At 37.4% G+C, this 72089-nt stretch overlaps 3 protein-coding genes across 3 annotated transcripts; 1 reads left to right on the top strand and 2 right to left on the bottom strand.

Moving 5' to 3' along the window:
• Window positions 1–29314: 29314 nt before the first annotated feature.
• On the top strand, window positions 29315–49524 carry LOC145776679 (uncharacterized). The gene is made up of 6 exons (XM_082587914.1): window positions 29315–29435; window positions 30315–30502; window positions 40318–40398; window positions 40981–41145; window positions 42835–42900; window positions 48422–49524. The coding sequence occupies exons 1-6, from the start codon at window positions 29402–29404 to the stop codon at window positions 48935–48937; spliced, it is 1050 nt and encodes a 349-aa protein (XP_082444040.1). The 5' UTR covers window positions 29315–29401; the 3' UTR covers window positions 48938–49524.
• A 5580-nt stretch (window positions 49525–55104) lies between these two features.
• LOC145776144 (uncharacterized) lies at window positions 55105–55428 on the bottom strand. The gene has a single exon (XM_082587579.1). The coding sequence runs from the start codon at window positions 55426–55428 to the stop codon at window positions 55105–55107; it is 324 nt and encodes a 107-aa protein (XP_082443705.1).
• A 2822-nt stretch (window positions 55429–58250) lies between these two features.
• LOC145776059 (atlastin-2-like) lies at window positions 58251–71246 on the bottom strand. The gene is made up of 11 exons (XM_082587494.1): window positions 71154–71246; window positions 69477–69679; window positions 68322–68462; window positions 67856–68011; window positions 66200–66265; window positions 65761–65995; window positions 65081–65271; window positions 63482–63562; window positions 61816–61980; window positions 61358–61423; window positions 58251–60752 (listed from the first exon to the last, which is right to left on the bottom strand). Exons 1-11 carry the CDS (start codon window positions 71197–71199, stop codon window positions 60246–60248), a joined length of 1857 nt encoding a protein of 618 aa, XP_082443620.1. The 5' UTR covers window positions 71200–71246; the 3' UTR covers window positions 58251–60245.
• Between the last annotated feature and the right edge of the window lie 843 nt (window positions 71247–72089).

Below are 72089 nucleotides of genomic sequence, written 5' to 3'. Positions count from 1 at the left end.
GCGCTGTTTATGGCAGTGTCGATGTTATAGCAGTGAGCATTGCGGCACCAAACAGGTGCATAGTACTCTGCTGAAGAGTAGACAAGGGCTAAGGCTGCTATAAGCAAAGTATCAGCCCTCGCCCCCCAGGAGCCTGCCAGGCGCTTGAGTAGCGCAGCGCGAGATGTGAGTTTCTTGAGCAGTGACACCAAATGGTGGCGATATGTGAGCGATCTGTCCAGTGTCACCCCAAGATATCTTGGTTCGGGCGGAAGGACAGAGATTTTCCGTTGTTCTGGACGTGTAGCTCACGATTAGCTTCCCGATTGATGACGAGTGCCCGGTTGGTATGGGAAAGCTGCTCCACAACTTTGATCTTGCTTGTTGTGTAGCCTTCTATGTTGAGCTGCAGACTGGTGGGGAGTCTAAACTTGTCCATTGCCCCTTGCAGCTGTGCCGTCCGGGTGGAGGCTCGTAGTTGACAAGTTGCGTTTGGCATCTGCTTGGGTGCAGATGTTACTCACAGGATGGGGCACGAGGAGCCACTTGTCGTCCATCCCTTCAGCTCTTCAGGTGATAGATGATACTGATTCTGCAGAAAATGTAAGTCACAATGAAGAGGAAATAGATCAGAATATTGGCACCTGACACTTCACACAGTGAACTTCCTTCTCCAGATGTTGATAATGCTGCTGAGAATAGAGGCATAGTAGGCTACTGACAAGATGGAACGGAATGGAATCAACTAACTCCCAGTGATTATTCAGAAAGAAAGCGTTCATAACAGAACGTATTGAGAGAAGCTTCTGGGCCTATACCTTATGCAAAGAGAATTGTGTTAGCTGGCAGCCTTGCAAGTGCATGGCGTCTTCTTGTTGATAATTTTACTCAACAAGTGCATCGTTGCAGAATAGCAATTACTTCTGTGAAATTAGCCAAAAAAAAAAAAAAAGCAGACGAGTCTTTTGAGAACAGTAAATAAAATCAGGAGAGAAATGCCATTATCTTTGTAAAAAGTGAAAAAACTTCATTCTTGCAAGCTTTATAAATCTGGAGATATTACTCTAACTGTGTAGCCTACCAGGGAAGGTGAAAAACATTTCCTGATACTTAATAGCCTACAATGTCCAAGGACATTACAATAGCTCATAATGCAAAAACACATCAGAAACAGTTGCTTCCTACCTACAATGAAACAAAGTACGGAGTCGATATACTTGACCAAATGGCTAAGAAATACGCTTGCAGAACCGGCACACGAAGGTAGCCAATACACAGTTTCCAAAACACAGTTGATTTTACTGCTATCAATGCCTGTGTTCCCTACAAAGAGATTACGAATGAGAACATTTCTCGCAGAGACTTTATACGCGGATTGGCGAAGGAGTTGGCTGAGCCACAAGTGCAGAAGCAAAATGGTGTTCCAGGACAAGCATCATTCGCCACCTGCAATGAAGACGAAAGACGGCAGAAAAAAAAATTCTGTCAAGTGAAGATTTTGTACAACAGAAACCGTTCTGTTGGCGTCGGCACTCACTTTAAAGGATCTTTATGTGGAACTTGCACTGCACTAGTACAGCGTGTCTGCAAAACGATAGTCAAGTTCAGGTTTATCAACATTTTTAGTTGAACTGTATTGTGCTGGCATGGCCACCTAAAGATATTGCCTGATTTGTCACATTTTGCAGAAATTTCCAGGTTTTTCTAACTTTGGGCGAACATTTAAATAAATTTTTCAAAAAATTAGATTTTTACGCTTTCTTTATTCTTTTCCCCAGATGACACAATAGGTTTTAACATCCTCACATGTTGAAGAACAATGAAAATTTGATTTTGTAGATTTTAGTCAGACTGTTTATTTTGAATAACAGTCTGATTTTGCGTTTTTCAACTTACTTTTTCTCATTTGCTACTGCTTCCACAAGGCAACAAAAAGTTTTTTGTCATTAGGAAACCGCAAAAAGTAAAAACATCTCAAAAAATGTCAGTTAAGCACTAGCAGTAGCTGTAATCTAAATCTGCAAAATGTGACAAATCAGGCCGCATCTCCAGGTGGCCATGGTGCTAGCTAACAAATATTTGTATGTGTCATTAAGAGCGTGGACAATTTACGTAAAATAAAACTGCAAGTGAGAAATTTGAAGTCAGCATAAAAAATTTCATTCCTCAGTGCTACAACCTCACCAACATGCAAGTGAAACTCTCATATAAACATGTTGACAGTTGATTTAACTTTTATTTGAAAGTTACATACCAGCAAATAACACAATAAATGCGTGTTAAATTTCACAGTATCGAAAGTAGTCAAACCGCTGTGGTATTAGGTAGTAAAAAAAATTGGACATTCTAGTGTTAAAATAGTATCATAATTGGAAAAGTAAAAAATTGACACTGCAAGCCCATGATGCAAGTGAAGGATTTTCAAAGGACACAAGCTGACTTAGATAAGTCAAGAACAAAAAAAATCGCTAAACTTATAGATACCAAGCAAAATTAACATTGACTTTGCAGTACTTAGTTTTTATATAGGTCAAAGTAAAATTTGGTTAGGAAAACGCACATAAAAGCTAAACCAAAACAATTAATGCAAAGCAAACTATGCCACAATCAAATAATTGTTTATTTATGAAAAAACAAAACACGAAAATGACATAAAACAAAAATACACACAATGTTTAAAGTATCGTTCTTGATAGGAGACAACGAAACGACCATCCGGTCTACCAGTCAGTTACCATCATGTTGAGAAGAATAACTATTAAGCTTTTCACCAAATCGGTTACAGCACAATGAAAAAAGCATAAAAAAGTCTAATACTTCGATTGTTAACTTACAATTAATTGTCAGCTCCATGAAATGTTATGCAAAATTCATCACCGAACATGAATGATAGAAACTACAGATAAACAACATAAACAGAAATGAACAATAGACATCGTTGAATATCCGGACATGCTTAGGCCAAATAAAAACCCAATAATGAAGTATCATACCGTAGCTTTGCACACCTAATGCTTTGCAATGTTTTCTAAAATTATAAACAAATAACTTTTTAACTCTATCTGTAGCGACACGGGGTTTTGTGAGGACGTAGTGAAATGTGGTGAAAATCTAGTAGTGAAATATTTCACAGAAGGAAATATGCTAGAAATGTGAAAGTTCTTGACTTTTGGTTTTTATTCTTTGTGAATTTTTTAAACCTACACTGGTCATTTTTCTACCTTCCTGCCCTTCATAAAAATCATATCGTCTCAGGTGGCTAGACATTTTGGTGCAATGCTAGTTATATATATGTTAATGTTAGTGCAATATAAATGGTAGTGCAATTGCTTTGAAATGTAAAAACGCCCAAAAATGCCTTATATTTATGAGCAAAAGTAATTTTTTGTTTAGTTTAGCATTACTATTTACTCTATGACGTTATACTTCAAAAAATTTAATTTTGAAGTATTTTCGGGAAGAATCAAAATCGACTTCTGACGTTTTTTCATCTCAAACTATTTATTTCTATAAATTTGTTGACTAAAAATTTTGTATATGCCCAATACACATTAGGCTGTGCCAAAAAATGGCAAGGTTCATGGATTTTTCTTTAATTTTCTGAAACTTTGTAGTGGACTTTTACAAACACAAACGCGAAAAAAATTGAAATAATGACGTCATACGGTCGCGCTGGGCGCTTCTATGGCCAATTTTCATAAAAATTGCAATATTTCGAAAATCACTGGGGATAAAAAAATGAACGTTAGGCTACATCAAAAGCTGCAGAAGTGGCATGTTTATATCTGCTCTAAGAACACTTTTTATTCTAGGACTACTTGAAAAATAGTTATAACCAAAAACTCAATTTTACTATTTTTTTGTAGTAGGGGAGATGCAGGACCTATTAGATATTTTTTTTCTTTTTTGCTGTCATTTCTTCAGTTTATATCAAAATAAGACAAAAATTTTAGAGAATACGGCCAAGGTCAATATTTATTGACTGTGTAAACATCTTGACAATCGAATTTATTTTTGTGAGGTTAAAGCTTATACAAACTTTTTTGAAGAGTGTGTATAATATACGCTCTTCAAAAAAGTTTGTGTGTGACGTCATTATTTTCAATTTTTTTCACGTTTGTGTTTGTAAAAGTCCACTACAAATTTTCAGAAAGTTAAGGAAAAATCCATGACATTCGCCATTTTTTGGCACAGCCCAACACACATGGCTATTATCTTGTACAATATTTTGGATCTACGATTTTCATAGCTCCCGTTATTAGCGATTAATTAGTACGGGGCTAAGATAGCCCTTGACGTACTTTCCGTGTACGAAAAAGCTCGTACTAATATAAGGTTAAGATTCTCGGAACCTTTGACCACACCATGTGTCCATTATTTCAATAGATTTTTTGCCAAATTCTGTATCAGTATGGCTGCATAGCCGACTGGTGAGAGCAATGGTTCGACGTTCGAAAGGTTGCCAGTTCAATACTGCTCAAGAGTAGGCTATGTGGCTTTGGCAAGACACTTAAAGACATATCGTCGATTGCGGAGTGGCTCCCCATCGACTATAGCTTTTTCTTTCTCCCATATTTATGGACAGTTAGCTGTTCTAGAGAGAAATGCCCACAGCCCTTCTTAGGTCTATGGCCTGCTGAACTACATCAGTACGATTAATAAAATAATTATTGTCTGACTGACATCTTGTGGTATAGTGGTAGATGATTGAAGAACTTGTAAACAATGTTCAATAGGCAGAAAGGTTCATGCAGACTCTGAACATGCATGTTTGTATTTCGAGTGTACATATGACTTCTGGCTTTGAGATATTGATTTTAAGAAATAATGAATTGATATGGATTTCATAATATCTTTTTAATTATTGTGATTTCTTTTTTTGCAATTTTTTGAGAGGATTGTTGCAAACTTTACTCCAGCTGAGGATGCAATAACTTATTGTAGGTAGGAGTAAATTAGTTTATAATAAACGGTTGTCAATCTGTCTGAATTCACATTACTTCTCAGTTTTATTAATGCCTAACAACCATTTGTAATCTTCCCTTACATTTGTTTTTTGATGTACTTTACAATGAATTGATCGATGGATTATATGGGTCTATCAGATAAGCGTTTGTAGGCAAAACATCTTGTGCTAGTTTACTTCATTTTATTTTTTTATTTTTTTCTGTTGGCTAATAAAAAAATATATATATGCACAGCACAATTAGCCTAAACAAAAATAATTTGCACAGCAAGGATGGCAGCGAAATACCTATAGGGTCACCAAAGTCAGCTACTGCCCGCTGCTAATAAAACCTAGAACTTTATGATAAAGCAAAAATGCGTTTGTTTAGAAAGTAAAGCTGTATGCATAACGCAACCAGTAACTGTTGATGGTGAAAACCAACTTCATCTTGATGTCAATGCTTTGAGAGAGGTTTTAATGCAAAAAGATATTGTTGATCTTCCTGTTGCAATTTATTCGGTGGTTGGACCTTCAAGAACAGGGAAGTCGTTTCTTTTGAATCTGATGATTCGACATGAAAAGCACTTTCAGGTAGGTGGCATTTGGAAAATCGAAATTTGAAAATTAACAATTCATAAAAAAAATATATGTAAAAAGAAAAAAAAAAAAAAAGACAGTTGCTATGTTGATCGACCTTGGTGGGTTATCAAAAGTGTTGATGGTCAAAAGTGATGAAAGTTGTAAGACGTATGAAAAACCATAGTTTCAACATATCTCTTCTTAATAAAAGTTAGTGGATAGTAAAGTTAAAATCACTACTAAATCAATTAAGATTTGGTGCTTGTGATCAAATGTCTAGACAGCATATTCCCACCAATCTACTATACTGTATTTTCATCGATGACGTGGTGGGCTGAATAAATAGTTGTTTACGCAGTTCACCAAAACATCTTCATAGTTGCAATGTACAGTATTGTTATATGTTGCATTACTTGCAGCACTTTTACTTTATGGACATATGTTCTAAGCTTTTGAAAATACACATCTTTCTTGAGTGAAGCTTTTACTAGCTTAACGCAACTAATTGATACCAATGCTCTTTCAGTCTGGTAAATCGGTTGTAGCAAATACTGAAAACGAAGAACTCAAAAACGTATTTTCGTGGAGGGGAGGTGTTGATGCGAACACGCAAGGAATATATATTTTAGACAAACCGTTTTTGTTTACAAAGAAAAACAATGAAAAGGTGAGCTAAACAATATGTCTTACCCGTTGCCATAACAGTTTGATTGTACATTAACTCTAAAATAGCCGATTTGGCAATTTTGACAGTTTTACAATTTCAAAGTGCAAAATTTGTTCGCGAAATTTCATTAGTTTCAAATTTGTGGAAGACAGTATAACTCTTGAACAAAATACAAACTTTTCCTTGAAAAGTAATATTATTTTTTTAAAACGCTTTTTGTATAAATAAACATAAATCAAAAAAACTTCAATTCAAACTCTTCTTTAAAGAAATCGGATGTTGAATTTTTTTGAGGGCAATTTCCTTAAGAGCAAGTGATCGTAGACTTCAATGCAGGCTTGTAGGCACTGTATTTCATTACATGGATGCAAGATTAATCTCGTATAAAACAAATACTTTTATGGATATAGATGACGATAAATTAGAGTTGTAAAAGTTAGCTTTTCGAGCACCCAGGCAGCTACCCAGGTGGGTAGCTACTAAGTGCCCACTACCTACTACCCTGATAAGTATTAGAAAACACATTTTTATTAATGTAGGAAAATTTCAGAATATTTTCCAAAAGTAATTACGCTGCTTATGCATAAAATTGTATTCTTTAAATAAAGCTTCCTCAATGTTGTAACAAAACTACGAAGCAATTGTCCAATGTCCATGCACAATTGCATACTCTCTTTATCGATATAACACCACGTCAAAATAATATCGTCAGACTAATAAAATAATGGCTTAACTCATTTTTTCTTGTTTTGAGATAATTGAAAAAAAATGTCTACAAGTTTTTTTTTATCATATTTATTGTACAGTTAAACGAAAATAGTATGTCGACACAAGTACAACAAGCATGACCAGTGACGATCGGTGAGGGAAAGCAAGGAAGCAGTGCTTACCTGAGCGAAATCTATGCAAAATATAATGACTGAATTCTAGGTTTAACTTATTATTTTTATCAAGTCTATTTTAACTTGAAAATTACTATATTTGTGACTACAATTACTCGTAACGCTTGTGAGTACTCTAAGTCCTCACCAAACCGCATGTCTTGCCTATAAATGCAAATTAACGCAAACTCTTCTGTCTGAAACAACCACTGAAGCTCCAGGGAAGAAACTATAAAAGTTGCTTTCCCTGGTTCAAAAATGTCAAAAAACGCCTTCGTTTTATCCAATCATCACTCGTTTTGCAAAACGTCACCAGCTGCTTAGCCAATCAGATGTGTTATGGTTATGGTATGGTGAGACTTGCTTTCCCAGTGACGTCAATGCGTACATTCGCTAGAGCGGCTAGACTAACTCGTCAGAATGGTCTCTCGTCACGGTACACAGCACAGCACCACAATGCCAAAAAGCTTGTTAGCTGTTTTTTTGATGTCTCCTCGCCATGTACTTTAGCCTACTAGCTTTCATAGTCATGCCTTTGCCCTTTTTACAGCGTTGATATAACGTTACTTCGCCAATGAACGTTCAGGTGCAGATGCATTATTTAGTTCGTTAAGCTTCTATACGCAGGAGGCAAACTTATCCAGCTTTTTATACAAATTGCTTGCGGTTGTAATGTTTAGACCTAAGTGTTAGTTTTTGTAGTGTAGGTTTAAATGAATATCTGAGAATGAACATTCATGACGAATTAAACATTTAGACAACTAGGCTATTATTCCATGTCTAACACAGGATTTTGGTCCTGCAACGTTAAAATTAAGATTGTTCATGACTTCTAAACATTCAATGGATGTATGATCACGACATAGGCGAAGCACAATTTGACAGATTTTTATTTTTGATTTGTTTTGGAAATGCTCTCAGAGCGCACCAAATTGGAAGTGTTTTTCAAACATTTATGGGGGAGGCCCCCCAGACCCCCCGCTGGAAGTGTTGCTCTCAGCAACACGCCTTCGGGCTTCTCCCGACGGTTACGCCCTTCGTGCCTACTACCTTGCTGCAGCATATTTCCAAGTTGCTTTCCCAACGGTTTAAGCCACCGAACGTCACTGAGCATGACTATACTTTGATTTGCTTCATTTTGCATCCCATAATGTGCTGAGATGACTTAGGCCATTTTCTGAATGCAAAGACATGACTTAGGCCATTTGATATTTTAAGTTTATCAATATGAGTTTTTTAACGGTGACATAATAACAGTAATAATACGAGTAGAAATAACAAGATAATCTCTAATTGCAACTCCAATCTATCGATAAGAGTCATATTTCATGCTAGACTGCATATTTCGCCTAAAAACAGTTCAGAGTTGGCAAGACAAGCTGAATAAATTATCAGTGATGAGGTAAATTATCAAAAGAGGAGTGGCACCCTGTTGGCATAACATGTTTCATAGATTGGAGATCATTGTATTTTCTCAATTTGATTGGAAAATGGCTTAAAAAAATAGGAATCAATGTACTGTAGTGCGGCCTAAGTTTGTTTGTGACTGCTGTGGCAGATCCTCTCACTGTGCAGCCTCACAAAATGGGACCTTGTGCAATACCTTTCCACTGCTTTCATGATTCAGGCCTCTAAGATCACGAACCGTTGGATATCTAGCTTTCTTTCCAGGCCTGATACTGAACAAGCATCATCCATCGATTTTCATAAAATGGCTGTGTAGCATCTTCTGTACATTGTTGGGATGTGGTCCGATCCTGGCATTCTGGATGATTGTTTCGTATTCTCTCGTCTTAAAAATGTTGTTTACCAATTTTCGCTCGATAGTAGCCTACTGCGCATTAGGGTGGGCCGTCAATGCACTTTTTTTGTCAAATCACTTAGCAACTCGGCTCAGATAGGAGGCTTAGGTCACAAACAATTAATCTAAATTTTTTTTTTAGATCGGGCAGCGGGAAGACGCCGCACAAAAAAATCAATATTACCTAAATACAATAAAAAACGTTTTTTTTTTCCAAAAAAAAATAAAAAGTGCGGTAATTAAAAAAGTAAAAAATACACAAAACGACGTAAACACAGTCAAAAACAATCACAGAACGTAATCTTTCTTTGACTCAAAACGTGAACGCTGTGAGCGAGCAGCAGTTCGCGTCAGAATGAGTTCATGTCTGCGGTCATGGCCGATGACTTCATCGCTCACTTCGGTGACGAGTTTGATTGCGCGCTCAACTGCTTGTGTGCAGCACGGAAAACTGTCAATCGATGTAGGAAAATCGGTCTCGACGAAAAGCTCTGTGAGCTGTTGGATGCTGAAATCGCGTAAAATTGGTGGCTCAGTGAGCTTCTGCTCGCTCCACCGGAGCAACGAGTTTGTTGTCAAGTCTGTGTACTCAAAGTTTATTTTGGGAATTTCGAAACGACGTATCCCACCCGTGTAATCGTCCCTTGCTTTCTGGATCCGATGAACTGCGAGCTTACGCATTGGCTTAGACTCGTCATGCAGAAGAGCCAACACTACATTCTCCGGATGCGCAGCGAAGGCGTTTGTCTGTAGGCAACTGTCGACGACTTTTTTTAATTGGCCTGTCAGATAGCGAGTCAGCTTAACCAACCGAAGGAAAGACCGAGCAGCGAAGTGAATCTTATTGTTTCGCTTGATAGTAAACCACATGGGAGCGTAAACTTTAACGATGTACTTCGTCATTTCTATCAGCGCCTCTGTTGGTTCTGGCTCCGAGATATAAAGTCGGCATATCCTTGAAGCGAGAGTAAGCCATCGTGCATGACCCTGTTTTCCTGGATCACGGAATCGAATGCTTTCTGGAGGCAGACTTCCCTCGATGACCAACACGATATCGAGCAGATACTTTTGATCGCCGCTAATATCCATCACCTCATCGACTTCTGTCAGGTTGGATTTTATCTTCTCGAACTCGACGACTGCAAATTCTCCCATTTTGTACTTATCATTAGCGACGACACGGCCGATAAATCCTTTGAAGGTTTGCGGTCCTGATGATTTCCCGTCCAACTCGCCGAAGAGATGCCGAAGCGGGAGTTCGTTGAGGTGAAACTGGCAAATCGACCATTATACCGCACTCCCGATATGTTGCTCAATGCTGGTGATGGCTCCTGTGTGCTTACCTGTATTGACGGCAGTTCTGTCGCAGCCAACGACCTGAATGCCTTTCACGTCAATTCCCTTGACTTCAAGAGCAGCCAACATCGTTTTGGCAATGTTGTTTCCAGTTGAACGCCCTTGAATGGAAACGTGGTCGATATATTCACCTCCTGGGTATTTCAGCATCACGTAGTGGTCTTCGATTGATTTTTGACGATAGCCAGTTATGCCATTCAATGCAAGGGCTTTATCCTTTCTGCCGTCAAAGTAAAGGCCTTCAACTATTGTGCTGAGCGAAATTGAAGCAAAGTGATTCATCTCTAAACGAAGCCGTTTTCGTGCACGAACGAGCTTGTTTTTATCCACTAACATCATCCGATTGAAATCATCTTTTGTGTCCAGTAATGTTGCGGTGGCGAGGGCAGCTGCTGCTCTACTCGAAATTCCATACCTTTCCGCCTCACGCGCAACTGTACGAAGATCGAAAGTACATCGCTCCTGCTCTTCTTCGATTTCTTCTCTGCCGATCGAGCACTCTGAAGGGAAGCGCCTTCTAGGAGTTTCTTCTGTATTGTCGTCATCCGAGTCTTGAGTACATTCTTCGCGTTCTTCCCGCTCTTTTCCTCGCTTCTCTCTCAAAAGCAATTGCTCCTTCCGCTCGTCCCTCTTCTTCTCAGATTTTTCCGACTTCCAATCGACGTTTCCAATGAAACCAATGCGTGCTCCGCGTTGGTCTTTAACAAAATCAACCTCGCGTGAATGCAGCGATTTGTCGTCAACGACGTCGAAAAGAGTGTCGAGGCAAAGACTGGCCTTCATTGAAGCTTTCCATTCAGCCGTCTTTCTCGCCGTGGGGATTTTATTCTTCATCTTAACCATGGCCCATTGCTTCAGAATCTTCTTGATCACTCCCTCACGCGTAATGATCGCCACTGTGGCGAAATTGTAGATGCTTGTTATCTTAGTCGCCACTGCTTCCGCCATTTCGCGCAGCCCCATTTCCTTCTTGCAATCTCCGGTGTCCTTCTTCTTCATGATTTTGTATTGTTCTTTCACTTGGGCGCAATATCGGAGAACGTCACCACTGGTGGGAAGAACCAGTTCATTCATTTCTTTGGCAAAGCCGAACACCGGATCAGCAGATCGAGTATATGCGGCCATGTTATAACTATTGCAGACCAATTAACTGCAATTAATTGGTAAACTGCCACCGGTAGCCTACTGATTACTTGTATTCAATCAATCAATGTAAAATTCGACGTAGGCTACCGCCACCACTACGAATTACGGTAGGCTACTGAATACCTGTAATAAATTGCGAATTTTGTTTTAAATTTCCCTCCACTATTGTGAATAAACTTTTCACTGAAACAGAACCCAATTATACTTGCTTCAGTCAGTAGGCCAATACCCTACCTGCTTGCCTTCTCTGAGCACTAATATATACCTGATACCTGAGTACTGTGAGTAGTCCATATTACCTTGCCTTCACTTTTATATCTACCTTACCTGCAATGCTCATACCATGCCTTCACCTTTTATATAGGCTACCAAGTAGCCTACTTACTTGCATACCCTGCCATCACCTTTTATGTAGGCTACCAAGTACTTAGGCTACCGTACTTGTATACGCCTTCATCATCTTAGGCTATCGTACTTGTATACGCCTTCATCATCACCAAGTAGCCTACTTACTTGCATACCAAACCTTCACCTTTTATATAGGCTACCAAGAAGCCTACTTACTTGTATACCCTGCCATCACCTTTTATATAGGCTACCAAGTACTTAGGCTACTTGTATACCCTGCCTTCACCATTTATATAGGCTACCAAGTAGCCTACTTGCATGTTTAACTGTATGATGATTGATGAATCAACCATGTTTGATGGGTGTGCGGCACACAAACTCTGAATATACGCCACTGCAATATTTAGGGTTGCCATCGACATGAACCCCAAAATAAGGACAACAGAAAAATTAAATTTTCATACAAAGTAAAACAAACGTTTTTGAACAAACCTCAGCATTTATACGAGCCATTATATATCACATGCCATATTGTTTGCCAGAAACAATGTGTTCCAGCAACTCATTGTTCGTAAAAAAATACTTTGTGCATCTCAAGACAACTCAGGTCTAGGTTTACTTTTACTGTAGTAGGGATTTGGCTGTCATTCCACTAAGTTTATTCACTAATTGTTGAAAATAAGACAAAATAAGGACTCAAGTCAAAAAGAAGGACATTTCCTAGCAATAAGGACAGTAATATTTTCTAAGATAGAGTTCTTCAAAATAAGGACAAATCTTAGAAATAAGGACGTTATGGCAACCCTGTCAATATCCCTGGAATGGGGTGATTTACCGATTAGGTCCTAGTTGTGCGCCGTCTTCCTGGCGTTCAATTAAAAAATGGTTTTCGATTTCGCCATTTACTCGACAAACCTCCTAAGAAACTCGAGTTGCTAAGCGATCTGTTTCCGACGGCCCACCCTACTGCGCATGCTATCGCACTCTATTGAGTGTGAACGGCCACGAGGTACTTCTGAGTAATAGTGATGACATGCATAGTAGGCACTAGAGACAATAGAGTTTCTATTTTGATATCCACACCCATCACTCCAAATAACTATCTCCTCCAGACAGGGGCTTCCAGAAATTACACGTTAGAAATGATTAAACTGCCAGAAAGCGAATACTTCACTGAGTAAATCACCTTCTGTTTCATTCCAAATAGAGTAATAAGCATCGTTTGATTCAAGATTGAATAATGTAAAATTGTGTACTTGCAGCTTGGTTTTATAGTACATACTACTTGCCTTAGTTTTGAGACACAGAAGTACAGCCTGTGAATTCATCGTCCATACGGATTTTCAGAGATGTACGTATACGCCGCAAATTCTACGCCGCATGGTTGCGGCGTAGACTTGTTGTTTACGCTGACGCTTGCGGCCACATTTTTTTGGATAGTTTGCACTTGAGGCTACGCCGTCAAGTTTTTGCGGTTTTTTAGCGTATAGCGTTAACCCTTACGAGGTTGGGCTCCATGGAGTCTTGCTCAGTTTGGGGGGGGGGCTGTCGATTCTTCTTATGCTTTAGGAGTGATATCTCTGTTATTTTTTAAGGTACGATTTCAAACTTTGGGATTCACTTTGTAAAATTATTTACGCTGAGCATATCCGAAAATTAAATCTATGTGAATTGTAGAACTGCTCATAGACGTTGAAATGTTGAGGTGACTTATGACTTTTGGATTATTTTGCGATTAAAGCGATTGTAGCGTGAGTTTACACATTATTTTTTGGTAGAGTAATGAAGAACATGCATTGCAATGTTGTGATTAAATTTTTTTTGCATAATTTCAATTTGAATCTATATTTTTCATGCAAAATAAAAACTTTTCCCACACTCAAAATAAAGCTCGCTCCTTGACTAAAAGAACAATGCTTCATCAATTACATGCAGTAATGAGATTTCTGAACGCGTGTCACACCAATTTGGATTATGATCTTGTGACCTCGGTTCCAAGAACAGCAACTCCTACGCTTTATTAACAAATGTAGACCAGCTGAAGAAGCAGGGTGGCGTTTATCAAATACTATTATGTAATCCACGAAACGAATGGAACATCATACGACAAAAAACGCGGTTTAAATGCAATGTATTGTAGTTGCAACAGCGTCTCTCAATGTAAGTTCAATGTGAACTCGGCTACATACAAGGCTAGTACTAGGAGTAAGATTACCCGATAAAGTCGATGATGCTCTACGTAAACAGAAGTCAGAAAGAAATTCAAAATAAAACAGTTACGGTTCATTAATAAACAGAACGTCACAACGCTTTTCATCAAAAGGAAAATCTGTAATGCCTCGGGTGATTTTCTTGTGGATTCAATAAGCTCTCTAAGATTCATATGCCACACACTAAAATCCAAACAATATTTAGATTTATTCAAAGTAGTATTTATTATGCGTCAAATCATTGTGAACCTGGAGAAATACTTTACAAAGAATTAGCTGCCTAATGGGCGTTTATGCGATAAAAATGTCAGTTTGGCAGCAAAATATTGATAAGTATTTTGATTTGGTTACAGCAATACCGGACTGCAGCAATTGGCACAAGGCTCTTGCAGCAACGTTTTTCAACTTGATTCAATGGTAAAGCAACCTGTGTTCTGTGAGGTTATGTACACACAAGTTCAAAAATATTTAGGAATATGCAATGAGGCACATTGAAATTATAAGTGGCTGCACATTTACAGTTCGATAATACGAGGAATTGAATACAACGCTAATACAATCATTTCGACGTGGATTCAACATTGCAAGACGATGTAAACATGCGCGGGTTTGCAATTAGATTACTTCTCTTCTGTCCTTGTTTGTATAAAAGTCATAAAATCAGTCGTTGTATCCGTGCTAAAATTCAGCTATGCTCAAACCGGATTAAATTGATATTTTCTAAATAGAAAATTGATTTATAAAATATGATTACAATACTGTTTCAGCATATAAAAATGCTGAATTTTACATCGAGTATTACGATTAGTTTTATGACCCACTTTTTATACAAAAAAGGATAGATGATTTTGATAAGCAATCTAATTGCAAAACCGCGCATGTTTACAAGTATTCAACGTCTTAATATGTTGAATCAACGTAAAAATAGCTATCTGTGTAATGAAAGGAAAAAAGGAAAATCTTTCATTGAGCTCCGCGTTTTATTTAGGCTGTGGTTGAAGCCAAGGTTTATAAAACCGCAATCATTCAAATAGTTTATTCTGCGCAAAAGCAAGCTTGACATACTCGTATGGAATGTGCAGGGCATAAAGGCTTTTCACAGCACTGACATTGGCCACGGTTTTTTGGTAGTTTATTTTTTCTGGCTTTGGCACCTTCTCAATAAGCAAACGCAGTAGTTGTCTACCGTGGGGACTTCGCTTTGCACGTGAATGAACCAACCCACCCTTTGGTCGATGATGTCGGTGCCACCCTTTGTGAAGTCGTAAAGCTTATACAAGCCTGGCTTCTTTTTGCCGTCATCCTTGGTAATCTCCAATAGAGGTTGCATGGTCGTCAACATCAACACATTCCGCATGCCAGAATTCTTCGTTTTTAGTACATAAGAATGTAGGCTGAGATCAGCCTCACTCGGTCTGCCAATAAATTTCGTACGAAAATTTCTCCCTACCACTCACTTGCTTCACTTCCAGGGGTATTCTTCTACGTATAGCGTTGAGGGTTCCAGCTGACGTTATACCCCTGTCAAGCAACTGCGCGAGTGGTATGGAGGTGTACAAGCGATCATACAAAATATTCCGACCTTGAAGGTCACCGTGTTGTTCCAGGCTCATCACCATTTCTTTTCCAGTTCTTTTGTTCCACGAACGTAAAAATTAAATGGCTCTTCCTTCGGTTTACCTGAATAGACCGATGCCGCAAATGTGTATGGGAATCTGCTGGCATTTACCGACTTGAACAGAAGGCCATATTTCGCAGGCTTGTTTGGATTATATTGCTTGAAGGCAATTTGTGTCCTCATGGGGTATAGCGTTTTGTCCAACGACAAGTAGTCACCTGGAATGACATGTTTGCCGCAGTTTTCGTTAAACATTTCGAAAACGACTCGAAATGCGGCCAACCGGTCATTCTTCCAACATTGCGGCCTAGTATTTTGGTCGTCGAACGAAATGTTCGAAAATAAAAATTTAAAGCGGTTCTTGCTCATTGTTGCACTAAACACGGGATGTCCTTGCAGTTGATTGAACAATACATCCGTGGAATGACCAGCCTGTCCTAAAATCCCCCGAAAATCCCCCAATCCAACAAAGGCCAGCATCTCCTCGTTGTTGGTTGGGCCAAAATAGTAGTACCTGCTGTCATCTAAAATTCTCTCTGGCAATTGAGAAATGAGTGTGGCAATTTTTCTATTTGTTTCTTGAACAATAATGTTCAAAATGTTTAAAGAAAAAAATAGTTTCCATGCTTGCCGAGGAGTCTTGGCTTCTTTGGCTTCTCCTCTAACACCAATCGGGCCAGATATAATGTTAGCCCGGCCCCTTCTTCCATTGTGCACCGGTCTCGCATTAGACCAAGTAATGCTGACGCCGCCTTCTTGTCTGTTCTTTGGCTTTTTTACAAAAGTTGTATAAGACTTCAGTGTGTCGGGAAACTCAGCATCATCGTAGTTGTTCATGTCGAGAGAGGAATCTATGCTGTTCACCAGACTTTTCGATGTTATAATCCGTCGTGGTGGCGTAAACTCCGGTTAAACATCGCCCATGGAAAGTAACTGGTCGTCAATCTCGATCGGAATCGCTGTTGCGGAAGTTAACGGAGAAGAATCCGCTTCTTCATCTGAATTGTTGAACCTAAACCAAAAAACATAGATGCGCTGTTCATCCATAATTTTTGATATTTGTTTATATGTTTAGTGAAAATAAGCTGTCATTCTTGTTATTATATTGAAAATGAAAAGAGCAGTTTGCAAAACGTCTATATTACCATGAATGCGGTTTCATCTATTTTGTTTGTTCCTTGCTGTAGGCCTACTCAGGCAAGTTGTAATTATCACAATCTAACTTTTCCCAACTATGAGCACTATATCTCGATGCGCATTTGTGTATTGTGTGAAAATTTTGATGGTGTCCAAAATCAAATATTATTTACAAAATAACTCGGTCTCTTAGAATATCCTCATATGTCACACATCAACAAATACTTTCCTGACTTACCAATAGGCCTAACTAAGGTAATAAAGAAACATTCTACTAAAGGACAGTTCAGTGATAAAAAAATCCAAAAGTTTGATATTTCTTGCAAATGCAAACAATATAAGTTTTTCATAACAAGATGAAGTTCAATAGCATTACAAGAATTCCATCACCATAATTGAAAAAGAACCTTTCCATTACTTGGGTTGACCCTTGCGATTATTCCGCATATGGGTTATGTTATGTACCACTATAGTTCACCGTACTGCCGATTGCCTAAAGCATGAAAAAAGTTGCATCTGTCTGTGGTTATAAGTTATATTTTTTTCTAAATTCAACTAAAACAGCTATTCGCATTATGAAACAGTTGGATAAGTGCCATAAATCAAACTATGGAATAAGTTTATTTCCCTATAAAAACGCCTGCCTGCAAAATGATACCATGTTCATAAAAATTACTAGATGTACATGACGCAATATACTTTATGATATTATATTTTCTGATTATACATTTCCAGTCCTTGTCACAGACTGCATAATGCTTACTCATTCACTTTCAATGTAGGCTAACTGAAAGTAGTTGTTAGATAAAACCTATATATCACACGCGCTATCAAGTAAAAGCGTTCTATTTTACATTGATTCGATTGGCTCAATATGAGATGGCTACTTCTAAACTACACTTATGAAGGCAGAGTCTGCAATTACTTGAATTTTTGCAGGTGTTACCTACAATAAATAATGCGATTAATCGAATACAATTCTCACACAACTCGTGAATATGTCTAGTCAATCAGCGCTGACATAATGCTGGATGATGCATTATTGTTTATTGAATAATTTAGTAAATATGCGTAACTTCATCGTTTGTTATTGTGAGACGAAACTAGGAAGAATGGAAATAGAAATGGATAAAATAAAGGTATTTTTATTCAATGTAAACGCACTGCCGCGTGTCATTATCTAACAAAATATCTCTCGCCGCTAGCCTATGTCGAATCATCGTTTTCTGACGTCACGTCCATTCGACAATAACTTGACTAGCAATTACACAAGTTTTCACAATTTATGACGAGTTATAGCACATGGAAATGTTGCGCTACAATTGCTTTGCGAGGTACTACATTGCGGTTTAGTTTATCAGTGACAGTGAACCTGGTACAAGAAGCCTCGAATATATTGATTCAACTAAGCCGCATTACGTATAAACGTGGTGGAACGATCGTCCTTTTCACAAAAGCGTGATGTTCTGGTTTATCCTATACAAATGAGAAGCGTATTGCATTTCAAATCTTTACATGTCGACGGAAATAAATGTTTACAATTATATGTGAAAAGCTTTGGGAACATCGACGCCTTTTCTGCTTTTGATAGTGTGTCGCACAAAAGGAAAGATTTGAAATTAAAATCATGATATGTTACAGCGCAGCTTCTATAGTAGGTAAATTTCTAATTATTCAAAAAAGCGTTGTGGCCCAAACAGAACAATCCAAAAAACAGTCCACAACGTTGAATATGTCACAAGAAATGAGAGTGAAACAAAACAAGTCGATCACTTTCAATACTTATCTCACATTTTACATCAAATCTACTCCAAATGACGCTGAGTCATTGCAATAACGTTGTATAGCCTATGCTTTGTTTGATTGAAAGGACATCATTGTCTGCGAAAAACAATTCTCGCTCTAGATGCATTGCCACCAAGTCTTATGTTTAATTTTACACAATTTCAACCGCAAGCGACGGTAACTCATCGTATCAAAGTTGAAGCTTTTCTTGTATCGTCGTCGCTTATAAGCCGTGGTGAGAACAAAAGGTCCACGCATATTGCCAATTTCCTTCACGCTGTCAAGCAGTTAGGATTAACGAGACATGGGCCAAATTAATTACTTTCATCCAGCTGGTGGGAAAATTTTGAACAATAGAACATGAAATATTTCAGAGGATGTGCTGGGAAATGCCTTATATCTCTCAATTTATAACCTTTATTCGCTCAAAATTTCAGCTCAATAGAGGTGAATGAAAGTTAGGAAAAGTCAAAAAATCTCGTAGTCGCAGCCTCAGTGGTTTTAAAGATACAACTGTTGATGCAAAAAAGTTGAATTGACAGCCCCCCCCCCAACCTTCAAAGAGTTAACGCATACTTTTTAATGTCTTTTTTTTGCTACAACACGCCAATACCTTCCAGCGCTGCAGTTGAAAGAATTTCAATGGGCAAAGACATATTGAAACCAAAACACAGCAAAATGTCAGATGAACACTTTCAGATGTTTGTGTTTCTTCGTGGAAATTCAAAATAAAACTTGTTTATTTCGACTGGTTTATACCGTGTGAATGTTTGGCACCTAGCAAACAAAATTAGTTTACGCTAGTGTATGCGCTGACGCTGACGCCGCCAATTTTTTTACAAGTTGCGTTGACGCATACGGCGTAGGCTATGGTTTTTCGAACGTTTGCGTTAACGTTTATGTTTGGCACCTAGCAACGTTAATGTTTGGCACCTAGCAAACGAAATTAGTTTACGCTCGTGTATGCGCTGACGCTGACGCCGCCAACTTTTTTTACAAGTTGCGTTGACGCATACGGCGTATGGTTTTTCGAACGTTTGCGTTAACGCTGACGGCGTCAATATTTTTGTATGCGCGTACATCACTGCACGGATTTTACTGTGCTAGCAAACTCTTTGTCTTTAGTCTTCTCACATTCTTCAACTTGATATGATCATCGTATTGTTCCTTGGTAATATTACTGTGTTTGAATGAAACACACACGTTGCACTGAACCTTCTTGGTATGAACTGAGCATCCGGAAGCCCGTTGTAACCAGTTCCCCTAAAGCCGCACGTTTCGATCTTAGTGGACAGCAGGGGACATGGAGCTGGCCAAGAATGTGTGCGTAGCCCTCTCGTAGTCACGACCACCTTAAACAACCATACAAGCGAATTGCCTTTGTCTCAATTTGGGCCTGGACCAAACAAAGCCCAATGGCGATGATATCGCTGGTAACGGGGGCAAGCTTGGTATAGTTGGAAGCCTCCAGCCCGGTTTCACACATTGGCGGCGGATCTATTATGATCGTCTCCCAATGCCTTTTGCCCACGTCTTTTCAATCATAGACTGGGCCTCCAAAGCCACGTATACGACATTGCCATCCAAAGCCAAATTCAATTTGAAGACAGACCAATGCTCGGACACGAGCTGGAGCCGACGATGAAGACGGGGAAGTTCTCATTATGAAATACTTCACTAAAATAGGCTGTGCTCAATGATCGTATTCCTGATGATTCAGCAAGCTCTTTGTATTGCCGATGAAGTTGGATTATGGTAGTTCCAAGGTACAAGAACTTTTTTTTCTGTATATTGTGACGTTTCTACAGCAATGGGAATCTACAGTAGGCAAGTCATTGAGAAATTTCGCCAAAAAGTGGTTTTCTTCTTTTCCCACTTTAGCACATTTACCTACACACAGTGACGTAGCCAAGGGGGGTTTTGGGGGATACAACCCCCTTTTGGCACGCGTGTGACGTCACGATATTGAGAATGATGCTTTCAGTTTCTATGTCTCTAAAACACATTTTGCCTAGTTTTAAACGAAATTGCATTAAAAGAACGAGTTTTGCCAATGCCAAACTTTCAAATATCTCAGCTAGGAATTAGCAACAAGAAAACATAGAGACTTAGCTTTAGTACCAAAAATCTCCCAAGAAAACATGATCTTATCATTTTGCTATGCCACCGGACAGCACCATCTTACAGGAATAATCATACCCACATTTTTGTTGAAAATGCTCTCAGAATGCACCAAATTCAAAGTAATTTTTAAAAAAAATTTAAGGGAGGCCCCCAGACTCCCCGCCGCTGGGTGTCGCCTTTGGCGAAGACGACGTCGGGCTTCGCTCGCAGGCCGTCAACCCCCCCCTCCCCTTTAAAAATTCTGGCTACGCCACTGCCTACACTTAAAAGTCAATTCAAACGTGTTGAAATCTATGTTTTCCTATGTTCTCTTTCCCCCATCAGTGAAACTCAAGAATGATGGCGAAGAACAAGCAATGAGCTTATAAAGTTGCTAAGTGTGATATTAAGCTCAAAATTAATTAAGTATCCAACAATGGCTTTCTACAAAAGCTGCCATGGGTGCAAGAAGACTCCGAGAAACGGTGCATTGAGGAGATCTGACCTGTATCACAGTGTGAGGTGATAGGTTGCACTATCATAGTGCTAGGAAAATGAAGCTTCTCAAAGGAACAGAAAGAAAACAGATTCATTTAAGTAGGGTAGTTACTAGGAAATGGCCAAGATTACGAAACATAGAATAGGAAAAAATTCCTTTTTTTTACGATTCTTTTTTTTGTACCATATGAAAATACTATTGCATCCGTCATAAAATATGACAGTAGCCTAATTAGTACTTACAGTAAAAAAAATTAATAAACATAGCAACGCATTTTTGAAGGACGATTTTTAACCCAAGTTTTCATGTGCGATGTTTCTGTTTTGACAATTTGTCTGTCTCGCATTAACTAGCATTGGAAAACCAAATAAAAAACACTTTATGTTTACCTTCTCGACTACGCCTGCTTAGACATGTGCAATTGTGCAATGTATGATTTGAGGGGAAGCCTACTTAAAGATAACATTATTGACGATGTACGAAAGTGCATAAAAGTAACATACTCAAAGCAAAGTTTTCAAAAGCTATATTTTCAACCAGTGATCAAAACTTGTATCAAATTCGTGCTTTATTTAAACTGCAATAAACAATCAACAGCATAATTTATATATTACATAAATGTTTAATCATGTAGATGTATAACAATTATAAACAATGTTATATCATGTTGTAGAAAAAAATTTGAGGCTACATAAAGAAATATGTTATAAGATTGTACAAACCTTAACTTTGAACAGGTCGTTCTCTTTTTCATGGACACGCAAGGTATCTTTGATAATGAAGCTCCAGAACAGGAGCAAAGGATGTTGGGTGCTTTAAGTTTTCTGATGAGTTCAAAGCAAATATTTAACATAAAGAACGGCATCAATAGCATTCACACGGATCATATTGTAGTGAGTCGTTTCCTTTAGTTTTTTACATAAGCTAAACTTAAATCTGCTATTCAAGCTGAAAACGTGTGCTGTAATTTTAACCTAAAATTCTTTAAGCTTAATTTGTTTTATAATTTGATCATGTGAATTGTTGCTACTGATCTGAAAGTCTTCCAGAATCTCCATATCACCACATCTGCACCTCTCAAAATTTGGTTTATCAAAATAACTATAATTGAAAAAATAACCATCCAGTGTTTGGATCATGTTTAGTGCAACTACTAGATGCCGTTAAAATATCCAAAGAAGATAGTGTTCTAACCTCTGATAGTGTTTTTCCGAGTGCGCTGAGACGGATGAACCCACTATGCTAATAACCCTCTCGCGAGGAACTCGACCATCAGGATTTCACTTTGCAAGTCATAGCATTTCACTTATTAATATTCCTTATAGGCGATTGTACATAAGAATTAAAGGGATGCGGGGATTTGCGAAGTCAGTAAGGGCCCGATCGAACCAAAATGCTTGACTCCATACTACAGTCGAGTTTTATCCTTGTTTGGGACAAAATACAGGTACCCTCTTCATCGCAATGAACAGAATAAGACTGCAGTTCAAAACAACATTTTTGTTTTGAGACCTTGCCGAGTATTTAAGAGCGGCAATTGGACACCGTAGTGCAATCTCGACGGAGGTTCGATTCCCACTTAAGTCAGAGACATTCTCAATTCCTAACCAAGTTCGAAGTTCGGTTCCCGCTCAAGACGTATGGATAATTGTATTTACACCGCTGATGATGCTAAACAAGGGTAAACTTGAGTATGGCGTCTTCCATTTGCATTCGATCAGGGCCTTTATGGCAAATACATCGACAACCCTAAATGCATTTTTTCGTATTTTCCTCTTTCAAGTAATAGCTTCTTTATTTTACTGTATTTTCACAATTTTTTAACCTACAAAGACTGGTAATTGAATGATTACATTTTATGTTAGAAATACGCAAACTTGGCAGAAGAAATTCGTACAAAGAAAAAAAACTGTTCTTCATTTCAACAACAGGTATGAGCGATGTCATTAATTTAATACACATAATTTAATAATTCTTATAGGACTATCACTTAATGCAGACACCAGCTGATCAATCAACCGACAAACAAACCAACCAATCCAAATTATTTTTACTGAAAAAGCAACCAACTAGGCTATAATGTTCCATCATAATGTTCACGAGAGGTTAGTTTCGGAATTGGTAATCCAAGAATTTCCAGGCTATGGAAGTGATCTGTGATTACTCAATACTCAAGCTTGCCAGCTCCAATGATTCTATAAGTTTAGAATTAATTGGCTACTGTGACTTTTTCTCTTTTGCAAGTGAAATGTCAAAACGTTTTCATGGATTTTACTTTGTAGGAATAGTATAAATTTTCATATGAATTCCGCCAGTATAGCAATGAGATATCCCATTACCCGAAAAAGTGCATCAAGTTTGCTTACGGTAACACCTAGTGTCCATTCTGTCCAAATAACAGGGATAATTTTTTACTTTCGTTAAAAGTTATTTCTTAATAATGTAGTAGTTTTTGGAAAAGCACTTGAGCTTCGAGCAATAACAGACCTTCTCTTCGCTATATTTAACTGAAGTATTTAAATTCAGGATCTTAAAATACATAAAAATCGACTTCTTTTTTTATTTGCCAAACAAATAACTTTGGAAAAATTGTTTACAGGGTAATTCGTGATAATATTAAAGATTGTTGTTTTTTGTTTTATTATCATTTTGTTGAATTGTGAAAATGATTACATTATGATGACGGAAACTGCTTTGATAATCATGAAAATATTTAGCAATGTATCACTTAGTTTAGTTCGGTAGGCCCTAGTCCTAAGGAAAACCGCAGGTATTTCTCTCCAAAGCAACTTTTCTCGCCCGATGGAGTTTACCTCTTCAATCGACAACATTGTCCAATGTCCATCCACTTTGTTCTTCTTTTTCTTCCAGATTTACCTTTTCCACAAACCTCTCCTTCGATAGTAGCCAAAACCAAACTATCTTCCCCATTTTTCAGGTGACCATATTTGCGGAGTTTGATCTTTTTGATATTTTCCAGCATCCATCACTTTCTGGATAATCTTGTTTCCAATCTTGTTTCCAACCCATTCTTGTTTCTTTTTGTTTCCAATCTTGTTTGTCGCCCGTTCATTCCTGCGTCTGTCAGTCCAACTCACCCTCAGTACTCATCTTCATAATCACATTTCAAATACATTGATGGTATTCTCCTCTGATTTTCTTAATGTTTTTTTAATGTTAGCCATGGCCACCTAAAGATACTGCCTGATTTGTCACATTTTTCAGAAATTTCCAGGTTTTTCTAACTTTGGCCGAACGTTTAAATAAATTTTTCTAAAAATTAGATTTTTACGCTTTCTTTATTCTTTTTCCCAGATGACACAATAGGTTTTAACATCCTCACATGTTGCAAAATAAAGAAAAATTGATTTTGTAGATTTTAGTCAGACTGTTAATTTTCAATAACAATCTGATTTTGCGTTTTTCAACTTACTTTTTCTCATTTGCTACTGCTTCCCCAAGGCAACAAAAAGTTTTTTGTCATTAGGAAACCGTAAAAAGTAAAAACATCTCAAAAAATGTCAGTTAAGCACTAGCAGTAGCTGTAATCAAAATCTGCAAAATGTGACAAATCAGGCCGCATCTCCAGGTGGCCATGTGTTAGCTTTTTCTGGCTATACATTGAGGCTGATGGTAATGTCTTTTGATTTCCAAATATCGTTAAAGCTATGTGTGATGCTCCGTGCTTGTCCTAGTCTTGTTATGATGTTCGTTGTACTGTATCCATATTCCGTGATACTTAAAATTTTCCACTTTTTTGATCTTCTGACTATCAATTTAACAAAATTATATTTGTTGGACACTCCCTCAACAAATGCCATGAACTAGCAGAAACTGCTTGTTAGAGACAAGTTTAAAGTGCCTCTGACAGGTAAATAAATTCTCTAAATTTACCTAAGATACCAAAAAGATGACACTAACAAACTTCCTAGTAGGGGTCGTGCGTCTAAAACGGAACTGTATCCTTTAAATCTGGTACACAATCGCATCATTCGCTGTTTAAACTTCACCAAGATTAAGGACAGAATTCCCACCAAATCTCTTTTCAATAAAAGCAACTTGCTACAAATCGAAGACATGTTTTTAATAGAAGTATGCAAGTTTGTTTATAAAAGCAATAAAGGACATCTACCAGCAATTTTTTTTGAGTACTTTCGTCCTAGTAAGGAAACTCATAACTATAATACCAGAGGTGCTAAGAAGATATGCTTTTCAAACCAAGAATGCGTACAAAGCTTGGTCAACGCTCAATTAAATTTCTTGGAACAAACACTTGGAACAAATTACCGGAACAGCTAAGAAAACTTCAAACAATTAGTATGTTTTCTAAGAAATTAAAACTGCACTTAATGTCTGAGTATAAGTAACTGATAGCCTATAGTACCATCAAACTGCTTCTACTTATTCTCACCGTATCTCGCTAATTACTGTATAGCCTATTCGCTTTTGTCTTACCAGTATGCTGTGTTGTATGTATATTGTATATGCCATTTTGTATTTTTGCATCATTTCTAGTAGTTCTGTTTTTTTGTTTTTTTTTATATTGCACTGTTAAATTTCGTATGTGTATTGTTTTTTAAGTTGTATATAATATATATCTATCAATCAAATCAATCAATATATCAATCAATCAATATTTGCGTTCAACATCGACACCGTTCCATTTTAAATAAGCCATGACACCAGACTCGTGTGGCAGACTCGATGACCAGTTCGGTCCTTCTGTCACTCCCATCGTCATCAGCAAACAACCTAGCTCACATTGTAATCTTGTATTGTTTTTGTTTTTTTCGCATGTGCTGATGATGAAAAATAAAAGAACTTTTTCTTCTTCTTCCCTGACCAGCAAATCGTAAAAAATATCAACAGGCTACTAAGTTACACGCTTGCAAACTTTCGTTGACATCGGCTAATCTGGCAATCATTCAATTGCGAAAATAAAAACGGCAACACCGCAGTGACGTCACAGTAAGCGGAAAGGATACGGTAGGCACTTTAACATGCAGATATCCAATCCAGCGCGAACCAATCAGAAGCTACGCTGTTCATGACGTCATCAAGGTTGCGTTTAGAAAGAACAAAGAAAAAACGCAAATTCTAGCTGAATTAAGTCATTGCTTTGCCATCGGTTGGCTTGGCGCAGAGGGTTAGGGCGGTAGTAGGCTAGTCGTTTCATTGACGTGGGTTTGATTCTCACCACTGCTATAGCTCTTTTTTCTTCTGCAATTACCGAACAAAGTTCAAAGTAATAATCAAGTCTTTGGCTGAATGCTGGAATGGTCACAATTGGACAGACAACGTAACATTGGATTGGTTCGTGGTGGATTGGATATCTGCATGTTAAAGTGACTACCAAAGGATACATTCTTTCTCTGTGATGACTTGGTAAAGTATGGTACGGCTACTGCAAAACGTGAATGTGTGGGGCTCTGTTGGTCTAAAGTATGTGCAAATTAAGAATTACCGAAATGAAAAAGTGAACTTATTATTACTATCAGGTTTCGATCAAATAGGTTGAGTTTACTTTTATCAAACAGCATCTCAATTCAATTGAAATTGCAGTTTCATAGGGCTTCAATTTTCATACTTTTTTATTTGTCCTAATCTGGGTATAGCCATTTGCAGTGTAACAACAGTATCTCACAAACAGTACCTTTAATTTATGGTTGAGGCAATGCCTACAAATTGCTGTTTATGTGACATTGTCAGTGACAAAGACCGTGTGTATTCTTTTCCCACTTTCCCACAAAACAAGGTACTGAGAAGAAAATGGTCAAAGTTTTCTTCAAGTGTTCGAAAGTGGGATGGGCCATACAAAACTAGTCGTATATGTTCACTTCACTGAAGATGATTTTTTTAATACCACTCAAGTAAAAATGCCTACAGGCATGTGTTGGAGTGTATACTACAAGGTGATGCTCTCGGAAGCAACAATCGGATTGTGATGCCGTCATGCATTGTTTGGCGAATCCGAAACAATTTTCCAGATCCAGATGGCCGTTACACAGGATTTCAATGGCCAACTGAAGGCACATTATGAGAGAGAGAAAGAACTTTTATTTATTTTTGAATAGTGATGATGAATTAAATATGAATGATGATTCGTACGATTTCTTCATGTTTCACTTCAAGTATATTTTAGGTTTTGTAGGAACGTATCCAGTAGCCTACAGTTTTATTAAACTGCAAAAAACAATAAATCTTCGAAAAAAGCAACCGATGGTACCAACTCCGACCAAACTGTGATTCACCAATTACATCTAGGAAGCGTTTGTTTCATCCGTTGCTAACGACGTCCACTTAGGATGACGTAATACCACCAAAGTCGTCCCAGAGCAGTGAAATATGGAGTTTCACCTGTGGTGGCGCTGCGGAGCAGTCTTTTGATTAAATTACGCCCTAACCAGTCGAGCTACAAGGTTAAGATTAAAAAGTTCGCTAAGTGTAATTCTGCGCTAGGAAATGCTTTAAAAAGTTACTATACTTGGATCCAACCTGTCAGGGGCACTTTAAAAACTAACTCGTTGTGAAACAACGCCCGACAACAAGGTGCTTAAGAATTTGCTTCTAAAAAGTCCAAACGATTGCACTGATTGATCACTGAAAAAGCCTGAGTTGCTTCACGAATAATAGCAATGAGCCAAGAGATTACCTAATTGTAGGCTATAGTATACAGTATACATACATGCATTGTTAAATACCGTAAATGGGTTTACTTTTCTGGCAACAAATAAGCTACATTTATGATGTTTTGTTTTTGTTACGCTTGTAGATGCTGCAGAATAATAATAATAATGTTATGGTTTTATTTATTGTCGCTCTACAACAGCTAAGGTCTTTCAGCGACAGGGCTCATTTTTAATTTATATCAGGTTTACGATGTTACATTACCCGACTCATTCTCACTGCGCTATGCAGGATAAAACACAATCGGTACCGTTTTTAAAGTCTTCGGTTTGACCAGACCTGGAATCGATCCCAGATCTACCAGCACCAGAGCCGAAAGCGAAACCACTCGGCCACTGAGCTGGTGAATAACTACAGAAACCCACAAACGTAAAGGAATTGAAAAGAGGTCAACACGAGTAGGCTTAGAGCTATGTGTACAAGTGACAAATCACTGTGTAGGAGTTACCAAGTCCTGCTGTAATAATTACAAACTACTCACAGCCACAGGGTGGCACGACCCAAACAGCAAATCAGGCATGTTTTACATTGATTCAACGCCTGTGGACGTTTAATCAATGTAAAACAGGCCTGATTGGCTGCTTGGGACATAATCAAGCACAGCATGACTGGTTGCAATAACCAACGCTAAACTAACGTTACTGATCTGTATCATTATCATAGCTGTTGCGTTTTGCCACAAAATTGCATTTCAATACAGTTTTCCAAGAGCTGGTGAGATTTTTATATGATAATAAAGCAGTAAATTTTGCATTTATAAAAATTGAATGCTTTTTAATGCAGCACATGCAATGAATGTTTTTGTTTGTAACAACCATTCGTTTTAGCACAATGGGTCTTCTTAGAAAGTTACTTTATGAATACATGTAGCCTGATTTGGGATGCAAAAAAGATTTCCATCTACTGGTATACGGGCTAATATGTAATATTTGTAACATTGCTACAAAGATATATTTGACCAATAAAAATACATATTAATCACTCATTTCAGTGCTGGAGGTTAGATATTACCAAAATTTAGGCTAGCATGAGAAAAGCATTATGTTACAGTAAAACAGCTTACCTACACTTTTATATTAGTAAGTATAAAGTTTCAAGGAAATTGTGAAGAAAATAATACACTTTCATCACTTATTAAAACAACAAAATATTTTGTGAAGAAAGGGGCGTTCTTCCCGGCTATCAGCACAAGGCTGAGCACACACTACTACAGCGACCAGTTGCGATTCGCTATCCATAACGGTGTAGCTTCCATGGTAGCCATTAAACCATCCAATCAACTACATGTTTCTCGGCAACCGATTGTAGCAAGAATTAACAGCGGTAGATGCCGTGTTTCTATCGCTGTCAATTCTTGCTACAATCGGCTGCCGAGAAACATTAGACTTTCAAGGAAATGTTACAGAATAGAAAATAATAAGCAATTCCTTCAATTATCAACACAATTTAACTGCAGTCTCTGGTGTTTGTTGTTCGTGATTGGGAAATGGAAGGCGACTACCCTCTTGGATATGACGGTGGAGAAGCATATCTGGATAAGCAAATAAACAGGAAAAAGCAAACACCTCAGCATGAGCTCAAAAACGCATTTTTGACGAAAACGTTCAAAGAAATTTTATGTTTCCTTTTACCACCTCCAGAAGCTTTTGTTAAAAAAATGGGCCAAAAGGATCAGTGCTGTTTGATTAATAGTAAGTTGCTTGTAATAATCGGTGTTTCTAATAAAAGCAATTAACAACATAGGTTGTAATTATCATTTTTTGATGTGCCATATTCTTGAGATTGAGTTCGATTCGTTTTTCTTTTCATTTTTTCCCATAACAGCTACACTAGACTGTAGATTTCTAAACCTTGTATAAGATTTTTAAACTGAGATTCCTGTACATATATTATGTACTTGAAATAATATTAAATGAATTATTCTATACATATAGGCCTGTTTTACATGAATGCACTTAATCACATATACTTACACTTCTCACATGAATCAAAAGATATTTAAATGTCATTTTCTTTTAATATTATGGCAAAATTGTCTCTTAAAATCTTGTTTCCATCCGAGAGCATCAGAAATTAGTTGGTTGTACAATGTACATAGGCTATTAGAGGTGGACAAAGTCAGGTTTCTGGACTCCTGCTCTATTATCTCCGATTCCGACGTATGTGACTCCAAACTCCACTCCTGCTCCAAATATGTTGGATATATTTTCCAAACTCCATTCCGATTTTGAATGCAAAGCATAAATCACCATCCAGGTTTTTTATATTATAAAACTTATACATTCACCATCCCTTGTCAGTAAAAAAATGAAGAAGTGACTGCTTGGAAACGAAAAGCACAAAAGTGTAGAAAACTAACAACTGCGCCAAGTGAGGTGTAAATATTTATACGCTCCTGTTTTTGCCAAGAATTCCAGACTCCGGCTCCGATCCAACTCTGAACGAAACCCTATACCCCGGCTCTTACATACTTAAAAAATTCGGCTCCTGTATATCTCTAGTATATAGGCTACTTTAAAAGCCTAAACATTTGAATTATAAAATGTGTCTTCATAGCAGCTATTTTTTAGAAATTGGAAACGATTTTCTTGAAGAGGCAGGAAAACTGTTTCACAAGTTGTTGGATCAAGACAATATTTCTTTGAAAGAGATAAATGGTAAAACCGTGTCATGTCGACAATTGTACAACTATATTGAAGCGTATGCATCAATAATGAACAAAACTTTTTGGGAAGGAAATCTAAAGCATTTTCTTGAGGTAAAATACTTATACAGTATGTAGCCTATAGAAGGAGTTAGCCTACACTAGCCGACAAAAAAATTTTTTTTTGGTGCCGAAGATATTTCATCTGTTTTTAGCTAATTCGGGGTCGCTGATTTCGAAAATGCAGTCAATTTTTGTCTATCAGGTCTAGTTTTTCAGTTAAGTGATTCCACTGCATACGTGCACTTATGCATAATTGCTCGTGTAAAATCTATTCACGAGTCAAATATATTGTCAAAATACAAATCAATTTCAGCAAGCCAACAAAGAACTTAAAAACGTACACACAAACATAGAATTAATAGGTATGGTAGCTTTTTATTCTTCACCTTGCTTAAGTGTCTGCCATAAACTTGCGCTTAAGAGATCTACGAGAGTGAACTTCAAAAGCATCATCGCGTTTAATAGACCAGCAATAGTCAGTTAGCATCAGTGCCGTGTCAAGGGGCGGGCCAAAGGGGGCCGGCCCCCGGGCACACCATCTCAGGGGGCCCACAGATAATATACTTTTTGCGTTTCAGAAACAACATGTTAATCATATTGTTTTCAACTCTTATTCTGATGAGAGTGTGGTTCAGTCACTGTTTTTAAATGAATTCGGTGGTGTTAGGGGTGTGGTTGTCAGTCAATGTTGCTTCGGTCAATGGTCTTTCGACTCTCCAGTCAATTTTTGTGGTTCCATACAATAAGTAGTAGATAGTTTTAACATGTATTTGTGTTTTACTCTCAATTTTCTATAGTACGCTATTATCTAGTATTCTTTTCGATTGGTGGTGTTAGGGGTGTGGTTGTCACTCAATGTTTTTTGGGTCCAAAAGGTGTGTTGGCTGTTCAGTCAATGTTTGTAGTTACGGTATAATGTTAGCAGTTATACTTTTAGCATGCATGTTCTTTGCTCTCCGTTTTCTTTAGTAGGCTTATTCTCAAATATTCATTTTGATCGGTGGTGTTAGGGGTGTGTTTGCTAGTCAATGTTTTTTTGGTCAATTGCCTTTTGGCTCTTTAGTCAATGATTAAGGTTCGGTATATTGTTAGTAGTTAGCTTTAACGTGTATATGCTTTGCTCTCAGTTTTATGTAGGTTATAATAGGCTATTCTCTAGTGTTTATTTTAAGCAGAGGTGTTAGGGGTGTGGTTGTTAGTCAATGTGTTTTCAGTCTATGGTCATTCGGCTCTTCAGTCAATGTTTGTGATTCTGTACAATGTTTATAATTAGTTTTAGCATGCATGTTCTCTGCTCTTAGTTTTCTCTAGTAGACTTATTCTATAGCATTCATTTCAATCGGTGGTGTTATGGGTGTGGTTGCTAAGTTAGTCAATGTTTTTTCAGCAAATGTTCTTTCGATTCTTTAGTCAATGCTTGTGGTTCGGTACAATGTTAGTATTTAGTTTTAGCATGCATGTTCTTTGCTCTCAATTTTCTTTAGCAGGCTTATTCCCTAGTATTTATTTTGATCGGTGGTGTTAGGGGTGTTGTTGCCAGTCAATGGTCGTTCTGTTCTTCAGTCAATGTTTGTGGTTTGGTACAATGTTAGTAGTTAGTTTTAGCATGTATCTGCTTTGCCCTCAGTTTTCTCTAGTAGCCTAGGCTACAGGCTATGTCTAGTATTCATTTCGATCGGTGGTGTTAGGGGTGTGATTGCTAGTCAATGTTTTTTTCAGTCAATGGTGTTTTGGCTCTTCAGTCAATGCTTGTGGTTATGTACAATGTTAGTAGTTAGTTTTAACATGCATGTTCTTTGTGCAGAGTATTCTCTAGTATGGTTTTCGATCAACAGTGTTAGAAGTGTGGTTCAGTCAATGTTTTTTTTTCATAAATAGTTTGGTGCAGCATCACTTGTAGTAAACTACTTATTTAAATGGAACGGTTGTATCATGTATGTGTTAGTAAATGTTAGCAAGCACAGAGAGTACAATGTTCGTAAGTGAAGTTGGTAAAACTAATTGCTAAGCCCCTGTAGTAGGTGGGGATCAGGTATGTTTATTTGTGCATTTTGATTCCAACAGGGCTTCCCGATTCGTTTGTCACCCCACACCCTATGGGATCAATGAAGCCAATCTCGCACCCCCTGTTTTGAAGCAGAGTGGTTTTGAGAAAAAAATCAAAATACGTACGAAAACAACGCAGAAAAGCAGCTCATCGGCCTTTATAAGGCTAACGAATAGGAAAAGGGGCAGCCCTCAACAACGCAATCACACAAAATGCAAAAGCGAATAAATAAAGAATAAAACTCCAGCACACAGGCGTCTGAAGTCAAGAAAAAGTTTCCTTGCCTCAGTTGTCCCATTAGGTCAAGACGATGTCACCGCCAATGTCCGGGTTCAACTATGGCAGGAGGGACTGGCAGCCGGATGCAGTGATGCGACATTGGCCAATATGGAGCTCACACCCATGGAGGGCCTTCCTCCGGAAAGCGTGAACCGTGGAAGTATTGGCGATGCCTCAACCGCTTAAGAACTGGTATTGGCAGGTGTAAAACTTTGATGAGACAGTGGGGGTAGGCTATTCCATGGGGAGCACAAGTTGCAAATGTAGACATGAGCAAACGATGCAACATCTACTCGAATGCCCTGACCTAAAAGCAAGGTACTTTGTACAGGATTTGGCCTAATTCGACGATAGAGCAAGAGCTTGCGTGATGCTCTGGGCTACGGCCGTGTGACACACGATGAAGAAGAATAAAGAAATAACACAAAAAAAATAACAAAAACTGAGAACACAATGGCGTTAATCAAGATCCTTGTCTTTTCTCTTGCCTCTTTGCAATTATCTGTTCAACTAGTAGCTGACACTTTCCTTTTCGTAAGTCTGTAGGGTAAAAACCCTACAAGTCAATTCCAACGTGAAAAATTCGTTCTAGCTTGAAACGCGTTCTTTCCCATTGTGTACGATAAGAAATTGCAAATAATTGAGCAACAATTGCAAACAATGAGCAAATTGCTAACACACTATTATTGCATTATCCTGCCACCAATCACGTAACGTTCGGACCACAGCTTATTTGTTATAAGCAACTTGTCGGGTGGCATTTTCTTGTTGTTGTGCATTGTGTTGTATAGGCCAACATAGAATGCTCTGAAAGATAATTCAGTTTAATCACCACCTCTCTCGTTAAACAAAATCCATCTCTGTAGCCTATACGGTACAGTTCTTCTTCCTCGGTGTATCCTCGCACCCCTAGCAACAGCTACTCGCACCCCCAGGGGGTGCGAGCACCCCCAATCGGGAAGCCATGGATTACAACAAAGAGGTTTCAACCAATCAAGCAAAACATAATAACCACTTGGTGAAAGTGTTGAAATGTTGTTTTTGCTAAAGTCAATTTTTGTTACACCCAAAAATGTTTTGCTCTGTTACGCCTACGTTTTTAACATAATAGGTTAGTAAAATTTCGAATATTTGTAATTTTAGGAAAAAACTGCTTTCATGTGTAGTTAACTAAATTAACATTATCCCAATTTGTCAATTTTTGTCCGATTAAAAAAAAAAATTGAAGTCAATTCAATGAACATGCCAAATTTTCATGTTAGCTTCTATTGTGCGACACAAGTTATGGATTGAATGATTCCAATACTTTATGATCACCGCCAGTAAAATTGTTAATGTTTTGGCTTTCATTCCTGGCAAAGGTGTAGCCTAGCAATGACATGTTAAAAAGCTGTGTTTGCTAGCACTTCGCCTAGCCTACATTTGTGTGTTTTTAAAACTGGTCAGGACATTTTTTGAAGTGAACCACCTTTCCATATCGATGTCGTGAAACTATACACACTATATTATTATGACAGTTTTTCTTGCCTGAAGGAGCCCAAAATTATTTTGGCCCCGGGGCCCATAAAGGGCTTAACACAGCACTGGTTAGCATGGTAGTATCCCATCTCCCTTGATATCTGACTTCCACCTCACTAGTGCCTTGATGAAATCGCTTCCCTTGCTCGTCACTCAAATCGCTAAGATTATCAGGAAAGTAGTCTTGATGATTGTGCAGAAAATGAAGTTTGATGCTCATGTTAACATCAATATCCTGGAGTCTTCTGAGTAAGTTAGACACCAGCTCTTTGTAATTGGATTACTTTTTATTTGTCAAAAAATTCTTAACAACTTTCTCAAAAGCATCCCAGGCACAGTTCTTTTTCATTCATAGAGGATGGGAAGTTTGGGTCATTGCTTAAATTTCTGATTTGAGGCCCATCAAATATACCGGCTTTTAACTTATCAATTGTTAATCCTGGAAATTTTGTGCAAATAAGTTATATCTTTAACCATACACAGATAAAACCAATCAACCACACGGCGTTTAACATCACAAAATTAGAGTAAACATAAAACTATAAACTACGAACGTTTTCGGCCATACTGAAGTTAGCCCTTCTCAAATAACGAAAATAGCCTAACTGATTTTACAATAACATGGTACATTGAAAATAATTGATCAACACAATGAATGGAAAACGAAATGCACAAGAATGAAACTGCAGAGCAGAGGATAAAGGCACATCACATGGCGGTTAATTACACGAGGCAAAAACTGCATCACACAACAAATTATGAGAAAAAGTTTAGGAGATAGGAAGCACCTGCGGCAAACAACTGCGTATTGAGGCGAGGATTGCAGGATTTTATGAGCAAAGCCTCGTGGATTTTTGCATCAAATTCGGTGGAACATTTTCGCACAATTCTAAAAGACTTCAAGGATGGTTTGTTGTTTGAATATGTTTGACAATCGAATATAAATGGTCTTTAATTACACTTTTTCTGTTGAAATTAGTTAAATCTAAGTGCTCCCTCACTCTCGTGGTCAAATGCCGCGTGGACATACCAATCTATGTACAGTTGGCGTCATGCGAACAAATGAACTTGTACACGACATTTGAACACAATCAGGAGGGATTCCCAGATTTAAGCTGAAAATAATAACCAACTTTAAATGTTTTATACACCGGAATAATATCAACGTTGAACTTCATTTTAATAAAACTTGGCATATTGCTGACGAAACTTTTCGATGCTTTACCAATAAAGGGAACGGATAGAAAGTTTTTTAATTCACGTTCGTCCGCTTGAGAGTGCATAGAACGTGAATCCAAACCATGTGGGGTAGTTGTTCACAATAAAATGAGAACGTAATTGGTTGACTTTATTATTAACACTATCAAAATTATAGCAAATATCTTGTGCTCGCTTGAGCAGGCACTTAATTAATCCAGCTTTGCAGGTAGAAGGACATATAGCATTAAAATTGAAAAGCTGGTTGGTATTAGTTGGTTTTCGCTAAACCCAAGTGTCAACTTTGTTGCTATTAATTTTAATTTCGACATCGAGAATGGTTTGGTTGGCCTTTTTTACCGTAAAAGATATATTAGTATGTTGTGAGTTTAGAATGTTGAGAAACTGCATACAAGAATTATCATCATTAAATATAGCAAAAATGTCGTCAACATAACGCAAGGCTACGTAGCCTACAATTTAGGACGGCAGTTCTCATCAGTTTCAGAAAAAAAAATATATTTTCAATATGCCCCAGAAAGAAATTAGCAAGAGTTGGACCCAGAGGCGATCCCATTGCCACACCATCAATTTGTTTGTACAATTTGTCTTTGTATAAAACATTTAAAGTTGGTTATTATTTTCAGCTTAAATCTATGACTCCCTCCTGCTTGTGTTCAAATGTCGTGTACAAGTTCACTTGTTTGCATGACGCCAACTGTACATAGATTGGTATGTCCACGCGGCATTTGGTCACGAGAGTGAGGGAGCACTTAGATTTAACTAATTTGAATAGAAAAAGTGTAATTAAAGACCATAATTATATTCGATTGTCAAACATGTTGAAACAACAAACCATCCTTGAAGTCTTTTAGAATTGTGCGAAAATGTTCCACCGAATTTGATGCAAAAATCCACGAGGCTTTGCTCATAAAATCCTGCAATCCTCGCCTCAATACGCAGTTGCTTGCCGCAGGTGCTTCCTATCTCCTAAACGCTTTTTCATAATTTGTTGTGTGATGCAGTTTTTGCCTCGCGTAATTAAACGTCATGTGATGTGCTTTTCTCCTCTGCTTTGTAGTTTCATTCTTGTGCATTTCGTTTTCAATTCATTGTGTAGATCAATTATTTTCAATGTAGGCCTACCATGTTATTGTAAAATCAGTTATTTTCGTTACTTGAGAAGGGCTAACTTGAATATGGCCGAAAACATTTGCAGTTTATAGTTTTATGTTCACTCTAATTGTATGATGATAAACGCCGTGTGGTTGCTTTGACTAAACGACTAAACGCCGTGTGGTTGGTTTTATGACTAAACGCCGTGTGGTTGGTTGCGATGACTAAACGCCGTGTGGTTGGTTTTATCTGTCTAAGGTTAAAGAAAGTCACCTCTCTACCAAAATTGTAAGTTCTATCTGAAAGACAATTTCCATCTTTACCGAGTGCTTTTACAAATTGCTTCATTATACCCAACTTTGCTACGTAAGTTATCATGAAGGTGAAAAAGCATTTTAAATTAATGTAAAGAGGATGTAACACAATTTTTGATCGTTCCACCAAAGAATGAGCTTGAACATTTTTCTCGCCAGGAATCATTTCACTTCTCATAGGCCTATGTTTCCTTTTCCAATGCTGATCTCTTGCCCTGCTGCCCCACAAACAGAGAAAACAAGGAAACTTTGCGTATCCATCTTGCATTCCAAGCAGAACTCCAATCATTCTCAAATCAACGCAAAAGTTCAATTGTGTTCATAATATGAATTCTTTTTCTAAAACAAATTTGACTTTGTGATACTTTTCTTTGAGAATTGTTGAATGTCCAAGTGGTACAGGTCCATAAACATTTCCATTATGCAGTAAAACAAATTTTAGACTTCGTTTACAGCTGTCAATAAAAAGTCACCAATTTTGAGGATTGTATTCTGCTACACCAAACTTTTTCAGAAGACCTTCCACATCGGTATCGTATACAATATCATTTTCCTGAGCAAAATTCGACATGGCGTTTCCGATAGAAAGTGATTACAGTACCTGGTTCAAAAATATTTTTTCTTTGAGTCTTGAAGCCAGTAACTCAGAAGATTCCTTTGATAAATGTAAATCCCTCGCCAAGTCATTGAGTTTTGCCTGAGAAAAAAGTTGACAAGGTAAAATAGCAGGAGGAAATTCGATTTCCGCAAGGGTGGAATCGTTGTCGGTGGAAACTTGCTCGCCTTCGCTGTCAGGAAGTAAATCCAATTGTGGCAAACCTTCAAAATCAGGAACAGGAAGTTTTTCTCTGTGTAGCACTGGCCTGATTGCTGAAGCTAGGTATATGGATATTGCAAGGAAGTCCTATTTGTCCTGTTTATGCCTTTTATGTTTACTGCAAAAAAAAAGTAGTCGCTATTATGATCTTTTGGTTCACGCCACTCCATTGGAATAGCAAACCTTAATTCATTTCTTCTTTTATTCGTCCATTTTCTTCTTTTGACGTAAATGATCTTTGAAAGTTTTGCAAACAATGTGGCGAACCCAAGATTTATCTTGATCCCTCAACTTTGCTTTAAAGTAATCAAGATAAGCACGCTTTACAAAATCATCGGTTAGTTTTCTGTTGGGTTCTAGTGTGACTGAGTAATCACCACAGATGCAGCAGAAAATATTTGTGTTATTGAGACAACGTCTTCTAGATGCTGTAGCCAGAAGTGCGCTAGATCCCCCCCCCCCAAAAAAAGCACCCTTATGCTGTCTTGATTTGCACCTACTAGCATTTATCACAGAAAACAATTGTCTTGGCATTGTCTGCTTTCATTGTTTGTATTAGAATGTAATGCAAGAGTAATAATAAAGGTTGTAATCATATAATGACCGCATTAAAACTATTGTATTTGTGCTACTTTGTAGGGCAATTGTAAAAAAGTCAAAATCACTGTAACTTAAAAAGTTGACCTGATGGAGAAAAACTGATTGCATTTTCGGAATCAGCGCCCCAAAGTTAGTTGAAATCAGTCTAAAAACTGCCGGCACCAAAAATTGTGTCAGCCGGTGTTATTAACTGAAACAGCAGAGAATACAGCTTCGATCATCTCAAGCATTATTAAACCTTGAGGTTTAATCGTTTTACAGTAACAAATAAAAAAAAAATGAAAGGAATGAACAAATAAAAGAACCACAGGAGCTAGTAAAAAAAACCAATATCGGTACAAACGGTGCGACATGCATCATCTCAAACTTTTAGAACTCTCCTGATCCCAGGCCCAGCCTACTTGTTTTATAACTTACTGCAGTGCTTTTCAACCTTTTTGAGAACCATCCGCACATTTTTTTTGCAAAAATTTCATGCGCACAAACCAAGAATTATTACACAAAAAGGAAATGAAGAGACTCAACACTTTTTTATTCAAGTGTCTAACAAGTAGGCTACCGGTTATTCAATGACTCGGTTGCTGCTGAATATTTATGGCAATTTCAGACCAGTTAGGCTCAACTTCTTGCTCCAACGCTCCCGCATTAGGCCATCAAGTGTCTTATCAAGAAGACAACTCTTTTTCCTCGTTTTGATGTCAACTAGTGCACTATTTTCGGCCCTTTTCGGCCAAATAAGTTGTGGGGTTTTGTACAAGAACTTTTAGTGCTTGGATGGCCAGGTCTTTATAAGAACTATCCAGAACTCCTATCCAAAATGCAGCGTGTTTTTCCGCGATTGAAAAATGCTTGCTGGAAAAAATTGGTTTTGAAAGTATGACCCAAAGGTCCCGGAGGCTCCTGTTCACAGAAAGGGTTCAAAACCCACAGCTTTGTTTTTAATGCTTGTGCCTGATGGCTATGAAAATAAGATTCAAAACTATCAAGTAGTGGGCACATGAGAGCTCGTCACGTTCATGATCCGCTGCTCCAACTTGTGTTCTTTTTTTTTTTCATTTACATGTAGACATGAAGGTCTGTAGCGTCTTCAAACTTTTAAGACTGTTAATGCAGATTTCTTCTGCCAAAATTTGAATTTTTTGCTTGAATGAAGTGATTTTTGAGTTCGCTTCGAATATTAAATTCCTTTTCCTTGTAGAGTGGCTTGAATTTATAAGCATATCAAATAGGTCAACAAGATAAGCTAACCTGGCAAGCCAGAATAAGTCTTGAATCATATGAGCTTTATGATCATCTCGCTCATTAAACCACACAACAAGTTCCCCTTGTAATTTCCAAACCTTCTCCATTAGCCTACTTTTCCGCGAGAGAGCCACCTCACTTCGGAGTGATAAACAAGACGCTCAACATCTCCCATTTCTTTGACAAGTTCATGAAACGAACGATTTGACTTTGAGCTTTTCAGTATTTAAGTTACAATTTTAATGACGTCACAAACCACGTCAGCGAGTGGGCAGTTGATTTCTTCATTGACATGTTTTTTGGCAATCAATGCTTCGCGGTGCAAAATGCAGTGAATAGGTGAGGCTTGTTTTATGAGGGCAATAACCCCGTTACGAACTCTGACCATAGCCCTGACACAGTCAGTGGACGCAGTCTTACATTTCGACCACATCAATCCATGTTCTGAAAAGTTATTGTCCACTTTCGTAAATAGACTATGCCCAATGCAGTGGTGTCTATGCCAATGGGAAGACAAAAAAGATAGTGAATTAGTGATTTCATGTTCAGATAGTTATTTGAATTATTCCACGTCAGAAAAAGTAAAAATATGCACAATTTCATCTGCACTCATCCGCACCACGTTTGTCATCCGCACTGCAATTTTTTTCATCCGCACAAGTGCCTATACCATCCCACTGGTTGAAAAGCACTGACTTACTGAATGCGCAAGAAATATACTTGCTTTATTTGTTAGGTTGACGCATTGATGGAAATGAATCACATAATTCAAGATTACAGCAAAAATTTCATGCAAAACTTATGGAATGATTTATATGTAAGTGTGTCGTATTCACTAAACTACAGTTTACGTTCTTGCTAAAAACTGTTGGCAAAGTAAAAAATAAATCTACTGTGAGTTGAATATATACTCTATCTCTTTTAAGAACACATCTATTCATAGATTTATTTTATTTATATTATATTTATATTTTTATGATATTGCAGTGCTGGAATCAAAATTCATAACATACATCATATCACGTAAATCAAAAGTATATGTGAATTATATCAAGTCTGTCTCAATATTATCGATTTTTCATTTTGCACGTTTTCCAACGTATTCTAAAAATCTTACTGAAGGTGAAACAAAGTGTTTGTTATTTAGATCACAGTTATTCATTTACATACAAGATTGTATATGTACATATACCCATGCTAACATAATACAACATAAATCAGATTAATAAAACATAGTAACTTTAGCGGGTTTAGCATACTTTATTTCACACAAAAATAAAGTATGCTAAACCCGCTAAAGTTACTATGTTTTATTTCTCTATGGTTCAACAAAGCAAACTCTCTACCAAAGCTTTATAAATCAGATTGTATGAAAAATTACAGTTCAATTTACCAACAGACTGAACGAACCAATAGAGAAAAACATCGATCCATATTCGATTCCCTTCACAAAGAGATGATGGAAGTTTTCGATAATGCTCCAAAACCTGAGTCTGGCCAGTTGGTGGAGAAATTTAGAAACGTTCTGAAAGGCATGTTGACGCGAATATATGAGGCTTATCAAGTGAGTTTAATGGCAACAAAAATGGGGAAATTAAAAAAAATAAAAATGGCAATTTGAAAGACTGTTAAAGCAAATAAACCAGAAAATAATGATGATAAATGATGATATTGTTGACTTTTCGTGTGACCACGTGTGTACTGTCTCTCTCTTTCTCTCTTGGGTACATCTTACAAAAAAGTTTTAAACTGCATACAGTGCTGTGTTGTGCCCATTTCTAACGCCCAGTATTTTGCACACTTAGGCTTCCAATATTATGGCAAACTGAAGAGCGATACATTATTGCATAGTTCATAATTAGGCTCAGACAAATGCTGTTTATTTTTATTTTGAAATAATGGGACAGAAACCTCGTTGCAATTAATTAAAGACAGTGTAGCTGGAAAGCATGAAACTTTGATGTAAGTATGAATGGTATAACATTTGCTTAAACCAGTTATTAGTGACTAATAGCTGGTTTAATTATAACGACTAATAACACTGGTCTACACGATGTTTGCTCTATGAACTTTGAAAACTGATTTAGAATAATTTTGGGGTGCTCAATCCGAATCTGACCTCAGATTTATCCTATCACGTCTGGTTTGTGAGATATGATAGCAGCAAATTGTTACTTTTGTCAAAAGTGGAAGATTGAAGTTGTTTTTATTACATATATACATTGTGCTATATCCAGAAATCCAGGCCATGTGGTACACAAGTAGCTGAAATACACCCACAAACTATAATTTTGATACCAATTTGATTTCTAAGCAACATTATTAACAAGGCAGTAAAAACAAGCTAAAAGGGAGGCTAAAAGTATAACTGAACCCCTCCCCCCGTCAATGTTTTGCATGAAACCATAAAGATTTAAGCAGGCCTATGGCAATGCTTGTTCAGTAACCTTATTTAGGCTGTTTTGGCCTGTCTAACACCAACCTTTCATTATAGCATTGCATGAGCTATGTTGGTGGTAAACGCAACGCCAAATGTTCCACTTTTGACAAAAGTAACAATTTGTTGTTATCATATCTCACAAACCTGACGTGATAGGATGAACCTGAGGTCAGATTCGGATTCAGCACCCCAAAAATTACTTCAAATCAGTTTTCAAAGTTCATGAAGCAAAAAAATCATTTTTTGTAGATCAGTGCAATTAGTTGTTATAAAGTTGGGCAACCATTTGAGAAGTTGTTCAAAATATGTAACTGGAAAACTGCATAACATATTCCTTGATACGACTACAGAAGCCTAACCTGCATAAAAAATATAAAAAAACATTTTGTAACTTGAATTATATACAGTATTTCCTCATTTTACACTGTTCAGAAATTTAAAAAATGCAGTGGGAAATGTCAGTGAAAAATGAGGAATGTATACTTGCGTTCAAACGCAGTAAAGTGATTATACTTTTTTGGTTGTGGATAATGTTTCGCTTTTTACTACTTCTCAGCCTCAAACAAAATAACTTCACCACAAAAGCAGAAGCCTTTGAATTTTCTTAAATGTGTTTGTTGCATAAAATGCACTTAATATAAAACAATAAAGCAACAAAAAAGTACCACTTCAAACCAATAAAACTTCAACTTTTGTGTTTTTAAAATTAATTTCAATTATGTTTAGTGCGAAATATCGAACATAAAATACTACAACAAAGCAGTTGTTTTCCAGATTTTGTTTAAATATAAACTTATAAAATATTCCTTTTAGATTGGTTTCGAAGCTGAAGATTTGTATGACGAAGCAATGCGTGATTTCTTGGAAAAGGTAGAGAAGGTAAGCATCTTCAACAGTAGCCTTTAATGTCAGTAAAACTGCATGAAGTCAAGGCCTATGAGAGAGGTTACGGAGGGTACGGTGTACCCTTGAGGAACCGGGACTGTGATTGTTGGGGGGCAGAAATTGTGATTTTATAGTTTACGAGCAAAAGTGTTTGGTTAAAGTCATCCTAAACGATTAAATTCAAGCACAAAAGTTGTTATTCTTTAGTCCCGGGGACCCGTAATGAAGAAAAAGAGCAAAAAAAATAATTGAATGCATTGCGCGCAAATTAGGGGTAGGCTACAATAAAGTGGTGATTTAATGCTTTACGTGCAAAAATATTTTATTAAAAACACCTTAAACTAAATCATTAAAGTTGGTTATTCTCCTGTCCTTGGGCATAGTGTAGCAAAGGCAGGGTTACGAAAAACCCGTTTTTTTGTTGTTTTTTTTTTAAAGCCCAACCCGCTAGGTATTTTTAAAAAGCCCAGGTATTTTTGGGCTTTTTTGATTTTTTTAATGTAGTTTCACGCTTATTTCACTTCAAAATGAATTTCGGAGCAGGAGCGCAGAAGAAGTAAGAAAAAGTGACTTCGTCACCTCCGCTATGCATGTGATGAATCATCATCATCACGTGCCGTCTCCGATCCGAAGGTTGGCTGTCATTTTCTTCTACAAGTCACGATCTTCCGCTACTCTTTTTGTTTCTCCAATGCTTGACAAATCAGCCTACTGTATTACGTCATCTCCCCATGTTCGTCTCCTTCTTCCCCTGCACTTCTTTCCTTCCACCATACCTTCAATAACCAATTGATGTAGCTGTCATGCTGATCCTCTCAAAATATGTCCCGCGAATTTCATCTTTTGTTTTGGTAAGTCGTTTGCCCATCTATCTTGCACTCCAATTCTTTTCCTAATTGCTTCGTTTGTAATGTGTTTTTTATATGATATTTTTAATATTCTACTGTAGCACCAGAGTTGAAAAGCATTAATATTTTTGTGAATCTCTTTGCTGTAGGTCCAACTTTCACTTCCATATGACATGACTGGTTTGATGTAACAAGATAGAAGTCTCAGTTTTAATTGTAAATTAATTTATCATCTTAAAAGTCCCTTGCATTTCCAAAATGACGTTTTTGCTTGAACGATTCTTCCTTTTACATCATTGATGCATCTTCCATCTTGTGTTATGAGGGACCCTAAGTATGTGTATTGTGTAGCCTACGTGGTGACCCGATCCAATTGTTCTCCTTCCAGCTTAATTTTTATTTTTGTTGCTTTTTTCGATCAGCATTGTCTTTGTTTTCTTCAAATTGAGTTTCATTCCGTATTTTTTACTGATTTCATTGATTTTGCCCATGCTTTCTTGTTGTTTTTCTTCTGTGTCAGCGAGAAGGCCAGTGTGGTGAATGCAAAAGAGGAAAGGTTATTGGTCAGATGATTAATTTGATTATGCTTTAAAAAGGTGTTATGTTTGTGCCTTGGTAGAAAAATTGGCGAGAGATAGATCACATGATATGCACAACACTAAACATTAAATATTGTAATAGTTTTTATTGCAGCCTGATAGGCTACTATTATTGCGCACAGATGTCCAATTCTGCAGTAAAACGTTGTATGGTGTGCAACACGCCTAAGCAAACATCACGCGTTTTGCCCATAACAAAGGGGGCCCGGAGTGAGAAGGGGGCCGGAATGATTTTTCGTACCCCTAGTGCAAATTTCCCTCAGAGGCCCTGCATGAAGTTATCAGTGAAAAAACATGAACATTATCAGTTTCCAAACTGATGGTAAGCCACATATACCTGCACGAATAGAAATTGTAGGCTGCATTTGCGTGCATGTAAGTTAACTTAGATCTTTTAATATAGTTTTGTATACGAACAACCCTTACAGGTCAATGTGGGTTGAACGTTGCCCCAATCGAAATTTATAAGCACGTATCTGCCATTTCAAGTAACTACACCAATAGGATTGGCAAAACACAATACTCATTGTTCTATAATGGGAACTCACTACTCAGACAAGTGCTCACACCAGAGAAATCGTTCCTTCTACACAGTTTACAAACTTGCCGACAGTTAGTTTGATTGTATTCTATCCACAAAGAATACAAAAAAGGATTCAATTGAGAAGAATTAAAATTATTTGTAAAATTTACTGCTTATCGAAACACGTAGGGAAAGGCGGGGCAAGTTGAACAGTTTTTTTTTTAATCTATTTTATTTTCACTAACTTTTTCGAAGACTCAAGTATTGCATTTCAAACACATGCTAATAAGCCAAATTTTAAGACAAAAACTACTTGGCTTTATTTATTATTTTGCACTGTATTCGAGTTTAAGTAACGATTGCACCACACAAGTTGTGCAGCACCATGGGGCAAGTTGTGCAGCACCATGGGGCAAATTGTGTAGCACCATGGGGTAAGTTGAGCAACACTATGGGTTATTTAAGCCAGCAAAACTATGGCCAGCAAAAACACAGACAATTGTAACAAATCAGCTATTTTTACATTGATTAAACTTTTCCAGACTTTGAAACTATGTAAAAATGCCTAATAGGCTACAGCATTTGTAAATTAACAAAGGCGGTTAAACATGAACTTTCAGCAAAATCAAAAAAAAAATTTTGAAGCACTTTTAGCATAGTCCCGAATAGGTATGGAGAAGGTAAAATATACAGCTGAGCTGTTTCCCCGGAGCTCAACCGAACATTTCCATCCACTTTACATTACTATATTTTGGGCTCTGCTTGGGGCTTTAAAATTTTTCCGGATGTTGTTGAGACAAATTGTTCAAATCATCCAAGAAGCAGTTTCGTAACTACAGCTAGTCAATGTTCCATTCACTGAATTGGCAAGGAAGCACCAGTCGCTTTTCACAACGTGCTGTTCCACCAACTACTTTTGGTACGGATCTGTTTTCCGCCTATACGTACCGGTACGAACTATTTTGCTATTATTTTAAAGATCGGGGAAACCCAAATTAACTTTTTGCGAGTTTTTTCTTTCAGCGTGATGTCATCGTGTACAACATGCGTTTTACCAAAAAAAATCCCAATTTTGTTGCCTTCGTCTCGCTAAAGCCGCTTTTGTTTGATACCCGTTTGCGAGGCCTCGCGCTCATCCAGCTGTGATGATGTGCGCTGTGACGTCACAAGGTACATACAGCCGTAGCCAAAAGTTTAAGACCAGACTTGATTTATGACTATTTTTGCATTTCTTAAAATACTGCATCAGATATTGTTTCAGTTGCATCATCTTATGCATCATCTTACATCTGATGTCGTATTTTGAAGTAATGCAAAAATCATCCTCCATTCAAATGTGTGTGTGTGTGGGGGAGGGAGTGAAAACACCATCACCCTAGACCAGGCATGGCCAAATGGCGGATCGCGATCCGGTTCCGGATCTTTTCAACTTTTTTTGTGGATCTTTCAAGTTGGCTCTGAAAAAAACTTCAAAGTATTTATTTTAAAAATTGCTATTTTTTTTTTTATTTTCTTTTTTAAATATTCATCTTCATGAACTCGTAAAAATCGCTGTAAGTAACAGCAAACCACGTTTCGATAGTACTGTAAAATCAAAGCCCACTCATCATTTTTCTCTCTAATAGCAGACCTGTTCATTACAGCACACTCATTCACTGATTTTTAATCAAATTATGTATATATCGTATCTTGACGCCTTGTTTTAGATGTACCCAAATAATTCCATGTTTTTTGTATGATACAAAAGGAAAAATGCACATCTTCAGCCAGTGGCGTGGCCAAGGGGGGTTTTGGGGGTTACAACCCCCCCCTTTTTGGCACGCGTGTGACGTCACGAATCACGATATTGAGAATGATATGCTTTCAGTTTCTATGTCTCTAAAACAAAGTTTGCCCAATTTTCAACGAAACTGCATTAAAAGAGCGAGTTTTGCCAATACCAAACATTCGAATATCTCAGCCAGGAATTAGCAACAAGAAAACATAGAGACTTAGCTTTATTACCGAAAAATGCCCAAGAAAACATGATCTTATCCTTTTGCTATGCCACCGGACAGCACCATTTTACAGGAATATTCATACCCACATTTTTGTTGAAAATGCTCTCAGAATGCACCAAATTCAAAGTAATTTTTAAAAAATTTCTAGGGGAGGCCCCCCAGACCCCCCGCCGCTGGGTGTCGTCTTCAGCTCATTGTGGATAACTAAGTTCTCAGATTTGCCGGTAGTGGATCATGGCCAGAAATGTTTGGCCATCCCTGCCCTAGACCGTAGCACCTGGTTGAAGTTTCGGGGAAGTTAAAAATTTGACCTAGGCCTAATCTGATCTGAAACCATTCGTCAACATGAGTTCAATGAAAAAGAAATACTGTAGTCTAACTGCACAACTTGCCCCGTCATCAACTGCACAACTTGCCCCGTCATCAATTGCACAACTTGCCCGTTCACAATTTTTTCAAAAAGAAGAAAATTTCAAGAAAACCAGCAGGCGTACGAAAAAATTTTTACAACTACATCATATGTCTACTGACCCCTACTGCAAAAGTTTGACTAGTTCTACTGTGCATCCTAAAAATCAAAATTTCGTTTGCATCCGATTTTAGATCCTAAGACCTAAACATCTTATATTGTTGATCAATGATCAAGCCTAACCTGCCTAAAAAGCTGATAACTGCGATTCACGTGCTTTAAAGGCATTACGGGTAGAATATAATAATGGCGTTAAAGATTCATTACGCTCTTTATTTCCTTTTATACGGGGACTTGCACAACTTGCCCCGTTGCACAACTTGCCCCACCTTCCCCTAATAATAACAATATAAGGTACTAGAAAAATGTAGTAGAAATGTATGATAATGAAAAACCTAAACGTTGTTAACATGGTATCAACCATTGCTAACCGGTCTCAAAAAACGAATATTGTGAGTGAAGTGAATGATTTTCAGCACTTTTCATGTACAGTACTGTACGTCATAGACCAAGGACATGTTATTCCTCACAGAAACAATTCATAGTGAATAAAAATAAAATCAAGATGACATTCTTTAGAAGCATTTTTACACTTCTTTGATAAATACATGGTGGAGATGATTGCTGTACACGAACAAATAGAAACCAGTCAAATCGAAAAAAAGATAGAACCATTTGACATCGATAGTTCCAGCTAAGATTCATTGGAATGCGCATATGATTAGGCTACATGCTGTATTCAAATTCTACTGGATATTTGCGGATAATTTTGCCTGTATTTGAAAGTAAAATATATGTGCGGTGAGAAGTTTCAACGTTGCAGAAGATTGGTACTGTATTTTAACTTCTATACTATTAACTACTTGGACTACACTAAACTATTTAAACTACACTAGCTTAGAGACTTTACACTCTACAGGTATTTGGAATGTTTTTAGCCGTTGCACAACCATTAACGGTTTAACATTTGCTGCTAATGCGTTTGTAAGTTAGATACATCTGTTAAATAGTTAATTGGTCAATATGTTATCTTTAATTAATAGTTTAGGTCTCTTAATGATAGTTTTGTTATGCAGATCACGCCCAACCACCGGTTGATGCACAAAAAGGAAATCAAACAAGCAACTGAAGAGCTTGTGAGCAAAGCGATTGATCTGAAAAACAAGATCAACGGAAATATTGCTCAACAATGTTTGGGATACTTTCTAACAGAAGGGAAACAGATGATTGATAACGCAGACAAGATGCAAACAAAAAAGATCATGCTGAGGGCTGCCATAGGCTTAGGAGTTGTGGCTACAGGAGCAACAGTTGCCTGCCCACCTTTGGTTATATTTGGTCCTGTGCTATTAACAGTCTTTGGAGCTGTAAGTGGAACTGTTGCTGGTGCAGCTGCTGTCGCTTCGGTTACCACCACTGCTGTAGGACTTAAAACTACCAAAAAGAATCATGAAGTACAGTTAGCAAGCAGAGTGTTCCGTGAACCATCAACAAAAAGTGCTGGACATGATGCCATAAAAGGCTACTCTTGCGAATTTAGAGCTGAGGTTGTACATAAGCTTAGATTTGGGGACGTAAAATTTTTAATTTGAATGGCATTGACGTTTGTTCTTATAACAACTTTTAATTGGTTCAATCATGCTTTTAATTGGTTCGAACATGCCTTTCCAAAACAGTAAGCGACTACAACAAAAATGCTAGGTCGCTGACAATTGATGAAATCTTTTTACAAGCGTTACAAAGACTTTTTTTGCTCGAGACAGTCAAAATGAGACTTTGCTTTGGATCAACCATGCATCAATTAAGCATTGACAAACAATGTTATGAAAAACTACAATTGCATTGGTTGCCACAAAAAATCTTCAAAAAAAATCTTTAAAAATAATATTTCCACTTTTCAGTCAAACTTGATAAGGGCTGTATATCCAAGTAGTGAGAATTTTAGTTCGAAGTCAGACGAGCACGGTTCGATACTGCCTAAAAGCATGTGGCTGCGTATTTGGCAAAACACTTTAAGACTTGCCTGAATGTGGACTTAACTTTGGATGCCTTGCCTTCTCGTCCGCTTAATCGAAGTCCTAAGTTAGCGTAAACCTGGTTCCAATAACAACAAATTTCATGATTTGATAAGAATTTGTCCCATACATTTCGGGACCACCCTAATGTACAGTATATTTGCTTAATCTATTGTGACGCAATTATGGATTAAACTTTGTAAAGGCAACTGTGTGCATTGTGTGCAAAAACAATAGGTTACGGGTTATGGTTGACAGACTCTAATGTAAATTGATGCATTGCCAGCATATTCACCTATTCTTCTTTAAAAATGTGAGAGTCAATATGGTGAAAGCAACATTTTATTTTCACTACATTAAATGAGTTTGCGGCCCAAATGCTTTATTTCCCTGTTTTTAAACAAGCCCATGGTTTGAAAATCATTGTAGGGGGCATTACTAAAAAGGGACCCACTAATGGATTTCTGGAGGAGGAAGTGGCGAGGTGCAGCTCACACGGCCCTGATTATAGAACAAAAGTCGAGAATTCAAAGAAAAAGGGATGTACCAGCAAACATCTATAGGATTGGCCCATGATACAAAAAAAGGATCAACAGAGGATACAAACTGATATACATAAATCAACAAGTAAATAAAAAAATAATATCAGTAACCTTTCAAGTACATGTAGCTCCACATAAACTGGAAACTACATGACTATTTTTATGTTTTTATTTTTGTACAGATTTAAACCATTTTTTAGCACAACGTTTCTAAAAAAAATCACGCCTTCTAATTAGAGGGAAAATTACGTTTTGCTGAAGGTCGAAATTTAAGGCTAAATCGATTATCATTTATTAATCATTCTTAAAAGCTACCGTGCCATGTGAAAGTTTAAACCAATTCAAGACAACTCTTTACTCTCATTAATCGCGCTAAAGAGATCCATACAATCGAAAAATTGGCTATTGTCCGCAGTTAACAATGTCTTTTAGACATTTCTTTGAGCAAATAAAAAATAGGTAAAAGCCATGTAATTTTCACTTTGTGTGGAACTACATATACTTGAGACTGAGAGGTGAAAAAATTTGAATGCAGTAATATTGACGACCTTTTAAGGTACCGGTGTCCGGTACATGTAGTTCAAACAGAAATAGAAAATGTTGGATGGAAATTCAATGTTTATGACAAAGCCCAAATTGAAATTCTTTTGTTGCAGATCGCGATTTCGGGTATTAAACCCTCTTCAGTACAACTTATTAGCTCATAGTAGCCTATCAGTAAAATTTTCAGCAGTTCACTTTAGAAAAATGACTAAAAATGTTATGTGGTTGCTAAGGAACAAATTAGTCTGCGAAATTAGTCTGCCAGCAGTAATAATGACAATTTCTATGCAAATTATGAGGGTTATTAGGTCATACAACCGCCAGTTGCCGATACTATGAGCTAATAAGTTATACTGAAGAGGGTTTAATACCCGAAATCGCGATCTGCAACAAAATAATTTAAATTTGGACTTTGTCATGAACATTGAATTTCCATTCAACATTTTCTATTTCTGTTTGAACTACATGTAGGCCTACCTTAAAAGGTCGTCAATATTACTCCATTCAATTTTTTCACTAAATTAGATGCTTTTGTATCTGCTTTACGCGGATCATCTATTGACTTTACGTTACTCAGGGTTTAAAGTGTCGAAATTCTCTTTTTTTTACTTGAGAGGTTGCTGATATTTTTTTATTGAAAAGTTGAGAACTTAGCATCTTAACATGTGTAGGTCCAATCGTTTTACATAAACACTAACGCACTTCATCGACTACTGTTGGCAATCAATTAAATCAAATTTACAGTGTAATTTACTCTTTTACAAAAGTAAGGTTGTAGTGACATTGTTGGATGTTGGTGGTCGTGGTTCGGAAGAACTCAAGAATGCAGTAGACAATCTTTTCAAAACCATGAGACGACACGTTATGTGTGAACAAGAGGGAAAATGTTCTACCTAATGCTTGTACGCGCTGAGGTTGCTATTTTGCGTGTCTGCGAATTCCACTCAACATCAGCGGTTTCTTTAATTTTTCAAGGCGCTTGTCGCATGGTAAGTCCCCTCCGGGTTGGCTAAGCAAAGTTGATGTTAAAATCAACATATGAAGGGCTTAGAAGCAGACCGGTCTAAACCACAAAAACATTATTTTGAGTAAATCGCAATTGAAGTATTTTGAGTACCAAAAAATCGACAAACAATACACACAACAATGCTTGCAAGTTTATTAGATATTGTGACAAGCCTCATCTGTTATCCACTGAATGTTTCAAAAAATCGCAATAACTACTGAACAAAATACAAAAATACGGTTAGACCATTGTGGCACACATTGTAACATAACAATACAAACTACAAAAATGCTGTTAGACCATTGTAGCATATATTGTAAGTTACAATTTTGGGAGTTCTATCTACAGTTGGATCTTTTAAGGGCTGAAGAATATTTAGGTTTGGCAGAAAAACTTTACCAAAAGAAAGTGTCCATGCATTTAAGGAATAAAAGCAGTTCTATTGTGAAAAACTTTTGGGATATCATTAACTCACACAACTTTCCTCTAATCATTTTCGTTTTCATGATCTGCTTCGTCTGGTAGCATCTCATCAAGATCCTGATCCGCAGAACTACGCAAGTTCTTATAGAAATCGTGATAGACAGGAGGAACATAATCCAACAAATCGTTGATATCTTTTAGTTTTAACGGGTTAATCAGCACAGGCTGATCATGAAGACGATTGAGAACTGCCACACCATTGGCTGGTCGACCACGACTTTGACGCTTTGCCAAATCCAATACATTCCATTCAGTAATATCAGTCAAGTTGTACTTGAAATACATTAAACTTGGTGATTCACTGACAAGTCTGATCCATTGAATTTTTAACCACTCCACCTTTCTGCCACCAGTATCCCTTTTTCTGATCACCAGTTCTTTTTTGTAATCACTCACACCAATAAAGTCTTCTGAAGACATGGGAATAACGTTGAAAGGTTTTTTCCTGTTTGCCTCTGCAACAATGTCCATCCACTGCTGCGGAATGTAAACATTCTCATGACGCTTTTTCGCGGTTTCTATTTTTGCAAAGTCACTATCGTTTGAAAGATAACTATGACCAGAAACCATGAATTTGTGATTGACTTCTTCAATACCAAGTCTAGCTACTCCATAACTCCACAAAAGAACAATATTAATATTTCTGTTTTGGCCACCACAGGAAAATGAATCTGCAATAATTTAAAGTTGCCAAAATTGCATCATACAGATTTATACACAACATAATATTGAAATGATATTGAAAATAGCCAAATTTGCAAATAATGACAACTGACAACCCTGAAGCATTTGCACAGCAGCTGCCCCAGCCAGCAAGCCCATATGGGCCCCACATGGGGACCCATATGGGCTGATGTACGGGCCCCATGTGAGCTGCCCATATGGGGCCCATACACATTGTGTCCGCGAGCATCACATTGCCCCCATATAGGCTGCCCATATTCATTTATGGGTTTCATGTGGGTTGCTCACACTCAACCCACAAATCTAATATGGGCTGCCAATATGTAACCCATAAATCTAATACAAGCTGCCCATATGTATATCAGGTATATAAGTATAACTGCAGACAGATGCCAAAGCGCTCAAACTGCAAGCAGTGCACAGCAAGGTGCCCTCAGTAATTTTGCTTGTTCAATTTCATTTTGTGTTTGTTTAAAAGATCAATAAAAGTCGTTTGAGACAACTAAAAAATCTCAAAGTCTAGACAAATGCTGATCGAGGTGTATATCATATTAGTATGGGTTGCCCACAAACCTTTGAATCACTTTGTGGGTAGCCCATGGTCTGCCCATGAAAAATGTGGATAGCCCATGGTCTGCCCATAAAAAATGTGGGCAGCCCATGGTCTTCCCATAAAAAATGTGGGCAGCCCATGGTCTGCCCCTAAAAAATGTGGGTAGCCCATGATCTGCCCATAAAAAATGTGGGCAGCCCATGGTCTGCCCATAAAAAATGTGGGCAGCCCATGTTCTGCCCATAGAAAATGTGGGCAGCCCATGGTCTGCCCATAAGCAAAGTGGGCAGCCCATGGTCTGCTAATAAACAAAGTGGGAAGCCCACCAATATTTCATGCTTAGCCCATGATCAATAATTTTATGTGGCTAATTTTATTAAAATGCATTTATATGATCACGCATTTGAAGATTGGAAGTTTTATATTCCACCTTGTCATTTAGCAACACATTTTGCAAGAAAGCCCATATTGGGCACATATGGAAAAAACACAAAAACCCACATGCCCACAAGCCCATTAAAATAGTATATGGGGCCCATATGGGCTTGCTGGCTGGGGCTTTGGCTCAAGCGCAGGGGAAAAATTGTAGCTTAGACCGCTTTGGCTCAAGCGCAGGGAAAAAATTATGGCTTAGACCACTTTGGCTTTAGCAAATATGAAAAAAACCGAAGAGCTTGAAATTAGTCTGCTCATTTCGCCTTCACATACACGTGATAACGGTTAGACCGTTATAGCATAAACAGATAATATCGATATCTGTTGAATGGCATCTTTAAATCAAATTTGACATTTTTAGGGTTAGACCGGTTTGCCTCTAAGCCCTTCATATATAAGATCCACACTAAGGAATAAAGGTCTCTGTGGATTTGTAAAGCTATAAAGGCCCGGATTGAAGAAAAATGAAAGAGCACTCGATATTCACAATTGTTTTGGATCATCAGTGATCATTGGGATCACATCAATGTGTGTTGAATGGGAATCGAACTTCTAACGTGATGAAATATTTGGATATCTTTGACTTGAGCGGGAATCGAACCTCTGTGGAGACTATACTACGGCTGTGACATGTGTTGTACAGGTGTACGGTCGATTGGTCGACAGACATTTGGTCGACAGGACGTTTGGTCGACAGAACGATTCATTTTAGGGTTAGGTTAGGGTTAAGGTTATTTAACTAACCCTAACCCTAAAATGAATCGTTCTGTCGACCTAACGTCCTGTCGACCAAACGTCCTGTCGACCAAATGTCTGTCGACCAAACGTCCTGTCGACCAAATGTCTGTCGACCAATTGTCCCGTCGACCAACTGACCGGGTACCGTTGTAGGCCTACATGATTGTGAGATTCCCCGCGTGGAGGATATTAGCATTGTGGCTTCATTCATCTAATTTTATACAACGAATCATCACACTTATTACACGGGACGTTGCCTGTGTGTCCGAGAGAAATAAATTCGAGAGTTTAATCTTCTTTTCTTCAATGTTACGCCTAGTTTCTGTGTTGAAGGTCCATGTTTCACAACCATACTGGAGAACAGCCCACACCAACACTTTGAGAAGTCGCACCTTCAGAGAAATAGAAAGCTTGCGATCCAATAGAATAGGTCGTAGTCTATTAAATGCGTCTTTGGCTAGGCCTATTCTTCTTCGTATCTATTTTGTACATCGTGCGTCCGCTGTTAAGAGAGAACCAAGATAGTTAAAAGAAGACACTTGTTCAATTGTGTTGCCTCCCCGGTGAAGTGCTGTTGAGGACATTGTTTTGAGATAGTCATTAGTCATGCAATTTTGTTTTTTTTGTCTTTAATTTGGATTCCATGTTTTGCGCTGATGTCTGAAGTTCTGTTAATTAGTGTTTGTAGACCGTCAGGAGATGTCGCTATGAGCACAATGTCATCAGCATAGCGAATATTGTTTACTGAGATGCCGTTTACTCAAACTCCTTCATCAATGCCTTCTGTTTCTCGGAGAATAATTTCACTATACAAGTTAAACAGATCTGGTGACATCACACAGCCTTGTCTGACTCCACGTTGAATCTCAAAATATCTAGACAGACCTTTAGGTAGGCGAACTGCAGCTTGTTGTTGGTAATACACACTCTTAATGATGCGCAGGTCCTTGTCATCAATGTTAATGTTGCTCAGCATCTCAAAAAGCTGTTCGTGACGAACTTTATCGAAGGCTTTTTTGAAATCTACAAATGCAAGATATGGGTCTTGTTGGACTTCAATTGCTCTTTCACCAAGCATTCTCATGATGAAGATCGCTTTAGTTGTTCCTCTGTCTTTATAGAGGAACAACCAAAGCGATCTTCACCATGAGAATGCTTGGTGAAAGAGCAATTGAAGTCCAACAAGACCTATAACTAGCCACACCTTAAAGCAAAATGCACGGCTTGAGGCAACGGGAGAATTTTGTTGCGGGAACAAAGAGATGTCTAGGTTGTGGCATCTTCAGGTAGGTGGTAGTCTCCAGGTAGTTGTTTCATCTCCTAGGTTGTGGCAGACCAAAGCGAGGCTTGTCAAAATCAAACTTGTAAAATGCTGAAATGTAAAATCCACTGGGAGGCGACTTGATGTGATTTTGTATTTGCACAACGCTTTTTTCTGATTCATTGAATTTTTATCCTCGGACTGAGAAAGCTTCTTGCATAGCTTAATTCTGGTAGTTTCGCATACTTTTAGAGGCTTTGAATCACTGACGCAGGCCCGGTCACCGAGTTTGACAGAGTGAAGTTTTCGATTGTTGAAGTCTTGTTGCCGGGAATTATTCCATCCACTAAATGAAGAGCAGTCTTAACGTGCTTTGCTCAAGTGCACACCCCGAGAGTTCACGCAATTGAGTATTACTTAAGTAAGTAACAAGCAAAGGTTTTCAAGTAATTACTTAGTACTTGAACCCAGCCCAAGCTGTCATTTATTTTGTTTGCTAATCACTCCCGGTCATGGGGCCAAAATGTTTGTTATTGCAAAATATAGGCTACATAAAATAAAGTGAATATTGGGGTGACTAAATTTAGCTTAATCTGCCTCTAGGGTTACTAGACTTGGTCATAATAGTCTTAATAGTGACAAAACTAACGAATGTCTGCTCTTCAGCAACCTCCCAGTGAACTGTGGTTTGGAAAATATTGTCAACAAAGGGTAATAAAAATATGGCCACGCAGGCTCGTGCAAAGTTGTTGGCAATGTTTATCATATAATACTATTGCTCTGGTAGACATGTGCTTGTGACCAGTGGCGTAGGCAGGAGGGTAACGGCCTTAAGCTTTGCATCCCGTATAAAAACAGTAATTCAACGAAGGAGAATACAGAATTCAATATGTTTTGAATGACACTCTCAAAGCAAATAGCAATGTTGTTGTACAATGAACAAATATGCTACTAAATCCATGGGTCAATGTAAACAAATATGTAAACTTGACACAAGTAATAAAATGCAAATTTACCACTTGGTCTAACCAGAGTGTTATAACTTTATCTTGATCCCCTTGCTCTTCTCTTGTAACTAGCCTATTTTATGAGAGTAGGTTATGTCAGAGTATGGTGTGCCTGCTAAGTGTTGGCGTGTGTGGGCGGCTCTTAGAGCGGAGGTACAAACGAACCAAGTGATACAATCCAATTGACAAGGAAAAATATCAAATCTGCAACGTATAACCTTACAGGTGTCACCCATAGGTCCGCCCCGATAACTCGGTTGGTTAACGCGTGACTTCTGGAACGAAGAGCTTCAAGATCAAGCTGCGCTGGTTCGACTCTCAGGGTGTTCACTTGAGAAAAGCTGGTTAAGGACTGCTCTCCATTCAGCGGCATTTAATGGATGGAATAATTCCCAGCAACAAGACGTCAACAATCGGAAACTTCACTCTGACAATATCGGTGACTGGGCCTGCGTCAGTGATTCAAAGCCCTTACAACTATGCGAATCTGCCAGGATTAAGTTCTGCAAGAAGCTGTCTCAGTCCGAGAATAAAGATTCAATCAATCAGTCAGAAAGAAGCGTTGTGCAAATGCAAAATTACATAAAGTTGCGTCCCAGTGGATTTTATATTGCAGCATTTCACACGTTTGATTTCAACAAGCCTCGCTCTGGTCTTCCACAACTTAGAAGTTGCCACAACTACCTGGAGGCTACTACCTACCTGCTGATACCACAACCTAGAATCTAGGTTGTACAACTATGTAAAGACTACCACCTAGGCTACTTGGTGATGCAACAACCTAGAATCTAGGTTGTGGCATCCATTGATCCGACCTTCCCATTACATTCATAACGTATTGGCTTACTTGCTCTTTAGGTTACCATCGCATGGCCGAGTGGTGAGTATGCGGCTACTTAAAAGTACTATACAGCACTTAAAAGGGCGCTGGTTCGACACTGCTGAGAAACATGCGGTTGTGTCCTTAGCAAGACACTTGAAGGCATGTCTGAAGGTGGACGCAAAGATTGGCTTTCTTGTCCACTTAACCTGTAAGCCTGGATACGACACAATAAGTTCTCACCACGCCTGGCAACCAGATCTATCGCTAACTCTCATGATTAGCGTAGAAAAATTGCTCTATGCTCAGTCTGTGCACAACTATTTGGTTTATGAGGGTTCAAACTTCGCCACTTTGGATTTTTATCTAACTCTATTTTAAATAACTTTAATCATACCTTAATGACTTTTTCCAAAAGTTATCTTTAGTTTTTCTATGTTTGTCAAAATGTTTTTCCGAAAAAGAAACGGAAGGTGTCACAATTAACTTACATAATCAAAGCGATCTTTTTTTGCTGGAGACTACAGTTTCTAGCTCCGGATCGTACGCAACAGGATCCGGTCAGGATCTTACAGGAATTTAAATTCGAGTCTCGCCTACGTTCCCAACCCGGGGAGAGGTTTTACCAGAATTTCGAACATCAGTTATTTTCAGTCAAGCATTCTTTCCCAGAGCCCTGGACCTGTGTTTGTGAGCAAACATGAGTCTTGGTGTCAGTTCCCGCAAGAAAAGCTCCTGTTGCCTCTTTCTTTAGCTTTTGGCTAGTTATTGAAGGTCTTTACCATATGGTTTATTTTATTCTGTATCAGTGGTTGCTCTTGATGCCAAAAAAGATAAAATTCTCGAACTTATCGTTCTCGCACACATATGCAACATCCCGTACAATAAGTGTGCGTTGCCTTCACAAACTGAAGATGTTTTGTCAAACGTAGATGATTCAAAAGAAATATCCCAGACAACCGCATAATCTGGTTCACAGCAGGGGCAGATCCAGCGAGTAGATTTACGAGAGGGGTTTTCAACAAAACAATATGATTTGTAGGTTAGTACTAACCCGACCTTGCAAATACAAAGTGAATAACGTTACTTTTCTATGTTTTAGGGGGGGGGGGGGCGATCGCCGTAATCACCACCCCTTGCATCCGCTATTGTTTCAGGGCCTCATTCAATTAGTGATTTGTTGTTGCAAATGAACACCAAGTGTGGAAAACGAAAACTGCAGGAGTGACGACTCTTGACAATTGACGATTCAAAACAATTGACAGTTGACGACTCAAACAATTGACAGTTGACGACTCAAAACAATTGACGACTCTTGATACAAATTAAGTAATCTAACGACCATGCTGCTAAAAGCGAAACTCAATCTATTGCATAAAGCATTTAAAATCGTTATCTGTTAGTGTTAGTAATTTTATGATGCTTAAAGAATTCTTATCATTTGAAACAGTTTATTGACATAAATTATGTACATTTTCTTAATAACTACCACTAAAAACTAAGACTATTGTAAGAATACAGTAGCCTAAAGGTATTTTGACTTTCAATGAAGAACATTTTGCAGTTGTAAGAATATTTTTGCTTGAGTCTAATATATATGTATAAGAATAATTTGAAAACAGACTTCATACACCTGTGGAATACAGCCAAAAGTATGCAGCTTTTGCTATGGCATGACCAAACCACTTATTGCTTACTGTATATTCTTGACTATGCTAAATTATAATTACAGTATAATGCGGTCAGAATATATGTGAGAAGCTATATTTAAACACAACAGCATAACATTCTCAGTAGGTTCAACTAACCTCATCAATAGGAATTGTTTTGGGAACGAAATGCAATGTGATAACAAAAAGTGATTTGGAAATTTTCATTCAACTAAATACACATGAAATGAGAGTAGGCCTAGAGTAATTTCGTGTATCACACACAATACATGTAGGCCATCACAGTAGTACAAATTTATATTGAAATTATACTGTTATTGTTTACTTTTCATTATGCTGTGAGTTTTATTATGGAGCTACGTAGCTCTGTTTCCTAATCTTCAAATGTTGTTTCCTATCTTGGATCAAGACACTTTCAGCATATGGGAGTCAATTGTCATACACATACAGTGAATAGGCTTGCGTTATGGTCGTCGGACCACTCGGCATGCGACAACTCAGCAAGTGCGTCAACTCAGAAATTACATTTCAGCTACTTCCAAGTCAGCAAATGAGATTTACGTGCTCAGGTCGGACTTGCTTGGTCATCGCTTGTCAAACTCAATTTGCTGACTTTTGACATGCCAAGTTAAGGCTTGCTCAGTTGTTACTTGCTCAGTTTCATCATTTTCCAACTTCAGCCACTTGCTGAAATGTTGCTAGCTCAGTTGTCACTTGATCAGTATTCGCTTGCTCAGTTCACAACTGCTGACTTGTAAGCGACTCCTACGTTATACACGCACATATAACTGGGCTGAAATCGTAATGTACAAGGCAACAATGATCATGAAATTAAATTCGAAACAATAAAAAAATACCGACAGTTTGTATAATTATAAAATGAGTGATGGCAATTAATAAAACTGTTTTCTTTTTATTTAAATGCGTGAATGGTGGTTTGATACATAGCCTAATGATCTGTAATGACGTCACACATTGAACTTTTCGAGCAAGAGCACTACAATCAACATTGATTTTAAAAAGCTGTGAGCTGATAAACGCAATGTTTATCAGCCTATAAATCAAGGAATCAGTTGTAGTTGTGATTCTTGAAAAATAAAAGTCAATCAAATTTACAAGAAAATTAACATTTCTTGATGTCTTTCAAATCAAAAACTTTACTTTACCAAATGTAAGTTGAAGTACAACTTCAGCTTTAAACTTGGTAGAATAGCCATTCGTGATGTCATCATCAACTCCAGAATCTGACGATTCACGAAATACACTGCTTGCCAACTGTATTTCATGATCCTCTCCGCTACTTTTAAAAGCTGTGGTAGCCGAAGCTGTAGCAGCTGCAGCAGCGAAACTACCGCTTACGATCCCAATAACTGTTGTGGTTAATGGGCCAAATATAATCAGAGGTGGGCAGGCAACTGCTGCTACTGCGGCTGTGGCCCCTAAACCCACTGCAGTCCGTTTCATGATCTTTTTTGTTTGCATCTTGTCTGCATCATCAATCAATTGTTTACCTTCTTTTAGGAAATATTCGTAGCATTCATCTGAAATATCTTCTCGAATCTTCTTTTTCAGGTCTTGGGCCTTGCTCTCAAGTTCATCAGTTGCTTGTGCAATGATATTTTTGTACATCAAGGTGTGTTCAGGTGTGATCTGTACATTTTAAACCCGATATAAAATAAAAAAATTATAGTAGATATATGTAACAGTAGGAATGCAATGCTTGATTTACATTTCTTTTTTTTCTATATATATGACAGCTACAATTAAAAATACGATAGCATTGATCTGCATGTTAAAGTCTCAACGATTGTTGAAACAATGAACATTTCACTGAGAGCAGTAGGCACAAACTTAGGAATTAGGCTACTAGAATGAAGAACCGTAGACAATCCTTTCCGAATGGCAAGGACACGTAAAGAAGCTGCGATTTTTAACTTGCAAGGTTTCTATTAAAATTACCGTTGTAGATACGATTACAAAATTACCGTTGTAGATACAATTACAAAATTACCGTTGTAGATACGATTACAAAATTACCGTTGTAGATACGATTACAAAATTACCGTTGTAGATACGATTACAAAATTACCGTTGTAGATACGATTACAAAATTACCGTTGTAGATACGATTACAAAATTACCGTTGTAGATACGATTACAAAATTACCGTTGTAGATACGATTACAAAATATGAGTTAATTACTACAAGCTACTTTTTAATGTTTCTAGCACTGATCACCATTCACAATACTCACTGTTGTTAGATGGCCTTTAAAATCGCACAGTGCTTCCTCATACAAATCTTCAGCTTTGAAACCAGTCTAAAAGCAAATGAAAAACAAAAAATAAAATAGCTAACATTATTTCACATAGCTCTTAAAACATTGATTATTTTGTATGGATTGCAAATACATTTTGAACTCTGCTCATTGGTAGAGTGTCTACGAAACTTCCCAATCTTTAATCTTTCGAAGCTTTTAGTAAAGGTTGTACGACTCTATCTTTCCTCTTTATTCTATGTCTAGCAAAAGTGCCATAACGTTATCAGCCACCAATTAAAGTAGAAGTTTTAAGTAGCCTATTGGTGTATTCAGAGAAACATCGTTTGCAAAGGGTGGTAAAAAGTATAGGCTAACCTCGGCTACTAAGGCTCATATAAAAACGACTGGTGACAAAAAAGAAAGCACGGTTTGGAGATCTATTTTATCAGAACCTGATAAGCTTCATAGATACGCTTCAATAAATCGTCAAGAACTCTTTTAAACTTGTTGATCAACTGGGGAACTTCAGGTTTTGGAGCTTGATCATAAATTTCCATCATATCTTTGTGCATTGAATCGAATATCGATTGATGGCTCTGTCGGTTGTTTCGCTCATTCTGACAAATAATGAAAAATGTTAACAACAGATTTAAAGGTGTCTATGTAGCATGATATGAGTAATGTTACAATTTTCTGATGAACTGGCCACTCCAGATATATCATTATCCAAACTCGCTTTCGTCCCCACTAGTGGTGGCCAGTGGCGGCTCGTGGTTTTAAAACATGGGGGGGCTGCATCAACCAGTAGGCTAACCTAATATAAATAATTATAAACCTGGACCGGACCGAGTTATAAATGCACTGAGTTAGGTTAGTAACACAGTAACATGTTCTTTTAATTGGCTGTCGTTTAATGTTTTTAGCATAGTAAACTTTTGATAATGGCTTGAATTTGGTCAAGTTTAGGTGGTCACCAGATAGAGCTAGTACTATTTTGGGACTTGGTATTAACTTAGTTGGTTAGATCTATGCTTGTGCTTTCCAACGATAGCAAATTTGTTGAAATTGAACTACAAATGAATAAATGGGAGACAATTTCCTTCAGGTGTTTTTCAGTGCATTTCCACCCCGTACTTCCTCCTTTATAATAGTCCATTCCAACCTGTGTGACGTTTCATGACGTCATCATCCCAAAAGGACAAATTGTGTAAGAGCATTAATAATTACAGTAATTCAAAACTAGTCTGTCTCAGTGACTTCTCAAAACACAGATCAAGTAAAGTAACCTACGATCCCTTCACCTAATCACCGATAGCTTCCACACGCTTACCCTAAAGATTTACGAGAACCAAAGTTGGAATCCCTGACCAGGGTCTGTTCTATTTGCAGTCCCTACAGCGCTTGTTCAGTGACGCTAGAAAACTTTTTTCTGAAAAACTTAGGTCATAAAAAAAAGAACAAGCAACACCGGACCATGCACCGGACCTGCAGAATTTGCAGACCCAGAGTTGCCAATTAATTTTTGTAACACAATTTTTTTTTTTATTACAAGAAAAATTAATATTAAAAGTTTTTTTAATTCTTCAAGCGAAATAAATTAAAAAAACATGGCAAAACTATCTATATGTAATATAATTCACATATGCATAAAAATGTTGGGGGGCTGCAGTCCCGCAGTCCCTTATGACGAGCCGCCAACTGGTGGTGGCAGCATGTTAGTGCACCCAGCCTTAAGTGGAACCAAACACAATGACTTCATGTAGTTATAACAATGCAGGGCAAAAACTTCAAAAACAATCACTTGATGAATTGGCACCGTGGTTATGATGTTACATAAGCAAATATTAAATAATTATCTTGAACAATTATAACTTTTACTTCAAAATGCCAATATTACTATTTTGTCATATGTAGGTAACTATTTTGGAGACAATTAACTGCATACAATAGAATCTTTTTCTGAAAAAGAACAAAAGTATGATTACTTAATATTAAATCTGACATGAGAGTCGGGCAAAATTTGACTTCAGATTTGAACTGAGCACACCAGAAGTAGGCTTGACCAGTGTTCTTCTTGACCAAAGGTGAAACGCAGCTTATGAAATCTGGTAAACTTACAGATAGTTTAATCCACAAGTTCTCCATAAAATTCTTGCTGTACTCCTGAATCAAGTGATTCATATCCGTTATTGCATCAACCTAACAGAACATAAAAATCAATATGTAGGCCTAATGCTTTTTGTCAGTTTGTAGGACTGGGCAACACACATGTACTAGGGTCAAAAAAGCTTCAAGCGTTTTGGGATATAAAGCTGTGCTTAAGTAATTTGTGAAGTTAGCATGACCTAGAAAAAGAATGATGTCATGTTTTAGTACCACATTCGCAGTACCAATACAACGTCGTCATAGAGACCATGTTCTACGTAAAATTTTATTTTTATGGTCTAAAAATGATTTTTTTTCCTTTCAAATCAAAAAGTAGCGAGTAGCGAAAGTACAATAGGAAAAAAAGTAATGTCGTTGCAACAGCTGTTATTCTAACAAAGTTATAGGCCTAGCGCCGCTACCAATAAAGTAGCGGTTCTGCAAAAGTAGCGCGCTACGGCCAACTTTTATCTACCTCTGAATGGTAAAGCGACATTATGTTTTTTCAAATAGGCTGCAATCGCCGGGTGCAATCGTTTAAGAAATTTTACGTTCGATTGAATAGTTGAATACCAATAAGTGATGATATGGGAATGGGTTTGACAACCTTGATCTATTTATTACCTGACATAGCTGACGTGTATTCACGCAAACAATGTAAAAAACAAACAATCGCACACTGAAAATTCTTGTTTTCTTCAACTTTATCTATAAAACATTTTCTTTCTTTGCCAGTAATTCTAAAGCAAAGGCTCAACACTGTCCAACAGTATCTACTAAGATTTGACTAGTAAAGAGACAACCTCTTGTGGTTTGCCTTTTGTGACCATCACGTTCAAAGGCCTCCTAGCTTCTCACTATGAACCCTCGGCATACCCATTGAAACTGTCAAAAATATTTTGTACTAAATTAAACTGAATAAACTGCAGGCCATAGTGGAACCATCAATAAATGATCATGATTATTGGCAAATAAATCATAATCTTTTTAAAATTTGACGAGTTTTCAATAGCCGATAAGAAATTTAGCTGTCCGCTGCTTCCATTTGATTTGTGCAAAGAAATGCATCCTATCTTCACAATGTAGATATTAACGACTTGTTTTAGCCTGATGCTGCGAGTTCGCTGTGGTAATAACAAATTGCACTAGCTTGCACTCTATGCCTGGCAAAGTGCTTCTAAGCAATCATCATCATGTGCTGTCTCCGAGATGAATGTTGGCTGTCGATTGCTACCACACGTCACCTTCTTCCGCTACTCTTTTTGCTTCTCCGACGCTAGACAAATCAACCTACTGTTTTACTAGTTATACATCATCTCCCCAAGTTCGTCTCCTTCTTCCCTTGCACCTCTTTCCTTCCACCATACTTTCAATAAACAATTGATGTTGCTGTCCTGCCGATCCTTTCAAAATATGTCCCGCGATCTTCATCAAGAGTGCAAGATAGATAGACAAACGATTTAACAAAACTAAAGATGAAATTCGCGATAAAATCTAGCTGCCCACAGCTTCTTTTAATCTATTTAATTTGTGTACCGTTTACTGAATAAAACATGTTAACATATAGCCTACCTCCAGAAAATGTTGCGTGTTTTCTTCCAAACCGTCCTCCGAGTTAATTATTGGTGTAAATGCGTCTAAATGGTCATAGAGTTTTCGACATGACACTATTTTACCGTTGATCTCTTTCAGAGTAATTTGTTCTGGTGCCAGCAAGTGCCGAAAAAGTTCTTTTGCCATGCTCAGAAAATTTTCACCAATCTCTATAAAATAATGCTGAAAAAAATAAGTTTTTATGTCTGCAATATTCATTATAATTGAGTTTGATGTCATCTTGCAGGTGCAGAAAAATGTGACAAACAAAAGACAAATTTGCATAAAATATATATACGTTTCGGTCGACTACGTAGGTCATAACTCATAAGGTCGTCCAATAAGTTCTTTATTGGGTATTCCAACTTAGCCAGAAATATCAAACTGTATTTCTATGAAACAACTCATAAGTTATAGAGCCTATTATAAGTTATATAATCCAGAAATTGATTGCAGCAGTTGCAAATAAAAGTGCTCAATGTTTAAAAGACAGAGCTAATGTAAACCACTATTTTTTCAACTACAAAAAGTTTGCGCTACCTATTATATACATACTGATTAAATTCTAAAAAAAGTCCTAATTGTTATACAATAGAGTTGTCACCAATGTGCTTTAAATTATTGTACTACATATACTAACTACCCAAACAACAACTTACCACTAATCAAACAAGCATCATCTTCTTCGCCCATTTCTCTGATTTTACTTTCCGGAGGTGGCAGTAGATAACACGGGATTTCTCCAAATGTTTTCTTCAAAAGTTCTTTTTTCAGCTGATGTTCAATTGCCCGGACTTTTTTCCCTTCCATTCGCTTCTCCAGATATGCTTTTCCGCCACCAAACCCAATCTGAAAGTCTTTCATTTCCCAATCACGAACAGTAAAAATCAGGGACTGTGAGGAAATTGAAAACACAATTAATTTTGAAAGAAAGAAAGAAAGCCACCAACCGTTTCAGCCCTCATTTTGTTTTAAATGATAAACCACATTATAAAATAAGTCTCACTATCAAAACATTACAAATAGAACATCAGCAACAAAGTGATATTTAAATGCTTAGGCTATTATATCTACAAATAGCCTACTTCTGTACCGTACCTGTTTTTGAAACGGAGTGCACTCTTTTTTCTTCTGACGAATGTTTTCAGCCAACTTTGCAAACTTCTGATGACAATAAATTAAAAAAAAAAACATTTAATTGATCATCTTATAAAAATAAACTTTAATCTGTACCACACGTATACAATATACATAGGCCTACTGTATAATACGGAATGGCCCGTTTCGGTGAGTCCGATCCCTATTCGGTGATTTTTTCATTTTTTTTTAAATTATTGGGTACCGTAGCCTAATTATCATTGCCGTTTTAGTTAGAGTTAGGAGTTAGGCTTAGAGGTTAGGAACTCACCGAATCGGACTAACCGAATCGGACTCACCGAATCGGACTCACCGAATAGTAGAAGACCCGTATAATAAGCATATTTAATTAAAAGCATACAATACTAAAAATTGCATAAAACTAAAATGATGAATCATAAATTGTACGACTGTGTTCAAATATGCTAAAATTCTACTTTACTTCTGTTGTAGGCTATACCAATCTTAACGTCTTTGGCAAGAAAATATGAGATTCGGTTTGCAGCAAGTCAGCTTTCACCCTAATGAAGATTCCTGATGTTGTGTTAATGTTTTCAAACTATGGTATATGCACACTTGCACAGTGAGTGTACAACTGGATTCACCATCGGCGGTCATGTAATATCCAACTTAAGGTACGCGGACGACATGGCCATTTTGAATAATTCTAAACTGAAAATGCAGGAATCCCTAAATGCCCTGTCAAAAAATGCTGCTAAATTCGGCCTCCAAATAAATGTGTCCAAAACCAAATGAATGACAACCGAAAAAACTAACAACACACTCAATCTCACTCCTTACGGAAAACAAATAGAACAAGCACCAGAATTTATATATCTTGGCCACCGACTACCCGAGACCAACGATGGAAAGACTGCAGTGCAACACCGAATTGGCTTAGGCTGGACAGCATTTGAAAAGAACAGAAAGATTCTAACATCCTGATCCAATAGACTCCCCATCAAACTGAAATCAAAAAATTTCAACACCTTCGTTTTACCAGTCGTGCTGTATAGTCTAGATTCTAGAATGCGTAAATTGGACATCATCAACAATGAAAAAACTCACTACTTCCAAAATCACATCATAAGAAGCATGACCAACAAAAGGCTACTTGACCACACGAAAACAGAAGACCTTTTAACTATGACAAAACTACATCCAATTGCAGCAATATTAAAATCAAAAGTTTTAAAACTGTTCGGCCACACGCCCACACTAAAAGATCACAATTAGGAATCAGCAAAGTTTGCACAGAAGGCAAGGTAGAAGGAAAAAGAATATGCGGCAGACAACCAAAACGATGGCAAGACAATATCCAATCATGGACCGGACTCAACTTGGCGAAACTGAGCGAGTTGGCTCAAAATCGCCACTCTTGGAAGCAAATAACCCTTGTTGATGCGCAATCTGCTGCAGGCGGAGATGACGACTGATGATGATATGCACAAAGTTCAATGTGGTATCAGTTAAACTGAAAGAGTAATCACACGGCAAAAGTTAGTTTGGGACTATCAGACCCCATGGTAAACAAAAGGTTAACAGTACCGTTCCTCACATCAGCAGTGAAAAATTCTACGATATGTAACTACAATAATACAACAATGGTCTACTTGCCACAATATGTTCCACATGCGTACTCTCGATGCGACTTTTAACGTTAAATATTTGCTTTGAACTTATTAAAAAACTCAAAGCAGCCATCATTCTGTGTTCCTGTTCTGCTGTATCCATGTCAAAGAATCCTTGTGTGTCCATAAAAAAAAGAGCAGCCTGTGGAAAATAAAATGTTGCTTGACTCCTCCTTCTTCGTACAATATTCTACGATATATAGTATAAGTAGAGTTTTGGGAGAGAATTTGCTTTTTCGTATCACAGACGGGCACTGCACAGTGCACAACAACACAACGGGGTTGAGCATTAGCCTATAACAATATATTTACATATTTATAAATAGTTTTAACAGTCGAACGTTTTCGGCTTAACTTAAGCTTTCATCAAGAATCTAACGTTTGTGAAAAAGAAAGGTTTAAACTTGAACATATAATTTTAGTAGCTAATCTACAGTAACTGGTTAGCCTACCTGATTGCCATCTCTGCCTTTGAATCGAAATGGTGTTTTGAGGATATATAGTCCTTGCGTGTGTGCATCTGCACCACCTTTCCATGAAAACTTGTTTTCGAGCACCTCAGGTTCAGTACTTTCTAAATCAGATTGAACGGTCTGAAAAAAAGCGTTTTAAATAGTTGGGAAGGCAAAACTTTTTAATATCACAGTCAAAAAATGTTTGATTCGACAATCATTTTATGGTGAAATGGTTGTTTCAATGCAACTATTTTGACTACCCCCGAAGTTAAAACAAATTCAAGTTGCCAAAACTGAAATAATCAAGCGACTTAAAAATGTCGACGGTGGCATCAAGTGATCATTGTGACATTGCTTCACTGCAGGCCGAGGTCTGACTATGTGTAGGCTAAGCATGAAACTTGACAGCAGGGTCATCGAGAAGATAATGTAGGCCCAGGCACCAATGATAATTGGTGAGGCCCCACTTAGATTCTATTACTAACTTAGATATTACTACTTATTATTATTATATTATTACTACTTAGATATAGCAGATGGTAGACCCAGTTAGATTTTATTTGAATATAGGCCTTCTGATGATCTCCCTTTTATGGTGAAACAGGCTGTAGAGGTTTATAGTGAATAGTAACTATATTTGATGTAATTCGCTCTGCTTGGCTTTTTGCTTGGCATTGATCACTTTTTGTAGTATTATTAGTATTTATTATTTAGACACATTTCATATTACTCCCGAACATAACACATTGCGCAGAAAATAGAGGTTAAAAGACGTCTTGCGTAAGTTGCCTGAATTGTAAACATACATTCAAAGCAGTGATGTCGTTGGAAAGAAAACTTTAACGGTGGGTAAGCAACAGTTGGGGGGAAAAAACGTCATTCAACATGAATTGCAATAATACTAAAACTTTGTAATAGTATTGAAACATTTTTTTTTGAGGTGCAAAATAAAATTTTGGAGGGCGATTTTGCCCAATCTGATTCAAATTGGGAACTTGAATAATGGTCTAGTAGAACAATGCAGTGGTGTCCTGCTGCAGACATTGTGAGAAACTGAGCGTGTATAGTGCAACACTACTCCTAGCTTATCGTTGATAATTTATGGCTTTTCAAAGGCTTTACCTACTTTACCTTTTTACCTTATGGCTTTACCTGGGAACGATTTTTGTATCGCATCATCAGGTTCAATAAAAATGACTTCCCTGTTCTTGAAGGTCCAACCACTGAATAAATTGCAACAGGAAGATCGGCGACATCTTTCTGCATTAAAACCTCTCTCAAAGTATCAACATCCAGATGAATCTGATCTCCGCCATTAACAGTAACAATCTTCGTGATGCAAACAACTTCATGATCTAATGTTAATACAGACAATTGATTATTGAATTATACTATGTTGCTTTCATTCTTTAATACCGGTATATCATGGATAGATGGCGCAGTCAAAGCGATCGCTATCTCATCACATAATCCTGTTTCTAGGCATACTCTCGACTCTCGGCTTGAGCTGGTTGTGGAAAAATACCATTTACCTTTACCCAGGGTGTAATAAATTGGGTGGGCATAATTTCTGGAAAAAATAAGGCCGATAGAAAGGAATTGGCCACCTTACTCTCGTAAGTGCTGAAGGCTTAGTAGCCTATAATGAGAATCTTATTTTCTTATCCCCGATGCTTGGATTCAAGTATGGGACAGTGGGACACATCTATACTTTTTACCGGCATATACATCATCTGACTACGGTATTACTAAAAAATAAATCTAACGAATTACTTAGGCTACTACTGTACTACCCACACTGTAAACGAAAAAGGCTCGAAAAAGAACCTTTAAAGTAAGTACTGCGAATAGGGTTCTTTTTAACTTAATTTAATGCAGTACTTAATACTGTACTACCCAGGTAGGTCATCATTGTAGTGGTGCTTTTTGTTTTACAAAGCAAAGCTAAAAGTATTTAATTAATTGTTGTGAAAATTGTTACGATACGTCGTGAATAGCTTTAATACAATGCGTGTTGAAGACTCCAATGCCGTTTATTAATAAATTTTATAGTTTATCAGATAATACAAAAACATATTTTGAAATGCTAATTGAAACAGAAGCTCTGTCTGCAGTTATTATTTTTCATATATTTTAAAACCTTTTCAGTATTTGCTGACAACTCCTATTCAATAGCGAGAGAGGAGATAATCCAAATTAGAAAGCAAACACAATACACGTATAAATTGTCTACACTTGTCTAGCAATGCTTTTGTTTTAGTCCTTCTAAGAAATGCCAAATTTTTGTCCTATATTATTTGATTTAGCCTACCGTTCATGTTAAAGTAAAGATGAAAAACATAGCAAATGAATATTGATGACCTTTGCGTTGTTATGGACTTGGAAATAATGCCACAAAAAATGCAATTACTTGCAGGTTTTTTGCACGAAAACTTACAGTTTAAAGTTAAAACTTTTAAACATTATTAGATAGCATGGTGCTATATATGACTTTTGGTATTTCTAGGCAACACCTTTTGATGGCATGTCTACATTGATTTGAGCTGACTGAAAGCTTACTTACTACCTACAAATATCCATTGAGAATAGAAATTTTATGCCTGTTAATATTGGAGTTTGCTTTATTTGTTCGTTTTACGTATTTTTACTTTTTCTTTTTTTACATGCGCTAAAAGGTTAGATTGTTGTGCAAATGCCAGTATTCAATTAGCCTCGAAATATTAATACCTGCAGTTACGGTTAAAAATCAAATCAGCTACATATCGTAACAAGCTTTTTAATTTTTTTTTTAACAAATTCTATATTTTGCTACTAACTTCAGCAATTTACCTTCAGTCACTCTCATGGTATCCATCAATTCAATGTTTTCTTCCATTATGATACAAACAATGAGAAAAGCTCATATATTGCAATAAGTATCCACATTAAATTCAATGTAAGTTTAATCTACTGTACAAGAAAATAGAAAATCTTGGCTTAAAATAAAGCAAAAAATATAGTCTACTTAACGAACAAAAGTAAGCTGCTTTTGCCCAAACAGCGTATGTTTATCTTTTAGCCGTTTATTTATTATATTGTAAGCTTAATGTCTAATGGAACAACTGATTCTTATCGGAATGGATTTTCTTTTCTGTTTATCTAACGTTTATTGTAGGCTAGAACAAAGAGAAAAATTGTGCAAATTTAAAAATTGCAAACCTCTTGTCGTAATAATAAATAACTTAGCCAATGTGCAACAGGAATTTATTGAAAAGATGCATTCTAAATTGTAATGTTTTGGTTGGACACTGTGTGCAGTGTGCACACTTTGGCATGACACACAGCTAGAGATAACAATAAAACTAGCCTACGTGCAGACTTTACAACCAACATAACCACGATGGGCACTCTAGGGCAATAACCAGGTAGTATTGGGTTAGGCTTACTACAAAACTGTAATTTGAATACCATCATGCTATTCACTCTAAGTGTATTTAAAATATTATTGCAGTAGGCTACATAAGGAGGCCTATATGGTGAATAACTTGTAACATTAATATATTTAAAACTTGCTTCGCCACTTTCGAAGATGACTTTCATTTATCAGTAATAACACTGCACCGTCTTAATAAACTTCATCTCTTCGTTGTTCTTTAACTTAAGCATTCCGGAAATACCTTTCAAAACGTTTGACATATTTACGTTTAACATCCGATTAACATCATTAACGCAGCAGTAGCCTAATAGCCGCCCGAGGAACACTGAGCTGCTTCCATTAGATTCAAT

Source organism: Aplidium turbinatum, chromosome 1, assembly GCF_918807975.1.
Source record: "Aplidium turbinatum chromosome 1, kaAplTurb1.1, whole genome shotgun sequence".
NCBI lineage: Eukaryota > Metazoa > Chordata > Ascidiacea > Aplousobranchia > Polyclinidae > Aplidium > Aplidium turbinatum.
Note: the sequence above shows the minus strand (reverse complement) of the source record. Positions and strands in the feature narration are given on the sequence as shown.

Excerpts from the sequence above, each read along its gene's own strand:
- LOC145776679 (XM_082587914.1), top strand. The coding sequence starts at position 29,402 with ATGGGCCAAAAGGATCAGTGCTGTTTGATTAATA. Across the intron at positions 29,436-30,314 it reads TCAGTGCTGTTTGATTAATA|AAATTGGAAACGATTTTCTT; the intron begins GTAAGTTGCTTG and ends GCTATTTTTTAG. Across the intron at positions 40,399-40,980 it reads ACTTATGGAATGATTTATAT|ACTGAACGAACCAATAGAGA; the intron begins GTAAGTGTGTCG and ends ATTTACCAACAG.
- LOC145776144 (XM_082587579.1), bottom strand. The coding sequence starts at position 55,428 with ATGAGAATGCTTGGTGAAAGAGCAATTGAAGTCCAACAAGACCCATAT.
- LOC145776059 (XM_082587494.1), bottom strand. The coding sequence starts at position 71,199 with ATGGAAGAAAACATTGAATTGATGGATACCATGAGAGTGACTGAAG. Across the intron at positions 66,266-67,855 it reads CGCATGTGGAACATATTGTG|AAGTTTGCAAAGTTGGCTGA; the intron begins GCAAGTAGACCA and ends TATTGTCATCAG. Across the intron at positions 65,996-66,199 it reads GCACTCCGTTTCAAAAACAG|TCCCTGATTTTTACTGTTCG; the intron begins GTACGGTACAGA and ends ATTTCCTCACAG.